Genomic DNA, 72,089 nt, shown 5'->3' with positions numbered 1-72,089 from the left:
GTGCATTCTGTCACTGAGCTGCCAGTGGAAGCCGTGGGAACAGCAGCTAAAAAGGTGCCCACAGAAATATGGGGAGTTTTTGGAACTTTGAAACAACTCATTCGTGGAACAAGAGAGACAGGACAGTGAGGGTGAATGACAATGGGAGCACTGACCACTTCATTGCTTTCTTTTTTGCATGTGTTGATTCATTCATCAGGGACGGTCCCCCTCACATTTAACAGGTAAGGTTGCTCTGCCTACTTGCAATTCTATAGCCACTTTCCTAGGATTAAGTCACCCTAGCAGTGTCGGGGGTGGGGGGGCAGCAGGTATCAAAAAATAAAAAATAAGGAGGTTGTAGCACCTCGGTTAAAGCCCTACCCTTTGTACAGTACATGTGTACCAAGTTGGTACATGTAGAAAAAGGAAGGGGCTTTAATCACACTTCTGCAACCATCATTTTAACTTTTTTTTTATTCTTCCCACCTCCAGGGATCATACTGTTACTTTCATTTAAAAAAATATCCCCAAAGAGAAGCATAACTACAGCTTTCTGGGGGGGGGAATAAAACAGTGACTGAGGCCCAATTTACCAGTATGAGGAGTCCAAATCTCCTTGGAACAGCAGCAGCAAAGAAGTAGGGGATGGAAAGATGTCAAGTCTCTGTCAAGATGTCAGGTTCCTTGAAAGCAAAAGAGGCCACCTTCACCCTGTCTTTGGGCACTGGAGGGTGAGCTCAGGAGAAGGGCAGAGGGCCACTGAGCCAATTAACTGAGGTTAATTGAAGTCACCTTGCCCTCTTTTGCTTGTTTGGTTTAAGATTTCGATATCTGCCCCTCTTTTGGTACTGTCCATACTGGAAGAAATATCAACAACCTAAGATATGCAGATGATACCACTCTAATGGCAGAAAGTGAAGAGGAACTGAAGAGTCTCTTGTTGCGAGTGAAGAAGGAGAGTGCAAAAGTTGGGTTGAAACTAAACATTAAGAAAACCAAGATCATGGCATCCGGCCCTCTCAATTCCTGGCAAATAGATGGGGAAGAAATGGAGGTAGTGACAGATTTTATTTTCCTGGGCTCCAAGATCACTGCAGATGGGGACTGTAGTCAAGAAATTAAAAGTCGCTTGCTCCTCGGGAGGAAAGCCATGGCAAATCTAGACAGCACACTAAAAAGCAGAGACATCACCCTGTCAACAAAAGTGCGTATAGTCAAGGCTATGGTCTTCCCAGTTGCAATGTATGGCAGTGAAAGTTGGACCATAAGAAAGGCTGAGCGCAAAAGAATTGAGGCCTTTGAACTCTGGTGCTGGAGAAGACTCCTGCGAGTCCCTTGGACTGCAAGGCGATCAAACCGGTCAGTCCTAGAGGAGATCAATCCTGACTGCTCTTTAGAAGGCCAGATCCTGAAGCTAAAACTCAAATACCTTGGCCACCTAATGAGGAGGAAGGACTCACTGGAGAAGAGCCTAATGCTGGGAAAGATTGAGGGCAATAGAAGAAGGGGACGACAGAGAATGAGGTGGCTGGATGGAGTCACTGAAGCAGTAGGCGTGAGCTTAAATGGACTCCAGAAGATGGTAGAGGACAGGAAAGCCTGGAGGAACATTGTCCATAGGGTCGCGATGGGTCGGACACGACTTCGCAACTAACAACAACAACATCTGCCCCTCGCTTGATTGTTTATGTGAATGCATGCAATTTTATGAAATATTTCCACTACAAGATAGTTGATTAGCATCAAGTGTGAAGCATTAGTGAAGAGACATCAACAGAAATGGAGGCCCCTAGCAAGTTGGTGATGTCCCTTCAGTCCAGGTCCATGTGAGCTGACAATTTGCTTCTTCCATTCAGTGAAGGCTGATAAGCATATGTTTGTTTTTTTTCCCACAAGGAGGCCTGTTTATTCCCTGAGATCCTAGGTGGTTCCCAAGTCATAAACTAGGATTGCACATTCAAGACCATAGGGTGGAGCAATGATGGAGTTTGGATCCTGGCACAACACTCTACCGAATCTTATGCTCTCTATTAGCCAACATATGTCCCCTTCCTCCAAAGCTTGTCATCTTATATCCTAGTGATACAGCTTCCCCTCCCCTGGTCACTTCATTTAGTGCTGCCAGGCAAACCACCATGTTCACAGATTGCAAATCTTGTGTGGGGGATAATATTTTTAGAACTTATGTTGCAAGGGAAGTGGTGCTGCTTGTGACAGAATTATATTATTAGGCAATTACATGTGCACTATATATTATCACTGCAGCAACATCTACTTTTAAATGTGTACCATCTGTATATAATGCTGGTCTTATGCATTTGCCATTAATTCTGACCTTATGTTCTACCTGTGCTGCGTTCCCAAGGAAAGCAGAGGTAAACTGATTAACAGCAGGTGCATTCAGCTGTGCAGATGGCTCGCTCCCGTTCCTAGGAAATCGTGTTGCTGGCTGTTCAAGTATGGATGTAATTTCAGTGGAACAATGTTATTGGAAGCCATAAAGTCCAAGTTCTGCTAAAAAAAATATAATGCTAAAGTAAGTTTGAGCTGTCTCAAGCACCTGTCCTTGGCACTGAGTTCCATTTGTTTTGGAACCAGCTCTGCAGTGACACAGTGAAGGGAGAACAGTTTCCAGTTGAAGAGAACCATCGGTGAATCAAGCTAAAAGCCAAAGATCTTGTCCCACTGGCTTCAAGAGACAGTGGGAAAATCTGCTGTCAATCACCAGAATTAGGCTTACAGTCTCCGCCTATGGTTTGCTCAAAATTCCACTTCCTCAGCACTATAATTGCTGTTCCTGATGGATCCTGCCCATCCGACTAGATCTGGCAGATTAGGTATGCTCCGAATCCCTATGGCGAAAGAGGGAGAGGTATTGGGAAGTATGCTTTCTCTGCCATCGTTCCTGCCTTAGGGGACAGCCACCACCCACCAGAGATGGCTCCAATCTCTCCAGAAAGCAGTGAAGACTTGCCTTCCTGCCCCCAGGCACTGGGGCAGGATGTTCACGGAGCTGGGATGGGGTGGTTGGTGAATGGGTGCAAATACACTGTTCATTGTTCTAAATAATCATGTGATGGTATTGTGTTTTTATTGTATTCTGTTTGTTGCCCAGAATTCTGGTAGGTGGATGGCTAAGATAGACAGACAGACAGGAAGGCAGGCAGGCAGGCAGGCAGAATGAAAGAGAAGAGAACTCCAGACAAAGGAGGATTGCTGTCTCAGCAGCTGTTTCTTGAAGGTTTATTTTTACTATAGGCACATAAGAGTTCTTTGGGATTTCATTTATCTTGCTCCACTTTTTAGGGTAGAGGATAAAGAGCTTTCTTCCATTTTAATCTATTCTCTTCCTACGAGAGGAAAAGAAAGCACATGGAAGTCAAATGCTGAAAAAGAAAGAAAGAAAGAAAGGAAGGAAGGAAGGAAGGAAGGAAGGAAGGAAGGAAGGAAGGAAGGAAGGAAGGAAGGAAGGAAGGAGGGAGGGAGGGAGAGGAGGGGAAGGACACAGGAGGGGCAGGAGGAGAGAAGAGGGAGGGAAGTGAAAAGAAGGGAAAGGAAGGGAAGAGAAAGAGAAATGCAGGAAAAAAGAGAAAAGGAAAGGAAAAGGAAAAAAGAAAATATAATGAAGTAGTTTCTACTCTTCTTCACAATGGTTATGATATAAATTTACATCTTACTGTATAGTTACAGTATAACTTTCATTTTTTCTACAATCTATTTTTACCACCATCAAACCATATACCACAAATTCATTTTTTCTGTTTCACACAAAGAGTCTTAGTAATAACCTAAAATAATGTCTTTTCTCTGATCAAAGCTATCGGATTGGCCATCTCAGCTTGTTCCATGCTTTATAACCTTTTTCAGGGAAACAAAGAAACAGGCTAATACATTTTTTTAGAAATCTATGAATTCATATTTATTACATGGAGTGCAATCAAAGCATGCCAGACTCAACATTGGTGGGATCTCATTTTGGCTGGGGAAGATCAGTTTAGATGTGCTCATAATGTGGAAATAAAATTTGGTTTTTCTATTGAATGGTTACAGCTGGATTGCATGATTGTTCTTCCACACTGGGCAATCTCTACTGTGCTCATGTATTTACACAATGCTGCCCTTTACTTCTTTTCCAGCATCTGTTCTCTTACTCTCCTTCTACAGGTGGAAGGAGCAGCATATATTTGGCATCCTTTACTTAATTTAGACATCACGTGATCTCTCCAAAAAAACCTGAAGAGATGGACAATCCTTATATGAGGGAATTGAGATGGACCTAATATTTTAATGAGAGGCAGTTTGGTGTAATGGCTTAAGCACCAGGCTAGAAACCGGGACACCATGAGTTTCAGTCCTGCCTTGAGCCCAAAGCCAGTTGGGTGACCTTGGATCAGTCGCTCTCTCCCAACCCTGAGGAGATAGTGGCAAACCACTTCTGAAAAACCTCACCAAAAATACTACAGGCATTTACCCAGGAAATCTCTAAGAATCAGATACAATTGAAGGGAAAGAGGGTTTAAATCCTTGCACCTTTTCCTCCATCCATGCAATGCAGCCGTTCTTTTTTCTGAACAGGACCCATCTTTTTTGGTCTAGTTCCACTTCCTTTACACCAGAGTTTGTCAGGATGGGCTCTCAAACCAGGTTTAGATTTGTATAATGGACTAAGATATCTATAAAAAAGCATATATATAAATGTGGGGCATCCTAAACATACGATGAATGCCTAAAGGAGATACAATCAGGAATAATAGGATGCCTCCACACACAACTAAGGAAAAGTAAGTATTTATGGAAGCAGTGATGTATTTGATTTTGGCTTCTTCCTGTGCCTCATTTTAATTCCCAAGGAGAAACCACAAGGTCGTCTAAAAATGCACGACAATGACTTTCACCTTTCTCCAGCTGTTATATTTACAAGATGAATGGAAAACAAAAATCAAGAAGTGTAACATTATGCAAAAGAACTCCAACATGATTATCCTTGTCCCCGTTCTGTTTTCTTCTCACATTGACATTTTATAGCTCATCTCAAATTATCCTGCACATTTCTGGAGCATATTTATTTATTTATTGTAGGGAGGGCTGTCAACCGAGGTAATATTTTCAGAAGATTGCTAGCCTCTCTTTCAAGTGATTGACTAATTAACTCATTAAAATTGATAGCATCATCTCAATATAAGGTAGCATTTTAGTTATAAAACAATGGGAAGAACTATTCTCCTGACATATTGTATAAACAGCTCATTTGTTTGGATTTTCACTTGGATCGAAGCCCCACAGTTTGCAACAGAGTTTCCTCCCAAATCTTTTTTTTTAATTGAAAAGTTTTACAATACATTTTTTTTAAATAGAAAAAACTCCCTCCCCGCCCTCCCCTCCCCCCAACCCTCCCGTACCCTCCCCTTCCCCCTCCCCGACTTCCCAGAGCTGAACACAGGGTATAAACTTACAAACCTACGCTAAAATATGCTAACAAAAATAAAACATTAAATTCTATCGCACTTTAACTCTCCGTAATCATAACTATATTACTAACAAATAAAAAATAACTAATAATACATCATATAAAACCACTACTTATTCAAATGCTAAGTGAAACTTTTTGGTCCCGTATTTATTCTGAATATATTTAATCCATCTTCTCCATTCCACAATATATCTCTGTTGCGATTGTTCTTTCAAATATTCTGAAATCTTTGCCATTTCCGCCAAGTTAGAAACTTTCAAAGTCCACTCTTCTATAGTCAGCAGTTCCTCCTTCTTCCAATATTGCGCTACTAAAAGTCTTGCTGCCGTAATTAAGTTCAACATCAATTTTGTATCTATAACAGTAAAATCTGTAATAATACCCAACAAAAACAACTGTGGAGAAAACCTTATCTTTTTCTTAAATATCTTTTGCATATTCCACCATATTTTAATCCAAAAAGCTTTGACTTTTTTACAAGTCCACCATATGTAAAAATACGTTGCATCCTCACAACCACACCTCCAAAATTTGGGCTGGCAGTTCGGATACATACTTGCTAATTTTTTAGGGTCTAAATGCCACCTATAAAACATTTTGTAAAAATTCTCTCTTAAATTTTAGGCCTGTGTAAATTTTACGTTTCTAACCCAAATCTTTTCCCAAGTATCCATTGTTATAACCTCCTGAAAATTCTGGGCCCACTTTATCATACAATCTTTAACGAGTTCCGTTTCTGAATCAATTTCTATCAATGCATTATATATCCTTCTTATATGTGCTTGACCTTGACCTCTAATTTGTTTTACCAAATTTCCATCAGTTATCGAAAAACCAACTTTCTGATCTTCTTTCCATCTTGCTTGTAACTGCCCATACTGAAACCAAGTTTGCACAATCTTTTCTTCTTTTAAAATATTATATGGCTTTAATTGCCATACATTCTTTTCTATCCTTAAAATTTCTTTATATGTAGTCTCATCATGTTTAAATCCAACATTTATATTTTCTATTGCATGTTTGGGTATTGCCCAAATTGGTATTTTGTAATTTAACTTATGTCTATATTTTTTCCAAACTCGCAACAGAGCATACCTTAATACAGTATATGTATCTTAAACACATTATCCACCTTCTTATCATACAGTAAATATGCGTGCCAACCAAATAACAAATCATAACCCTCAAGATTTAATAATCTCCCTTGTGTTAAATTAAACCAATCACTTATTGAAGATAAAGCAGCAGCCTCATAATATAGTTTAAGATTAGGCATTTTAAGACCACCTCTTTCACGTGTATCTTTCATTATCTTAAATTTAACTCGTGGTTTTTTCCCTGCCCAAACAAATTTATTAATACCTTTCTGCCATTCCTCCAAATTTAAATCCTTTTTAAGTATAGGTATCATTTGAAACAAAAATAAGAATTTTGGCAAGACATTCATTTTTACTGCTGCAATTCTTCCCAATAAAGATAATTGTAATTTTTTCAAGCCATCTAACTCTTTTTGTGTTTTTAACCATAACGATTCATAATTATTCTTATATAACTTCACATTTGAAGCTGAAAGGTAAACCCCCAAATATTTAGTCTTTTTGACTATTTCAAATCCCGTTAACTCTTCTAAAACAACCTTTTGTTGTATAGTCATATTCTTAGACAATATTTTAGTTTTTTGTACATTTATCTTAAATCCAGAGACTTTCCCATATGACGTTATTATCTCCATCAACTCTAAAACTGAGTAAGTTGCTTGACTTACTGTAATAACCAGGTCAGCCGCAAATGCTTTCAGTCTATAATCCTGATCTCTTCTTTTAATTCCCTTAATTTTATTTGAGTCTCGTATTTTAGTCAATAATATCTCCAATGTTAAAACAAACAGCAAGGGTGACAGCGGACACCCCTGTCTTGTACCCTTTTCGATATTACATATTTCTGTCAAACTACTATTAACTATTATTTGAGCTGTTTGCTTCTGATATATTGCTCTGATAGATTGTAAAAATTTTTCCCCAAACTCCATTTTCTCCAATGCTTTAACTAAAAATGGCCAATCCAATTGATCAAAGGCTTTTTCAGCATCCAAAAAGATCAGCGCTGCAGAGACCTGGTTATTTCTATCCAAAAATTCCAATAAATCTACAATGTGTCTCACATTATTCTTCATTTGTCTACCACTTATAAATCCAGTTTGATCACTATGAATCACTTGCTGCATTACCTTCATTAATCTATTTGCTAAAATTTTTGCAAATATCTTATAATCAGTATTTAAAAGCGATATTGGTCTATAGTTTTTGGCTTGGGTAGCGTCTTGATCTTCCTTCGGAATCAACAAAATAAAAGCTGTTCTCCACGATGGAGGCACTTCTCCTCCCAATTGAATTGTTCTAAACAATTCTCTTAAAGGTTCCACCATTTCTGACTGTAAATTTTTATAGTAGATGGCAGTCAAACCGTCTGTTCCTGGTGCTTTACCCACCTTTAATTGCTTAATTGCTAAAATAATTTCTTCATCATTTATCAATTGATTCATCCCTTCCCTTTGTTCTTGTGTAAGAACAGGAATGTTAACTTCCTGCAGATATCTATCTATATCTACATCTTGAATCTTGTCTCTAACATACAACTTAAAATAAAAATCAACAAAAGCCTTTTTAATAAGATTCTGCTGATGCACCACTTTACCCTTGTACTCTATTCTATCTATATTACGTCCCCTTTGTTTCTTCCTTAACAAGTAAGCTAACCACCTACCCAGCTTATTGGCATTACAAAAGGTATTATGTTTAGCATACCGTAAATTAGTTGCCACTTGATCTGCCATCAACATATCAAACTGGCCTCTAAGTAAAGTAATTACCTCTTTAATCTTCCCATCAGATGGATTTAAAATTAGAGCCTTTTCTTTTCTCTTAATTTCCTCCTCTAATTCTTTTCGCCTAAATTCCAATTTACGTCTGTATTTATTATTCAAATATATTAACACTCCTCTCATATAAGCTTTACTTGCATCCCAAACCATCTCAATAGAAGTACCCTTATGCATATTCATTTTAAAAAATTATTTCATCTGTTTTTTACACTCTTCCACATTTTCTTGATATCTAAACAAATTTTCATTTAGTCGCCAAGACCGTCTGTCTCCATTATCTTTTTCTATTTCCAACCATACTGGACTATGATCTGATATAGTTCTTGGACATATCTTAATCTTCTTAATCCTTAGTCTTTTTCTTGCAAGTTTCTTTCTCTCCAAACATCTCTCAATTCCAAGTCGTCCTTCATCTCAAAAAATGATTTAGTCAATCTAGCATGACTTGGTGTACTTCTAAAAAGCCTTTTTTGTCCATTTGTACATCCAAAACTCCATTCCAATCTCCCATAAAAATACAAGATTTGTAATCCAACTGGATGATCTTGCTATGTAATAATTTATAAAATTCTCTTTGCTGTTGATTAGGAGCATATAATCCAACCAGAAGTATTTTCTTGCCTTCTAGTAATAGTTCAATTCTAACATATCTTCCTTGTTTATCTATTTCAATTAAACTAGCTGATAAAGTGTTCTTAACATAGATAACAACTCCATTTTTCTTATCAGGAGCAGAGGAAATAAACTGTGTACCCAGCCTAAAGTTTAACAAATACTTTTGATCAACTGCTCAAATATGCGTTTCCTGTAAGCAAATAACATCATTTTTTAAATTGTTTTAGATATTGAAATACTTTCTTTCTCTTATGCGGGGAATTTAATCCATTAACATTCCAAGTTAGAAGCTTTGTCGCCATCTTTTGCGACCTGAAGCTTTTGGAGCGCCTCTTCCAGAATCACCTGCACTCTCTTCAGTTTTGCTCCTCCCACTGCTTCACTATAAGTAGGCTTTTGAGATGTAATTATGGCTTTCTGTTGTTCTTGTTCTTGTCTCATTCGTCTGGTCGCAGCCCGTGTCACTCTTTGATCTCTAACCTCTTCCATTGGAACCGGAATCTGATCCACTCCTGTAATTTGCTGGGATTCTCTATCTTTCAGCTGAATAACTCCTTCAGCTCCTTGTATACTCTCCCTTCATGGCTGATGCTCTCCTTCACCATTCCTCCTTTTAAATTCCGAAGATGGTGGGGGACCTGCCTTCAAAATATTAGCATAAAAATCCCGTGCCTGCAAAACTGTATTAAGACGATATCTCGTGCTTGCGTGCATCACCACCATGCCTACTGGAATCTCCCATCTAAACTGAATATCCCATTTCCTTAATTCCTCTGCCAAAAAAGCAAATTCTTTTCTTTTGCTTAAAATTCTTGGAGGAATCTCTTTCAGAATTAGAACTTCTTGCTCTGCAACTGTAAATCTATTATTATAGAAGGCTTGAATAACCTCATTTCTAATTGCTCTCTTTGTAAAATAACCCACCACATCTCTAGGTAACTTTCTTTGTCTTGCAATCCAAGAATTAACACGAAATATTTTATCTATATCCGCCATAATATCTTCTGCTGAACGCTCCAAAACCTGTTCAAGAGCCTGCACCAATATTTCTTTCAAATTTTTCTTAGGATCTTCTTTCAAACCTCTGATTCTCACAGCAAACTCCATTTCGCGGTACTGTAGCATTATCACATCATCATCAATCTTTTCCATCACAGTTTCAGCATCTTGCATTTTAGCATCTAATCTCATGTTATTTTGACTAAGTTCTTCCACACGGTCATCCAGACATTCAATACACACTGCCAATCCTTGAAATGCAGCCAAAATGTCTGCTCTTATCTCAGTATTCTTCTCCTCAATAAGTTCAGCTATTTCTTGGGATTGTATTTTTAAAGCATCCTGCAAATCTTTTATTGTTAAAGCTGGTGCGGGTGCGGGTGCCGCAGGAGGAGGCATCAAAGCCTGTAATGAAGACTGCTGAACTGGTGAGGCACCAGCACTTCTAGGAAGTTTGGTTGGTTTGGAAGCCATTTTAGCACCGCTTAATTCTATTGCGCACTTTCACTTTCCGCACCGCTTGCAACTTTTTCCACAAAATACTCTGAGTTAAAGTTCAAATACTTGCTATTACAGCATTCTCCTGCACAGCTCTGCCTGCATCCAGGTAATCCACATTTAGCTATCGATGGCAGGGATGGTTGCAGCGTCCTGCTCTGCTCCAAAGCCTTGGAGCAGAGGCATCCCGGAGTCCGGAGCAAACTCAGGCTTCGGGGGGGGCTCACACCCTTCAACCACCAGAGTTTAAACTCTGGCGACCTAGGGGAGCTCTACCCCTGCCTAAGCGCTCACCCCCTCCTCTTCTCCCAAGGAGCGTGTTTCCGAGCCACCAAACAGCTGATCGTCGCTGTTTTTGGCAGCTCTACAGAAAACAGCGGGGCTGACGGCCGAAACGGCCGCCATCAACGGAGCCTTGCCACCCGGAAGTCCCCCTCCCAAATCTTGAAGTTTGTAATCCAAGAGAATGAATTGTTAAGCGCCATCTGAAGACACATCTCTAATACTTTGCATTGCACAAAACAGCTTTCACACACACACAAAAAAAGCCTTAGAGGTCATAGTGTTTAGCCCCTAAATCCACATTTTGAATCTGATTACTCACTTAATGTAGACTTCAGCTAGATTATAATGCTGTAATATTTATCTGCCTTGCCAGGAAGTCACTATATAATTTGTTATGTATTGGGCTTAATTGTAACACCACCATGTGATAAGCTGGAGCTAGGTAACAGCTCCCAGCAACTCAGACACCCTGTCTCCAGTGCTGCTATTGGCTGCCCCTAGATGGCAATGGATTGCTTTAAACCTATTGGCTGCCGCCTAGGGGCCAAGCTATAAATTGCTGCAGGCTGCAGCTCTGTTCCTCAGTTCAGATCCTGCAAGCAAATAAACATGTTCATTGCTGAATTCACTCGCCTTGTCTTCATTCCTGTGCAATGAACTCACTACACAACACTGGCGATGAGGATGGGTTCCTGCTTCTCCGAAGGAGCTGAAAGTCACTAGGGGAGAGGCAGCACACGCCTGGAGGGAAAAGTCATTTCCCCCCCCTATGGTTGGCTACCCAGACACGCTAGCGACCACGCGCTCAGTGGATCAGTCCCTGGGCATCAGAGAAGCAGGATCAGAAGATACAGGAACCAGCCGAGAAGACCAGAAGAATGCCCAAGGTTGGAAGGCTGCGAGAGTTCGACATCAAGCAACCAGAAGGATGGCCATTGTACCTTTCCCAGGTTGAAAACTACCTTCGGGCAAACCAGGTTGCAGTAGATGGACTGAAGGCCACCACGCTGCTCTGTGTGTGAGGCCCAGCAACATTCGCTCTGGCTGAAAACCTGTTTGCACCAACACCGCTGGAATCAGTCTCCTACGCTGATCTAAAGAAGAAGCTTGCAGAACATTTCCAACCGAAGATGTCGGTGATTGCCTGGCGCTATGCCTTCGAACAACAAATACAGCAGCCCAGTGAGACTGAATTGGAGTACATCGCAGCCTTGAGGCAGGCCGCATGCCTGTGTAAATTTTCTGACATCGAAGAGCGACTTCGAGACCGGCTCGTCTGCGGCCTACGAAATTGAGACCTGCAGCAGAAACCTTTTGCTAGAGCTAACCTGTCATTCACTGAAGCCCAGGACGAAGTCATGGCAGATGAAGCTGCCGGGGGAGCCATCCAAACAATCTGGCCTGCCAAAACAACTCAGCGCGAAGAAACTGTCCACCACAAGGACACCAAATGCACCGAAGAATCAGAAGAATAAGATACCGAAGTTGACAAGCTGCACAAACAACCCAACATTCAGCACCACAGCAGCAAACAACAAGAGACTCTTTACAAGGCAGATCTCTTACCTAGATGTCCAGGTTGTGGCGGCTGCCACCAACGTGCAGACTGCAGATTCCGGTCAGCCACGTGCTGGGCCTGCGGCAAAACCGGCCACATCGCAGCAGTATGAAGAGCTCACCAGAGGGACCGGCCATCGAAGCACCAGTCAGAAGATCCGACCAGGAAAGGTACTGGGGCCCAGGGGCCGTACAGTGTGGGGTTTTGTGCAAGCCAAAGAAGTGTATGCCACACTGGGGCCTGACGCCTCCTCAGACCCAAATTTAAACTTCAGGTGGAACTACAAGGCATCCCCTGTAAAATGGAGTTGGACACAGCTCAGCCGTTCCCATTATTTCTCTGGACACATTTAATTTCATGTGCAGTCACAGTAGAAAATGGGCCAAGCTAAGGCCCTCCGACATAATTTTAATAGATTTTCAAAACGCTAAAGTCACAGTCAAGGGGGAAGCTACCTTGGCCATTAAATTTAAGGGATTTTTTTGGGCACCTGGATGTCGTAGTAGTAGGGGGGCAGAGAACGAGTCTAATTGGACTCGATTGGTTTGATGCATTAGGCATCCAAATAACCGGTATCAACCAGACACAAGCCGTGAATCTAACGTCAGTTTGCGAGGACTTTGCAGACATATTTGATTCAGCTATAGGAACATACACAGGCCCGCCTATATCATTCAAGCTAGATCCCAATGTGGTCCCCATTAGGATTAAGCCTCGAAGGGATCCCTTTGCCCTCAAACATAAAATTGACACAGAAATAGACAAACTTGTAGAACAGGGAGTTTTGCAACCAGTTGATGGTGGGGAGTGGGAAACTCCTACAGTAACACCACTTAAGGCCAACGGAGAAATTAGAATATGTGCAGACTACAAATGCACAATAAACAAAGCCCTTAAGCAACACACATCCCCTGTCCCAGTGGTGAACCACATATTGGCATCTTTGATTTGATTTGATTTGATTTTATTAAATTTATATGCTGCCCTTCTCCCTGAGGACTCAGGGTGGCTCACAACAATAAAAATTAAAAAAACATAGAGTAAAAAATTTAAAAGAGAATTAAACAATAAATGCAAAATACGAGACAATTTAACCCAGTAAAAAGCCTAATTTAAAAACGTAGTCAGTCCAGGCCTGCTTGTTGGAACAACCAGGTCTTCAGGTCATGGCGGAAGGACCGAAGGTCAGGGGCCATCCACAGCTCCGGGGGCAGTTCAATCCAGAGGGTTGGCGTGCCCACAGAGAAGGCTCTCCCCCTGGGGGTCGCCGGCCGGCATTGCCTGGCCAATGGCACCTGGAGGAGGCTGACTCTGTGGGAGCGAACCGGGCAATGGGAGGTTGACAATGGCAGCAGGTGGTCTCGTAAGTACCCCAGGCCTAAGCCATGTAAGGCTTTAAAGGTTATTACCAGCACCTTGAATCATACTCGGAGGGTAACCGGAAGCCAATGCAGCTCACACAGGAGTGGTGTAACATGGGAGTACCGAGATACTCCCATAAGCACCCGCTCGGCTGCATTTTGCACCAGTTGAAGCCTCCGGGTGCTCTTCAAGGGCAGCCCCATGTAGAGAGCATTGCAGTAATCCAGGCGAGAAGTGACGAGGGCGTGTGTAACCATGCATAGGGCATCTCGGTCCAAAAAGGGGCGCAACTGGCATACTAGGCGAACCTGTGCAAAGGCCCCCCTGGTCACGGTTGTTAGATGATCTTCCAAATTAAGCCATAAATCCAGGAGGACACCCAAGTTGCGAGCCCTTTCTGAGGGGGACAATACCTCCCCCCATCAAAAGAGATGGAACTTGTTGGACAATACGAGATGCCAGTATCCACAGCCACTCGGTCTTGGAGGGGTTAAGCCTGAGCCTGTTCTTTCCCATCCAGACCTGCACCGCCTCCAGGCACCAGGACATCACGTCAAGGGCATCACTGGGTTGGCTCAGGGTGGAGATGAACAACTGGGTATCATCCGCATATTGGTGATACCTCAGCCCAAAGCCATGGATGATCTCACCCAGTGGCTTCATATAGATGTTAAACAGGAGGGGGGAGATAACTGACCTCTGAGGCACCCCACAAGTGAGGGGCCTCGGGGTAGATCTCTGTCCCCCTGCCAATACAAACTGTGAGCAGCCCAAGAGGTAGGAGGAGAACCACCGTAAAACAGTGCCTCCCACTCCCAACCCCTCGAGCCGTCACAGCAGGATACCATGGTCAATGGTATCAAAAGCCGCTGAGAGGTCAAGTACGACCAGGACAGAGGAACAGCCCCTGTCCTGGGCCCACCAGAGATCATCCACCAGTGCGACCAATGCCGTTCCCGTGCTGTAGCTGGGTCTGAAACCGGACTGGTATGGGTCCAGATAGTCCACTTCATCCAGGAATTGCAGGAGCTGATGCACCACAACACTCTCAACAACCTTCGCTACAAAGCGAAGGTTGGAGACAAGACCGTAGTTATTCAACGAGGCCGGGTCCAGAGCAGGCTTTGCAAGGGGGCACCATTTTCACAAAGTTAGATTTAGCACAGGCCTATCAGCAATTGCTGGTTGATGAGGCCACAGCCGCTGCTCAGACGATCATGACTCACAGTGGGGCTTTTAAAGTGAAGCGTTTATAATTCAGGGTTAGTGTTGCACCAGGCATTTTTCAGGGAATCATGGAACGCATTCAGGGTGTTTGCCCTTATTTTGATGAAGTGCTTATTGCAGGGGAATTCACAGAGGTGTTAGCCAGCAGGCTCAGAGCCATCCTACAGAGGCTGCATGAAGCAGGCCTCAAATTAAAAAAGAGTAAATGCAGTATTGAGGTTTCTTCAACCGAATTTTTGGGATTTCGCATTGATGCTAACAGCATTCACCCAGCTGAGTCCAAAGTGAAGGCCATTCAAATGGCACCTAGCCCTAAATCAAAAGGAGAACTACAAGCATTCTTGGGCCTCCTCAACTTCTACCATGCATTTCTGCCTAACAAGGCCGCATTGGCAGAGCCACTTCACAGGCTCTTAGATAAAAAAGCTTCATGGAAATTGACCAGCATTCACGAGAAAAGTTTCCAAGACCTAAAGGCACTTTTGTCGGTTAAATCTACTGTCACTCATTTTAGGGAGTCTAAACCAGTCTGTTTAGCATGTGATGCATCCCCTTATGGGGTGGGGGCAGTCTTCAGTCATTTAGAGAAGAATGGAACACAAGTTCCTATTGCATTTTATTCAAGGGCACTAGCCTCTGCTGAGCGTAACTATGCTCAAATTGACAAAGAGGCCTTAGCCATTGCAGGAGAAATTAAAAAAATTCCATGACTATTTATATGGCAGGGACTTCACGGTCTTCACAGACCACAAACCACTATTGGGACTCTTTACAACAGACAAACAAACACCCCACTTACTTTCCCCAAGAATGTTGAGATGGTCTATTTTTCTATCAGCCTACACATTTAAAGTGGTTCACAAACCTGGCAAAGAAATGGGCCATGCTGACATGGGTTGCCAGATGTCTTAGTATCAGACAATGGGGCCCAATTCACTGCTGCTGAATGTCAGGCTTTCCTGAGAGCAAATCTCATCAGACACGCAATGTCTGCCCCATTTCACCTGTCCAGTAACGGTCAAGCTGAACGTATGGTAAGAAGCACAAAGGAGTCACTAAATGCATAGTAACTGGGGACTGGCATCACAGATTGGAAGATTTTTTACTTTGCCAGCATTCCATACCCTGCACTGCTACTGGGAAAGCCCAGCAGAACTACGTTGGGGGAGACGCCTGATCATGAAACTTGGACAGGTTGCATCCAGATAGAGTAGCAGCAGAAGCCTCTCAACCAAAACCCCCAAGGGGGCTGCAAGTGGGTGATGGGGTGTGGGCTAGAAACTATGGGCATGGGAATCTGTGGGTTCCTGGAAAAATCACTAAATCATCTGGTCCCCTCTCTTATGAAGTGGGGCTGGAGGGAAGGCAACTTGTCAGACGCCACATTGACCAACTCAGAAAGCAGTCACTAAGCGAGGACTGCATCATAAGTCCCTCCCAAGGTCCCCAAACTGGCAACCAAGCCAGCCCATGCATAGACTCTGAAGACTCTCACAGCACAAGCAATGAGGAGTTGGCTGTAGAGGAGGGGAGTCTGGAAGTGCAACATGGATCCCCTGATGGAGCAAGCCAACCTGACTTTCACAACCGCTGTGCCAACTCTGCTGAACAGTCTGACTCTGGGGTGGGCCAACCTGGAGAGGCCAGCCAGAAAGCACCAAATCCTTCTGGCTCAAGTGCATCAAAGGACACTGGTCTGCCCGGCCCGCTGGGTAAGCTGATAGACCAGAAAGTGACTGAACCCCTGAGGCATTCCACAAGGCCATGCAATCCTCCTGCTTATTTAGCAGATTATATAGTAAAATAAAAGAACTATAATGCTGTATGTACTTGTGTTAATTGTTCGACTATGATACTGTACTGAAACAATGATGGAGCTATAATGTTTTTAACTGTCTTATTGTACTGAAAATGGGAGCATATTCATACTGGAGTTAAATCTTTTTTTTTATTGAAAAGTTTTTCAATACATTTTATCTTTAACAACCCCTCCCCCCCACCCCCTACCCAACCCTTCCCAACCCTCCCCCCTTCCCCTTCCCCCCTCCCCATCCCCGACTTCCCAGAGCTAAATACAAGGTATAAAAGTAAAAACAATCATAAACAGCCATATGCTAACAACAATAAGCTATTAAGTCTATCGCACTCTAGCTCATATAAAATGACTACAAGCAATACTAATATCACATCAATACTTATGCAAATGCTAAATGAAACTTTTTAGTCCCATATTTATTCTGGATGTAATCAATCCATTTTTTCCACTCCGTAATATAACGTTGTTGCGAATGGTCTTTCAAGTACGCCGATATCTTTGCCATTTCCGCCAGGAGTTAAATCTTGTAAGTTGTATTGTTATGCTTATTTTTGCTATGATGTTGTTCATTCTAAGAGGGGAGGGGTGTTATGTATTGAGCTTAATTGTAATACCACGTGGTAAGCTGGAGCTAGCTAACAGCTCCCAGCCACTCAGACACCCTGTCTCCAGTGCTGCTATAGGCTGCCCCTAGGCGGCAATGGGTTGCTTTAAAGTTAAACCTATTGGCTGCCACCTAGGGGCCAGGCGATAAATTGCTGCAGGCTGCAGCTCAGTTCCTCAGTTCAGATCCTGCAAGCAAATAAACATGTTCATTGCTGAACTCACTCGTCTCATCTTCATTCCTGCGCAACGAACTCACTACACAACATAATTAGAGAACAAAAACAAGGAAAGGGTAAAATATATTGAGAAAAGCACTGTAATGTATTGGTTGTGATCACTGCTATTTTTGAAATCTCTATTGTCTTTAACATGATACAGATATTCTTCTTTCACATTAGCAGGCATCAGATTTAGTGTTTGCTTTTGGTCTCCGAAGAGCCCTATTTCCATTTTCTTATCTGCAAAAGTCAGAGAGGTACCTAGCAGGAATTTGGATACATATCCTCCCTCCCTTTCAGCTGCTAAAGAAAAAAAGATCTACAAAACAGAGGTCTCGGGTCACAGCTGTAAATAGCTATGGCTTGATGAAGTGGAATTTACTATTTATTATTTAATACATTTTTCTATGCATTCCTATGTTTAAAGAAAAAAAACTAATTTATTTTTTTGCAATAGTGGAACTGTAATATATTGGGATTTGTACTTGAGCTGATTCACATGTCTGTTTGAATGCTGCTTAAGGTTGCTCAGTGGTGTGCCTGTATAGTGGTCACTGACTAAGCCAGACTTCTTGTCTCCAAGAAGATTGTTGAATGATTTGGGGCGGGAATGGGAATGGGTTCTTTTAAACCTATTGACCGCCGCGTAGTGGCCAACCGTATAAGTAGCTGCGCAGCTGTTTCAGTACTGTTCTTGTTTGCCTCAATAAAGCATGTTCCTGTTTGCAGCCTTCCGTCTCGCTTATTGCCTGCAAAGAACCGGCTACACAACAGGAACAACCTTGCTTGTCAAGAATTCTAGGATAACTTCAGTACCAATGAAAATGGATGTTTTACAGCCACCCAACAACCCTTGGGATGACATCCCACCTTTTCTATCACTATGAAGTAAGACCTTTGAAAAGCAGTCGGTCTTCTAAGCAAGGATACCTTGGATTTCTTTGTTGCCTCTATCAGTCCCTTTATGTCAATGAGATAATGGAACAAAAGGAAAGAATAATTACAAAGCAATGAACAAGCATAATGAAATAAGAATGATCCTTATCTACCCTTGTACCTTATCTTCATCTCTGCCCTGGTTCTTACAACACATATTTAAAATAAAACAAAAAAACAGAATCTGGACTAAGGGAGAAAATATCCGTAGAATAACAACTCAGATGGCGGTGAAAGAATCAGTTTGGATCCAGCAAGAACAAGCTGTATTACTAAGAATATTTTGATGAATTTCACTGATTAAGAGCAGCCAATAGAACTTGGTATAAAAGAAAAATCGGGCAAGGATAATGCTACAGGCATGAGGCATTTACAGTAAGATGCACAGCTAGCTCTGTGCATGGAGCATTTACCCATTTAAGAGCATGGAGTCAGTTCAAGGCCAGAAGATTTTTGAAAGGAAGGGAGAGGATTGCGTCATTGGTATGATGAGCAAAATTGTATCACCTTAAGGAAATAGAGAAATCTCCTAAATCTGCAAAATTCAGGGTCAGACAACATCTTTACCGGGACAACTTTCATTAGAATTAATCAAACATGCTCTAAATTGCAGCTGACCTTTTCAAATCTTCACCTCTTTGGAGACCAAGACAATTATAAGAAAAAGATTGGAGGGAAGGGGAATAGAGGAGGGAGGATGACAGAGGTTGAGGTTAAGAAGTTTACATGATTAGTCAAAAGAGGGAATGCTAGAAGAGGTGTAGAATTGAACATGGTCTCAGGGGATCTAAAAAGATGGCCCACATTTTTAACATAAACATTTTCTTATTGTGGATCTTGCGTGTCTACTTGCATTGCAGCATTTCTTCCGTTGATTAATTGATTGCAATTTTTCCCAGTATTATGCCATTCTATTCATCAGATTCCTCCATAGAGCAGCTGAGTTTAAACCAGACACAATATAACATAAACAAAATTCTCAGCAACTTTATCAGCACATTGTCTCACTCTCATCCAGTGTCCTGGTACTACTTCCTTTGGAACAGCATTTACAATTCTGTTCCCTACCTAGAAATTCTACAAAAGGACCAGTTCTTCATTGCCCTCCAGAACACTAAAGGGAAGTGGTCATATTTTATCTCCAGGTGCCAGCTAGCCCAGAGGAGAGGAAAAATCGCTGAAAAAAGTTGCCTTCAAGACATCCAATTTTCTTCAGAGCTGGGACCCATAGCAAGCCTACCTCTCACCTGATGAGCACATTGCACAGAGTAGGTAGAAAAAATACTTAATCTGAGAATTATTCACACTGATAAAATGACTAGCAGTTATCAGAAACAGTGAAATGAAATGCAGTGCCCTGTCTTCGTAAAACAAGCATGGATCTTTAAAACAGAAAAGCAGGAGGAAGTATATAGGCATTACGCCATCTTAAATTGACAATGCAGACAATCCTAGGTTAATTAGATAACTGAAACCAGCAACTCCATTGATATGGCCATAAAGTATAATATCAGATGACTGCAGCAATTTAGGACAATCATTCTGTTGTGATATGGCCATTAGGCACATCTTGCACATTCATTTAGCACGTCATCATATATTTAAGGCCTCCTGCCTTCCCTATTGACTTGCTTGTTGAAAGCCACCAGTGAAGATTGCAAATACCAATCATGTGACCAGTGGTGGGACTCAAATACCTTAACATCCGGTTCTCTGCATGGATGCAGGCCTGGGCCTCCGAGGCTTAGAATGGACTTCCAGAAGTGACATCAATGCACTTCCTGTGGGCTGTTCTAGGCCTGTGAGGCCTCCTCAATTAGTGCTGTCATAACTTCAAATGGTTCTTGAACGAATGGTAAATAACCAAGGACTATCTGAATAAAAATATTTAAATATAAGGTACTTGCTGGGACTCTTGTGTGCAGCAAACCATTACTGTATTTCTGGTAAATTCTATTCATCAGAGTATGTACAATCTTGTTCCTTGGATTAAATGTTCTCAGTCAAATCAACCAAGAGGGAAAGATGTCTACCAGGCCCTGTGTCCTACAAGGGTTTAAGGGAAACGGCCACCATTTTGAGTTGCATCCAGAAGCAAACTAGTAACGCTTCTTATTCTCTTAATGGTGATCTCAAGTCAAATAAAATATTGATTACAGTCATAGACCAGCATAAATGGGGGTCTCACAAACCAAGACCAATTTCTGCCTGATCTTCAAGAACAGCTCTGTGTGGAGCAAGCTGCAAATATCCAATGCCTCATTGCCTTTCTAGCATATGGTTTAAATTTCAGAGTAATGGTGACAAAACCTGTTATTCCTCCCATCTTGGAAGATAACAAGATAAAAATAAAAAACTGGGGGTAAGGGGAGAGAGAATGGCAATCCTGTCTTCGCTGGGTGGATTTTGGTTTGTTGGTTTTCTATGCGTACGTTTAATGTGTCTTAGTTTTATCACCTGATTGGATCATTTTGCTTGGCAGCTCTGTGCTTTGGGAGTCATGCTGAATATTAACTGTTCAGCTACATCTGCTCCTGATGGGGGTTAATCTCCGTATCATAGGCTGCCACCAGTTTCCTAAGCAGCTTAAAAGGACATGTTATAACTTTGACAATGACCCGCTAATGGTTTGACATTTCTCAAAAGTATTATGAGCTGTCTTTGTCACTGTTATCTTCTAATGAGATCAGTAAATTTAGGGAGCAGGCATGGCTGATGCAAACGGCAGTGCTGCAGCCAAGGACAAGACATATAATTGCTATACTATAAATAATAATCTGCAAACTGTTTAGACTCTCCTCCTCCTTTAGGGAGTGATTCCATTTTGGGGGCCCTGGAGCAACCAAATCTGTTTTAGGATCGTCTCTGATCTTTCTTTTCACATTGAGCAAAACTCCTAATAACAAGAAATAGTTTTTGTCCTCTGGAATTTTTTTTTTGGTGGACTTACTAAAGGGGAATTTTGCCCTTTGATCGCTGTCAGTTCTTTTCTGGGTCAAATGTGATATATAATATTTTAAAGGCAGTTCATATAGATCCATCTACATGGGACAATGACAAACTGGCATTTTTGAAGCAGGTCTAATCCAGTCCCCTGTGGAAGAAGGATGAGATTTAAAGGGCAGTGATTTCTCCCCAGCCAGGTTCACTTTGGGAGATTAAAGAATGGGATCTTTATCATTTCTGTTATTTACTAACTTGGACTACTTCTCCCAAACTAATGTGGGTTTAGAACTTTTGATGCCCAAGCATTCCAATGCATTTCTCAAAAAAAAAGTCAAAATTTATCTCAAATAATGAATTCAAACCCATTGCATTTAAAAACCAATTGCATTTGAAAACAGATAGCTAACTCTTAAAATGGATAAAGTATATTTATAGAGGCACCTATGTAAAGCTGAAACAAAGAAATCCACTTAGCCATATCTGCAAATCTATTTCTGCATGTAAGGAAGGGAACATAGAACACAGAGTAATAGAGTTGGAAGTACAATGATGTAGTTCAGTTGAGGACTACACCTTGAGTATGAGCATCTCCCAGCAAAGATGCCACAATAAGAGTGACCAGCAGAGCGACTATCTCCTCCTTTCTGCACCATCCCCTCTTCTTTTGATCCTTGCACTTTATATCAGAACATAGAAGACATGCATGTATTCAGTGTGCTGCCATCATTCCAATGCATGTGTAGCTTTGCCTTCTGTGGCTTGCTCTATTGTTTCTGAAACCTCACTTCCCAGGCTGTTTATAAGAAAGAAAGATAGAAGAATAATGTGAGACATATTGTAGATTTATTGGAATTTTTGGAAAGAAACAACCAGATCCCTGCAGCGTTGATCTTTTTGGATGCTGAAAAAGCCTTTGATCAATTGGATTGGCAATTTTTGATGAAAGTATTAGAGAAAATGGAATTTGGGGACAAATTTTTACAACCAATTAGGGCAATATATCAAAAACAAACAGCCCGTATAATAGTTAACAATAGCTTGACTGAACCATGTAATATTGAAAAGGGCACAAGGCAGGGGTGCCCGTTGTCACCTCTACTATTTGTTTTAACATTGGAAATATTACTGATTAAAATATGTGATTTGGAAAAAAATTAGGGGAGTTCAAATAAGAGATCAGGACTATAGATTGAGGGCGTTCGCAGATGATCTGGTTGTTACAGTAACCCAGCCGGATTATTCAGTTGTAGAATTGATGGAGATAATAATGCAATATGGGAAAGTTTCTGGATTTAAGATCAATGTACAAAATACTAAAATATTGTCTAAAAATATGACAGTATCACAAAAGGCTGTTTTAGAAGAACTAACAGGATTTGAAATAGTTAAAAGGATTAAATATTTGGGGATATATCTGTCAGCCTCAAATGTGAAGTTATATAAAAATAATTATGAAATGTTATGGGGAAAAATACAAAAAGAATTAGATAGTTGGAAAAAACTACAACTATCTTTATTGGGAAGAATTGCGGCAGTGAAAATGAATGTTTTGCCAAAATTTTTATTTTTATTTCAAATGATACCTATACTTAAAAAGGATTTAAATTTGGAGGAATGGCAAAAAGGAATTAATAAATTTGTCTGGGCAGGGAAAAAACCACAAGTTAAATTTAAGATAATGCAAGATACGCGTGAAAGAAGTGGTCTTAAAATGCCGAATTTTAAATTATATTATGAGGCTGCTGCTTTGTCAGCGATAAGTGACTGATTCAATTTAACACAAGGGAGATTATTAAATCTTGAGGGTCATGATTTGTTATTTGGTTGGCATGCATATTTACTGTATGATAAGAAGGTGGATAATGTGTTTAAGATACATATTCTAAGGTATGCTCTGTTGCGAGTTTGGAAAAAGTATAGACATAAGTTAAACTACAAGATACCCATTTGGGCAATACCTAAACACGCAATAGAAAATATAAATGTGGGATTTAAACATGATGAGACTACATATAAGGAAATCTTAAGTTTAGAAAGGAATGTATGGCAATTAAAGCCATATAATATTTTAAAAGAAGAAAAGATTGTACAAACTTGGTTTCAGTATGGGCAATTACAGGCTAGATGGAAAGAGGATCAGAAAACTGGTTTTTCGATGACTGATGAAAACTTGGTAAAGCAAATCAGAGATCAAGGTCAAGCACATATAAAAAGGATATATAATGCATTGATAGAAATTGATTCAGAAACGAAACTTGTCAAAGACTGTATGATAAAGTGGGCTCAGAATTTTCAAGAAGTTATAACAATGGATACTTGGGAAAAGATCTGGGTTAGAAATGTGAAATTCACACAGGCCCAAAATTTAAGAGAGAATTTTTATAAAATGTTTTATAGATGGCATTTAGATCCTATCCGAACTGCCAGCCCAAATGTTGGAGGTGTGGTTGTGAGGATGCAACATATTTTCATATATGGTGGACTTGTAAAAAGGTTAAAGCTTTTTGGATTAAAATTTGGTGGAATATGCAAAAGATATTTAAGAAAAGGATAAAGTTTTCTCCGCAATTGTTTTTATTGGGTATTATTACAGATACTACTGTTATAGATATTAAGTTGATGTTGAATTTAATTACGGCAGCGAGACTTTTAGTAGCGCAATACTGGAAGAAGGAGGAACTGCCGACTATAGAAGAGTGGACTTTAAAAGTTTCTAACTTGGCGGAAATGGCGAAGATCTCAGTGTATTTGAAAGACCAATCGCAACAGAGATATATTGTGGAATGGAGGAGATGCATTGATTATATCCAGAATAAATATGGGACTAAAAAGTTTCATTTAGCATTTGAATAAGTAGTGGAGCTATATGATGTATAACTAGTTAGTAGTTATTTTATTATTATTCTGACGATGGAGAGTTAAAGTGCGATAGACTTTAATGTTTTATTGTTGTTAGCATATTTTAGATTATGTTTGTTTGTATTCTTATACCCTGTATTCAGCTCTGGGAAGTCGGGGAGGGGGAGGGGAGGGGAGGGTGGGGTTGGGGAGAGGGGGGAGGGTTTTTTTTCCTATTTTGTATTTAAAAATGTATTTTTAAAACTTTTCAATAAAAAAAAGAAAGATAGAAAGATAGAAATATTCCCAAGACTTCAGATTACTGAAGTGGTTTCAGTAAAACACTATGCACACCACACTTTCCTACTATTTTGGTTACTCATAAGAGGCAGAGTTAAAGCATTTGAGATTGCTTTTCTGCCTGTAGCAAACTGGTACCACCAGCTTAAAAGTGCATTGCTGAAGGACAACTTTAAGGGGGCTGAGATATGGAATGAAGATGAGAGAAAAACAATACCAGGAGGACATGATCCTGCTGCCATACGACAAGGAGCTAATTAGCAGATAGAGCCTAAACTTTCCCCAAAGCTCCAACAAAACAGGAAGGTATTTGCAGTTAAAAAAAAACAAGACCCAGTTCATACTCTAATTTAGCTGTATAGAGAAAGCCTGCTGGTCTAAGTGGTGAAGGCACCAGGAGACTATGAATTCTAGCCCCACCTTACGCATGAAAGCCAGCAGGATGACTTTGAGCCAATCACCAGGAGACTGAGAGTTCTGGTCCTGCCTTAAGCATGAAAGCAATCTAGTGGCTTTGAGCCAGTCACTCTCTCTCAGCCCAAACCACCTCACAGGAATGTTGTGGGGAAAAATGGGAGGAGAGAGGAGTTTTAGATATGTTCGCCTTCTTGAGATATTTATAAAAATAATGAAAGCAGGATATAAATAGCATATTGTATTGGAAACTGCACACATAACGGGTTCATCTGAAGTAACCTAGAGCAGTTACCAAACAAGCCCCAAAGTCCACAATGGGCTATTTCTCAATAAGGCACAGCAGCAAGATGGACAGCAGCTCCTTCAAGGTAGAAAATATAAGGGGTGGGTTGTGAATACAGTCTCATCTCATCTTCTTATTCCAGGATCAAGCTGCAGGAAGGCTGTCAGGACTCCTGTCAGACAAGGTAAAGGTAACGGTAAAGGTTCCCCCGCACATGCGTGCTAGTTGTTTCCAACTCTAGGGGCCGGTGCTCATCTCCGTTTCAAAGCCGAAGAGCCAGTGCTTGTCCGAGGACGTCTCTGTGGTCATGTGGCCGGCATGACTAGACACCAAAGGTGCACGGAACGCTGTTACCTTCCCACCATAGCGGTCCCTATTTTTCTACTTGCATTTTTACATGCTTTCGAACTGCTAGGTTGGCAGAAGCTGGGATGAGTAACAGGTGCTCACTCTGTTATGCGGACTCGGGATTTGACCCGCCAAACTGCCGACCTTTTGATCGACAAGCTCAGCGTCCTAACCCACTGAGCCACCGCGTCCCTTCGTCATACAAGAGGGGAGATTAAATTCTGAGTGTTCCAGTACCAAAAAAGCCAACATACATGACAAAAGGGAACATTCAAAAGGCTATCTTCAAAGCAGCAGCATACGTAGCTAATGTTTTAAAATGAAATAATGGCATTTATGTTCTTGTCATAAGTGGGGAAAAGAGAATGCCATGTCTAGGAAAGAAAAATATAAGTCAGGCCTTTGATGGGTTGTGCAGTTAATTTATGAATGGAATAGTCCAATTGATACAATCAACAGATACAAAGAGGACCCATAGTTTTGCCCCCTCCCACACCCAAAAGTGTTCAGAATATATATTAATGGCTTCAATGCCCTCCCAGATGTTCCTTTAGCAGTCCAAAGTGGGAAGAGAAATGGGCAGCAGACCAAATCAATTTTTTATATTCCTCTAAGATTGTGCCAGACTCTAAGATCTCATCAGTATAACATCTGAGGCCCAGAGACAGTGCAGTGAGGTTGGCGTAACCCACACAATCAATCCATTTTGCTGAAAATGGGACAAATAAACTCAGAATCAGAACACTGAAGAGCTCATGTCCAAAAGTATAAACTGAAAGTCAACACTTATAGCGCCTGTTGGATGTGAGGGCGATGTGGCTGCAACATCTGTCACCCCATTGACTGCCAGGGTTGATTCTGTTGTGTACAGGGATGAATGAAACACAAGCAGCGGCTCACTGACACCATCAGGTGGCGCTGTACTGTGATTGGATTGACTGACTAGTGCTCGGTGGGAAAACCAGATAAAGGGATTGGCTACAAGCATACCTGGCCAGGTATATAAGGGGTACAGGTAACCCCTATTGTTCAGTTCAGTACTTCCACCAATAAAGAGCTGCCATGCTGAACTCTTTGTCTGTTGTCTGGCCATGAGGTCGAGAACTCACTACACAATAGTGGTGACGAGGATGGGATCCTGTTTCTCCTGAGGAGCTGAAGTCACTAAAGATTGGAGGAAAGAAGCATCTTTCCCCGAGCCATCTACGGCAGGCCGAGCAAGTGCTTGCGGTCAAAGCGGAGAAACAGGATGTGCCATGACACAGTTCGGACAGATTCCACCATTAGACACCCGTCACCCTGAGAGATGGGCTTCACACCTAAGTCAGGTAGAAGCGTTCCTGTGGGCTAACCGGATCACCGACGACATTCAAAAGGCAGCAGCCCTGACCTGTTTGAGTGGCCCAGCGATCCATGATCTGGCCGTTAACCTGTGCTCACCAATGGCGATCGAGGCCGTGTCGTACAAGGACATCGTAGAGAAGCTGAACAATCACTTTAAGCCACGAATGTCTGAACTGGCTTGGCGAGGTCAGTTCGAGCAGCGGTGCCAACGGCCAGGTGAGTCAGCTTCCAAATTTATTGCAGCCCTGCAGGAAGCCACCCACCTGTGCAAATTTAGCAACCTAGAAGACAGGCTGTGAGGTCGCATAATGTGTGGGCTCCGGGACAAGCGCTTGCAGTAGCGACTATTTGCCTGGCCAACTATCACACTCCAAGATGCTCAGGATGAGATCTTGGCCAGTGAAGCCGCCAGGGGAGCAGTCAATGCGACCCATCAAGCCCGACCCAGCAGCCCAGGTGGTTCCATTCATTTCAGAGAGGCTGCAAACGGCGGAAGCAAGGACGTGTTGGAGGAGGCTGAGAATGATGTAGTACATCAAAAGCAAGGGAGACATCAAACGCGGCGCGACAACAATGGAAGCCAGCGGAAGTTCACAAGGGCCAACAAATGTACCAAATGTACCGGCTGCAGCTGCAGAGAAACCATCCAAAAGTGTGCCAGTTGCGGAAGAAATCATCCGAGAGCGACCTGCAAATTCCAATCCGCAAAGTGTCAGTCCTGCGGCAAGAAGGGACACATTGCAGCTGTCTGCCGGAGTCACACACGAGACAGCCTGTATGAACTTCAATCGATGGATGCATTGCCAAAAGGTACTGAGTCCCCTCAGATCACCTCTACCATTTTTTTTGAGAGCAGGAGGACCATGTCTCACATGGAGATCCACCAGCTACTCACACCAAAAATCAAACTGGAGGTCCATTTGCAAGGTGTACCTTGCAAGATGGAACTCAACTCTAGGTCCGCAGTCTCCATAATTTCTTATGAAACATTTAAAGCAGTTTGCGGCCGGAGCAAACAGTGGGCTCCATTGAAGCCCACCAGCATTGTTATCTGACTTCCGGCATGCTCCTATTAAAGTTAAGGGGGAGGCCACCATGTTAATGGGGTTCAAGGACTTCCAGGGTCCTTTGGACGTCCTGGTAGCCAACAGCCGGAGGACCAGTTTAGTGGGGTTGAATTGGTTTGGGGCTCTGGGAATAAGGATCTCAGGGATCCATAACACCCAGTCCAAAAGCCTCGAATCCGTCTGCAAAACGTTTGCAGACGTATTTGATGGCAAACTCGGCAAATACACAGGCCCCCCATTAAATTTAAGTTGAACCCAAATGTCCTTCCCATGAGAATTAAGGCCCGAAGAGTCCCCTTCACTCTCAAGCACAAGATTGAGAGTGAATTGGATAAATTAGTGGACCAAGGGGTGTTAGAACCAGTAGAAGGGGGAGATTGGGAGACCCCAATAGTCACCCCACTTAAAGCTAACGGGGAGGTTAGAATTTGTGCGGATTATAAGGCCATGGTGAACCGGGCCCTGAATCCGCACGCTTACCCAGTCCCGACGGTAAGACACGTCCTCTCCTCACTCCAGGGCAGTGCCATTTTTGCCAAGCTCGATCTTGCACAGGTGTATCAGCAACTCCTGGTTACCAGGGAGACGGCAGATGCTCAGAAAATTGTAACACACAGAGGAGCTTTCAGAGTTAACCATTTGCAGTTCGGTGTCTCTGTAGCTCCTGGAATATTTTAGGAGGTGATGGAGAGGACTCTGAAGGGCATACCTGGAGTATTCCCTTACTTTGATGATGTCCTTATCGCTGGAGAGTCTGAAGAGGTCCTGGCTGATAGGCTGCAAGCTGTTTTAAGCAGATTCCGCTCTGCAGGGCTAAAACTAAAAAAGGACAAATGCAGCATTGGAGTGGCATCCACTGAATTCCTTGGGTTCAGAATTGATGCCAAAGGAATTCACCCTACTGATTCCAAGGTAAGAGCAATTAAGATGGCTCCAACCCCTAAAAACAAAGCTGAATTGCAAGCTTTTCTGGGGTTACTTAATTTCTATCATGCTTTCTTGCCCCACAAAGCAGCAATTGCTGAGCCTTTACACAGGCTCTTAGACAAGAAAACTCCTTGGAATTGGACCAAGGTCCACGAGCATAGTTTCCAAAATCTAAAAGACCTATTGTCCTGTAATTCAACTGTCACACATTTTATAGAAACCAAACCCATCTGCATCGCCTGTGATGCATCCCCCTGTCCAAAGTCACATGGAAGACAATGGGGAGTAGAGACCCATTGCTTATTACTCCCGAACACTGTCAAGGGCAGAGAGGAATTACGCCCAAATAGATAAGGAGGCCCTGGCAATAGTGACGGGAATCAAAAAAATTCATGACTACTTATATGGCAGAGAATTCACTATTTTTACAGATCATAAGCCTCTGCTGGGGTTGTTCACGACTGACAGACAAACCCCGCAAATCCTATCCCCCAGGATGCTGAGGTGGTCCATATTCCTATCTGCATACACGTGTAAACTGGTCCACAAACCAGGAAAGGACATGGGCCATGCGGATGGATTAAGCAGGTTACCAGTAGCCACTGCAGAACCGGATCCGGCGCCTGCTGAACAGATAATGGCCATCCAGGATTTACCTGAATGCCCGCTCCATGCTAAGGACATTGCTGCTGGTACCACAGCTGGCAAGGTCATGAGCAGGGTATAGGCATGGGTAGCCTCAGGGTGGCAAGAAAAGAGTCCAGGCCCAGAATTTCAGGCATTCTTTATGAGGAGGCATGAGCTGTCTTCTCATAAGGGATGCCTATTGTGGGGTAGCAGGGTCATCATTCCTGAGAAACTTAGTCAGGATAAAGGCGTTAGCCAGGAGTTACTTGTGGTGGCCTGGCCTTGATAAGGCTATAGAGGAACAGGTAGTGGGATGTTACACATGCCAAAGGTCAAGGCCAGAACAGCTGCACGCACCAGTACACAAGTGGGAGGTGACACATAAACCGTGGTCTAGAGTCCACATTGATTATGCCGGTCCTTTTCAAGGTCAAATTTTCCTAGTGGTAGTTGACAGCTACTCCAAATGGCTAGAGGTAGTACCAGTTACTAGTATGACCACAGCCAAAATGGTCCAGGTGCTCAGGGGACTCTTTGCTATGCATGGCCTGCCTGATGTGATAGTTTCGGATAATGGCCCACAATTCACATCTGCTGATTTCCAGGGTTTCACGAGGGCCAACTTGATTAGACACGTCACCTCCGCGCCCTTCCACCCGTCGTCCAATGGGCAAGCAGAACGTATGGTGAGGACGACCAAGGATGCATTGAGACGCATCATCAGTGGAGACTGGCACCAAAGGTTGGCCCAATTCCTTCTTGCACAACACAACACACCATGTACAACCACTGGCAAGAGCCCTGCAGAACTGCATTGGGGCAGACGGCTCATCACTAAGTTGGACAGACTCCACCCTGACAGAGTGGCTGCAGAGATGGAACAACCCATCCCCACCAGGGAACTACACACTGGCAATCTGGTTTGGATCAGAAACTATGGGCCGGGACATGTGTGGATTCAGGGGGTGGTGATTGACAGAACAGGGCCGTTGTCTTACATTGTAGAGGTGGAGGGGGGCCATCAGGTCAGATGACACATAGACCAAATCAGGAAGTGGGTTCCTGACAAGTCACAGGTTGACAGGCCCACACAACCGAAAACAATGGGCTCTGGGAAGGTGGAGGATCTCACGGACACTGAACTGATACCAGAGAGTTTTGGCAGAGCCGAACAACAACAGGAACAACAGGCCCAGGCCCACCAGGACAATGCGGTCGTTAAAGCCCAGAGCCAGGTATCAACTTATAACACGGCTGTCCAGGATGGGGAGCAACCCCTGAGGCGGTCTTCCAGGGCTCATAGGCCACCTGCCTATTTGGAGGACTATGTAAGGATGTAAGGGAGGACTCGACGTGTCTAATCATCACCAGTGAAACATGTGTTAAGAAAAAAATGTTTATTGTTTGTTATTATGGGGGAAGGGGTGTTATGTATGGGGATGAATGAAACACAAGCAGCGGCTCACTGACACCATCAGGTGGCGCTGTACTGTGATTGGATTGGCTGACTAGTGCTCGGCGGGAAAACCAGATAAAGGGATTGGCCACGAGCATACCTGACCAGGTATATAAGGGGTACAGGTAACCCCTATTGTTCAGTTCAGTACTTCCACCAATAAAAAGCTGCCATGCTGAACTCTTTGTCTGTCGTCTGGCCATGCAGTCGAGAACTCACTACACAATAGATTCGACTGATCTGGCTGGCTAGGCGGGTGTCCCCTTCCTCCCTCACCACTCCATGTGCGACCCTCCCAAAGCTGCGTGCCCGGTAGAAGAGGACGACCATCTCAGATAGAAGGAGTATACCTTCTGTCGGTCAAGGGTGTACTTACAGTGCCTGTAATCAAGCCAAAGAAGAATTTATGGCGTAACATTTCTGAGGCAGAAAAGTTGTGTTTGTTACTGATAGACTACAAATGCTTGTTTTAAAAATCTCTAGCTGTTCAACTCAGGAACCTGTGCACACTTCTAGAAATGGAGAAATAAATTGCAAGAGATTCTGTGCATTTTGATTTTATCCACAGATCTGAGTTGTGCAGAACAGGGGATTTTGTCATTGGTATCATCATTGTCACTATCAACATTATCGACCCCTTTTGGCTAAAAGGGATTTCTTATCTTCAATCTGCCTTGGTATGGCTTTGCTAAATACTGTGCCATGTAAATGTTATTCATGTAATATTGGTATAGTATATTAGAAGGTTCTATAAATCCATTTTAGGTCTTTCAAAAGGCTTTGACACAGTCAGTGGATTATTTCTGGTTGTTGTTGGCTTATTTGCTCTTTCCCCACACTGTATCATTCAAGTTACTGACATTTTATCAGTTGACCTTTGAAAATTGAGAGAGAATATTTGTTCACTAAGTCATAGATTTGACTGCAACTATATAGTCTCTTATGTTTTGTCAAAACACTCATCTGGGTGATGAGACAGTCTCACTTGTTACAAAGAGTTTCTCTGATTCCAGATTATACAAATTCAGAAATACAGTATGTGGTTGTCGCACGATAATACAAGAACCGCACCATCTGAACCAATGTCCACCTATTCCATATCCTGGTGCTACTCTGACCAATCAGATGCCATTGGGAATCACAAAGGCAGAATATAAAGGTGATAGCACTTATCCACCTACATTCCTCGCACTGGCATTTAGATGTTACAACCTTGGTTCCTGGAGGTGAGCTATAACAGTCATTATGAGCACCAGTAAGATAAGCAAATGAGTGTAAAGGTGTATCTTGATGCCATCATACAAATGATGCACATTACATACTAAACATAATTTACATCTTTGTGCCATAGATACAAATTGCATACTTCATGTCATTTGCATGATGGTTACAGCTTCTTTGTGGTTTCTATCAGATACTCAGATACTCAGGGCTTTTTTTCTCATAGAACGCTCAGAACGGAGTTCCGGCACCTTTTTTGGATGGAACCTTGTAGGGTAGGCAAGGTGGGTTGTATGGCATGTGTGAGTTCTGGCACCTTTTAATTTTACAAAAAAGCACTGCATTTACTAATAACTAGATTTATTGCCCATGAATTGGTCAAATCTTCTTTTAAAGCCATCCATGTTAATGGGTACATTTTCAATTGGTTAACTGTTCTGCATAGTTAAGTTTATTTGTTCTTCCTGGGCTAAAATCTCCCATTGGATGACCTTGATTTGTAGAACTTTGGGGCAAAGAGGAAAAAAAAACTTCTTCTGTTCCACTTTCCATATTCCATGCATATTATATTTTTTGTCATTTCCTTAACTACATTTTTCTAAGCTGTAGAGTTTCAAATATTCTCATTTTTCATGTGAGAGTTGCTCTACAGCATCAAACCTTTCAGTTGCTTCTTGTTTCTTTCACACTATTATGATTCTTGAGGGGGGTAAGAGAAATATTATTTTTTTTTAAAAAAATACTGCTTTCAACCCAGAGCTTCAGTACCAACAGGTGAGAGGAGAAGACTAATTTGATTTCCTTGCATTCTAAATTCCATTTCCAATTTACTAAAATAGACAAGCCAACTGGCGGTAGTCCCGCAGATATTTTTTTTTTCTTTTGACTGCTGGAATAAAGCAGGTTCTAAATTCCAGCAGATATATTAAACCTCTTTGTTGTTCACAGATCCATGTCTCTGTAGGCATATGCAATGTCATGGGCACATCATTATTTAGAAGAATCAGTATCTATAAACTCTGCTTTACCACCAGCAGTGTTCCAGACTAGGTCTGATAAAGCCTTATGGGTTGGCTGCATTGATCAAAAGCCTTTTATACTGAAACATAATGCTGCTTGCTGTACAGGCCTTGGCAAGTACAGGCCTTAGATTTTACCATTCTACTTTGAGATCCTGTTTTATATGTTTGTGATATTATTCTCTAAACTATTGGGGGGTCGATGTATCCTATGAAAATTATTAGGCTAAAAATATAGGTGTATATCATGTTATTAGTTTATATCTGACCACATATTTCTGTATGTGTATGTATGTATGTACATATACACATACACTCAATTGTTAGTGAAATGAGAATGAAAGTATCTTCTGTCTATCACCAGTTGCTCGTCCTTTGGGTGTGTCATGGCTGAGCACTCTTGACCACCTGAAAAATATGTTCTACTTATCCTTTGCACCCCACTATTTTCCCAGAATTTTATGACAGCTATGGTAGGACTTTTTTCCATGAGATTTTCTTCGATCATCCTGGCCTGAAATGGAAGATGGAGACCATCAAAGAAGTATAGCTTCTGTTCCTTCTGAGTTAGGGGCCCTTAGGTTTTGGCATCATTTGTATATGCCAATGTTAAAAGAATGAGGTCAAGATACCAAGCTCTGTGCAAACCATTTCCTATTTAATCTTGAGGTTCTGGAAATTACATTTGTAATTGTATCTGCATCAAAATGTCCCAAAGGTATGCCTATTCCAGCAGGTAACCTATCATTGTCTTGATTTTCATTTCAGAGTTGTTGTGGCAGATTACTTTATTTCCTTTAATTCCTGCCTTTCTTAAGAAGCTTTATGCCAGTTTTCTAGTTTTTCTTTACATTTTATTTATTTATTTATTTTATTGAATTTGTATACCGCCCTATTCCCTATTTTTCAGTTTCTTATCTCTCAATTGGTGGGCAAAACTTTCGAATGTTATATTACCATTTGTTCTAGGTTATTTGGTGATCTTAGCTCTTACATTCTTCAGCTTTGCATCTAATTTCCCTGTCTTATTGGTCCAGTTAAGCATTTCAGCACTGGTGTTAAGCTTAAAATCCTTCAGGAATCCTACTTTTAGGGTCTGGTGGATTGCTCCTGAAGAATAATCACTATTAGGGCTGGTTCTGAAAGAATAGTCAACAGGTCTCCTTATTCAGCCAGATATTTTGCTCTTCCAGCTGCTGATAAGATTGTTAGTGTTGGTTTCTTGTCTTTTCAATGTGTTACAAATTAGACATAAGTCGGATTTTAGTAGTTGCAGCCTGGTGAGAAGTGACAGGGAATCAGTCTCAAGAGAGTTGGCTGTGGTGTCATGGGCTTTCAGGATGTTATCAACATGACAAATTTGTAATGGGTTTACTAAAGTTTCAAGATCAGGTAGTTCAACCAATTCAGAGGCTAAATTATACCCAGGAGTCTCTGGCTCTTGGAAATGCAGACCTTGGGGGTCCAGTGTCCATTCTTCAGGTAGTTAGTCTCAAGTATCTTTTTGTTGGAGACTAAAATAGGGCTAGTTATTTTGGAGGGGAAAAGAAGTCTGCTGCATATGGCAATGTCTGGTACTTGTCACAGGAAGACAAGGGCCCCAACCCTCTTTGTATCCAAATCTGTACCCATAAGGCTGCCCCTTGCTTCTCCCACTTAGAATATCTAAGGAATGAGAATCGTGCACTTACTACTTTCACTTGCAAAGATTTCTTTCTTTCCTGCATTACTTATCGCCAGTGTTAAGCCTTGTTTATGAGTTCTTGCTTGTATGGAGAAATTCAATAAGTCTCACTATGTCAGGCCGTAAATCACCTTTCTGCCAGGAAGTAAATTAGGTCTTACAAGCAGTGTAGTAGCAAGAGGGAATATACACTCCAGGGAGGGTACTCCACAGAGGGATAAGCTGAGGTTCCTCACCTTCACTTCAAGTCAGCAGTTAATCTTCTCTGATTCAATCTCAGGAAGACAGGCTGAAGTTAAAAAAAAAAAGGTGTTTTATAGCCATGTTTGCAGGAGCTCAAAGCACACCTCCTCTCATTATTCTAATCATTCTAATAATTATTCTGAGGCAAGGTCTGGTCCCTTGCAGATTCACTGGACATATCTGCCTTTATTTTTGTTAGGAATATTATGGAGACTGGCTGCAATCAAGTACATCCAGAGATCATAAGTTAGGTAAAACTAGAACTATCAGATCTGAGGTGCAAGAAACTGGGTATTCTTTATGTAGAAACCTAGAGATATAACAAAGCCTATTTTTCTGCCCTTTGGCAGTTTACATGAGTTTTGCAGCCCTAGTAGCCCTGGGTAAATCAGCTCCAATTAGATCTCCAATTTGTTGCAATTATACATTAGTTACTCTGGTGAAAGTAGTAGCTATCACATGTGCTTCTGAATCACTTTTCTAGTAAGCAGTGTGCAAACAAAATAAATACAGCCATTAAGAACAAAAGGCCATTCCTCTGATCTGACTAAAGATAATAAGTTTTTTTTTTAAAAAAATCACATCTACCAGTAGGAGAGATCTCTGTCAGGATTGGAAGGCATCTGCCCTAGAAGTCCCATTTGCACTTATGAATGCCAATCTATGTTTTGCTAATGACAGGCTCTAATTTGAGGTATAGTGGAGACACGATGAAGATGGTTTTGAATATTCAGTCTGCAAAGTTCCTCCATTCTTTGGTAAGGCTGCAGGTTGATGTTCTATATCTATCTCAGCCAGTGCTTTTTTTGTAAAAGAAAAAGGTTCCGGAATTCACACACATCATACAACCCACCTTACCTACCCTACAAGGTTCCATCCAAAAAAGGTGCCGGAACTCCGTTCTGAGCGTTCTATGACAAAAAAAGCCCTGATCTCAGCATTCTGCATTCTATCCATAGCTCCAGTTCAGATACTTGCAATAAAGCTTCCCCTTGGAGCAAGAGATGTTTAAGGGGGAGGAGGGGGAAAGACCTTAAGGCCCATGAAATGTTTTCAACAAAAGTGGGGGGGAAAAAACAAAGTTTTCCAGTAAAAGCAATGAAAATGCAGGAGGTGCAGGAATAATTTAACAAAGTCACTTTGCTAAAAAGAGAACAAGTAGATTTTTTTTCTTTTAGAAAATTAATCTAAATGTTCACAGAATAATCATTCACAGATCCCTGATTCCTCTTAAGAGCAGTTTGGGAAGGGTGTCAGTTCAAGGTCTAAATGTGTCTTCTAAGTCAAGAGAAGAAGGAGGGGTTTTTTTTAGTACCCAGCTGACTTTGATGGCATTCTAAAAGATAAGGCCTTCAGAATCAGAACTAGTTAGTACTTGGAAGGGAGATCACCAAGAAATTCCAGGGTTGTCGGATAGTCTGGGAAGAGAACACAATGTAAATGGTGTTCATATTTTGCCAAGAAAGCTTCAGGGTCATTGTCAGTGAAGTCACCAATCACTCAGAAACTTTCATGTTTATTATTCTATGCCCATACACACTTTGCATACATATAAGGAACTGATCACTTCATAGATTAAATCCAGAGGGCCATAGACCTTATTTTAGAGGGAACAGCATTTAACAATACTTGGAGCAGGCAGACGAAGAATTGTATTATCAATAATTATTTCATTTATTAGGATCCAGTGAGTCAGGCCTGCCTTTGGTATCAAATAACTGCCATTTTAATATGCACCCCCCCAGGGATAATTTGTAAATAATCTGTAGGTTTTCCAAAGACTGGTGATCCAGTGAACTCTTTGGTCCTGTCCAACTGTCTTTGCTGTTGCCGTTTGTTCTTCTACATTACTCACTCTTGCTAGCTCTAGTAAAAAAAAAACTAGTTTTTTTTTTTTTGTCCCAAAGGTGCTTTTTCAAAAGGCAACAGGAAAAAGCACCTTTGGGACAACCATGACCTGGATAACTGAGAATCTCTATAAACATTCTAATTCTTTATTCACTCGTATTGCATGTCCAGAGTAACTGAATTTCTGATTCTGATCATCATCTCAGAGAATCAGCCACTAATTTATTTGGTGTAGAACCTTAGATTAGTTCCTTTCTGTTTCCAAATCCATAATTGTAAGTATATATCTTCTTTCCCTCATGCTTTCTTCATGTCTAGAACTTTACTAAAGTTTTCAGTGTCTCTGGCATCAAATATATCTCAGTCTGCTGCTTAAAACTTTTCTATTACTCCTATGCAGTTATCCGAGCTCACAACAGATTGAGCAAGTGAGGACAGAAGATTAAGAGGAATTTACAGAGGAGAAAAAGGGACAGTAAAGTCAATTCTTTTAAGGATAGAAGGCTTTGCTTAAAGTGTTGGTTCTAATTAAGAATAGAATAGAATAGAATAGAATAGAATAGAATAGAATAGAATAGAATAGAATAGAATAGAATAGAATAGAATAGAATAGAATAGAATAGAATAGAATAGAATAGAATAGAATATTTTTATTGGCCAGGTGTGATTGGACACACAAAGAATTTGTCTCCAGTGCATAAGCTCTCAGTGTACATACAAGCAACAAAGTAATATAATCATAAGATACCAATAGGAGACAGTAGTAGAAAAAATTAAGAGGATACTAAAATTAATAAGTTCTCAGCATATAGTGAACGAAGTGAAGCATATATGGACAGTGTTCCGCTAGCAAGTGCCCATGCCATTAATTAATTCCAATTCAGAATGGAGAAGGAAAGAAAAAAGAAAAAAAGAAAGAAAGTAGGAAATTATTTTGAAAAATAGCAATCTGGCTGGACAAAGTGTACAGACTTTAGAGGCGGAAACAATTTTTGGCAGGAGGGTAAAAAAATCAAGCTAATTATCATAGCCTGAATTTCTGCTTTAATCTTCATATCAGTTTCAACATGTCAATCTGCAGAGTTTTAAAAGGGAAAGGTTGCAAAGCACACGATGTCAGCATCTTAACATTAGAATTACAATATAATTTTAAGCAGCTGTAGAGGTCATCTTTGAAAAAAATAATTATTGAAAAGAGTGATACTTCTGCATTTCCCAAATGGCAGCAACGTGTTTTATATCAAAAGACCAAAAAATCAGTTTCAACAGATTGTCATTTAAGATAGAAGCATACAAGAGAAATCAATATTACTATCTCCAGGATGAATTTCTTAATCATATGTTAAGAAATATATGATGTCCCAATCTTCCATGCATTTTTTTAACTAAATCTAGTAGTAAAGTGGCAGAGAGCAAAGAACAAGAGATAACATAGTTTATCTGACTTATCTTCACCTGCCTTAGATAATTTTGTAGTTTTAAAATTATGGACTTTGCTCAAAGAGAAATCCATGAAGATCACTCCCTAACTTGATCCTTTGGGTCTTTCAGTGGTCTAATAGTCATCAAGATCTTTGCAATTGGATCATAATTACACCATCAGAACAACAGAAATAACCAGATAGAAGAAGAAGCCCCACTGTCAAGAAAGGCAGAGCATAGTCTTCCAACATGTGCACTGTAAGATAACTTCCTACATGCAAAACAAAGCTGAACTGCTGTTATTCCTGACTGCCTTATTTCACTGGACCCAGGGCCGGCTCAAAAATATATGGTGCCCCTAGACCAGGCGTAGGCAACCTTAGCTTTTTTATGATTCGTGGACTTCAACTCCCAGAATCCATGAGCCAGCCATGTTGGCTCAGGAATTTTGGGAGTTGAAGTCCACGAGTCATAAAAAAGCTAAGGTTGCCTACCTCCGCCCTGTGCGTTTCCACAGAGAGGGCCTCCTCAGAGTGCCACCGGTCAGAGAATGTTGTCTGGTGGCCCCCAGGGGGAGGTCCTTCTCTGTGGGCACCCCGGATTTATGGAATCGGTTGCCGGTTGAGCTCCGGATAGCGCCTGACCTTCGTTCCTTCCGACGCGATCTGAAGACCTATTTATTTGAACAAGCCGGCCTGGCCTGATGGGGGATGTGTTGGGGTTTTTATTGCGTTTTTTTACACTATTATTTATTGTTTTAGCTCGGGCTTTGTATTTAATTCTCTTTTAACTTTTGTACTTTGTATTTTATATGTGCCCTGTTCACCGCCCTGAGTCCTTCGGGAGAAGGGCGGTATACAAATATAATAATAATAATAATAATAATAATAATAATAATAATAATAATAATAATAATAATAATAATAATAATAATAATAATAATAATAATAATAATAATGACTGATATCACCACCTCCTGCGATGTGAAAATTAAATAATAAATAAATTAAAAGAAAACGAAAACAAACAAACAGAAACCCCTCAAAGGCCAGACTCGCAAAGACCCCTTTTTCTGCAGTCATTTTTCTATGCTTCTGTGTTTTCTACTCTACCCACCATGGGTGTCACACCTGGTTTGTGAGCTGTCCTTCTCTTAGAGGAGCAAAATAAAGCAATGGGAGAGAAATCAAAATATTTCCAGATTATTTAAAGACACACAATATAATGTTAGCATAAACAAAAGCATCCTGTTTGTTGCTGCACTGCGTCAGAACAAACAAAAACAGTCTTACCTGAGAATCTGGAGCATGAAAACAAACACTTGGATGTCTGACAAGATTTTGAAACAGACTCAAGAAATAAAGCTCAGCGAAAAGGCTTCACTTTTTCTTGCTGTGACTGAAAGTTTCCAAGTGTCATCTTCCCATGGTGTGTGATGTGCAATCTGTTTTCCTAGCTACTATGTTTCCCTGAAAATAAGACCCAACCAAAAAATAAGCCCTAGCATAATTTTTTCAGGATCCTCCTAATATAAGCCCTATCCCCAAAAATAAGCCCAAGTGGCAGGGGGGTGGCTGCCCTGGTGGTGGTGGCAGGTGAGTATGGGCAGTTCACCTCACTCATGTCAGGGGCACCTGTGGGGGCCCAGGCATGGCTGGAGGGTGGGTGGTCCAGAAATCTCCGGATGAAGGGACGGGACTAGGGCGAGTGCCAGGACCTGATTCACCAGAGGAGCCTTGCCAAACCTGTCAGGTTGCATGGAGCCCCCGCATAGCAGCACGGGGTGCCCAGGGCCCTAGGTGGTGGGTGCCCATCCTAGCCCTTTAGCTCCCAGGGTGCCAGGACTCCATGGCCCAGCCCTGCTTCCCTGAAAGACCATCTGTCTTTCCCATGGCTGCCATGGCTGGGATGGATGCATCCAGAAGGCCAGATCATGTGTCTCCCCTCTGTGTCTTTACCTCAACAGCTGCTTGGAGGGCTGGCCTGGCAGTTGTGGCACTCAGACACACCTGTGCTGCAAGGACTGCAGAGTCCCAGTTGCCTCTTGGGGATTGGGGCTCCCTGCCCTTCCCGTTCACCGGGGCCATCGCAGGTGGGATGGCTGCACCAGCAGCAGGTAGAAGAAGAGGCATGGGGGGAGGGGAGGAGTTGCCGCCATCCACCTCTCCTGCAATTCGAAGGTGAAACGTTGCTCCCTGCTTTAAGCTCCACTTTCTCTGATGTTTTGGGACCATCTTATTGCACTGGCAATGAATGTTGCTACCGGCTGGTTTCAGTGACCATGGATTCTTCCTTCCTGCAGGTTTGTTGGAAACTCTGCTTCTTCCTTCCTTCCTTCCAGCATGCAGCAATCGCTGGTCCCCACTTTCTCACTGCCCTGCATCTTCCTTCTCCATTCTGGAAGTGGCAGCCTCATTTTCTGCTGCTTCTCCTCCCAGCATGTTTTCCTCCTTCGTATGGAAGGACACTAAGCTCTGGGAAAACTACACCAGCTGGAGATCCCCTTCCCCAATGGTTCTGCAAAGCCCTTCAGGTTTTGCATGGAGAATTGGATCCACTTCCCGCAAGGTTGGCCCTGGCACTCACTTCATTTTGCTCTTTTTCTCCAGGGCCATTGAAATTGTTCCCCCACCGCTTTATTTTTCTGCCTTAAAATCCAGAGCAGACACATTTTCCTCCTGATCGGCTGAGGATAGTTATGATTTTTGTAAGAAGCTGAGTGTATGTGTGAGTCCAGCCCCCTCGGCACAAGCCGGCCCGGCCCTGCGGGAAGCCCAGCTCCAGCTAGCATAGTTTTCCAAGAGCTTAGCATCCTTCCATATGAAGGAGGAAAACAATGCTGGGAGGAGAAGGGCAGAAAACAGAGAAGGGAGACACGGGGCGATGCAGGGTGGTGAGAAAGTGGGGACCAGCAATCGCTGCATGGTGGAAGGAAGGAAGAAGCAGAGTTTCTAACAAACCTGCAGGAATGAAGAATCCATGGCCACTAAAACCAAGCAACATTTATTGCCAATGCAACAGGATAGCTCCAAAACATCAGTGAAAGGTGGACTTTAAAGCAGGGAGTGATGCTTCGCCTTTGAATCTTAGGAGATGTGGGTGGCAGCAACTCCTCCCCTCCCATGTGCCTCTGCCTCTGCCTGCTGCTTGGAGGGCTGGCCCAGCAGCCCCCATGCACTTGCTGCCTCCTGTACATGAAAAAAAATAAGACATCACCTGAAAATAAGCCCTCATGGATCTTTTGGTGCAAAAATCAATATAAGATCCGGTCTTATTTTCAGGAAAACATGGACAATTGATAGATACTATATATTTAATGGAAAAAATGTGCATGCTAATTAATAAATGTAAACATATAAAAATGAATATATATTATTTATTATGAATATGTATATAAATATTGATACCTTACAGCAGGGGTCCCCGACCCCCTGTCTGAGGACCGGCACCAGTCCACAGCATACCAGAAACCAGTCCATGCAAACGAGCGAAGCCCGATCTGCGAGATGCAGGCAGCAAGCAAAACGACGTCACCTCTGGTCTGCGGAAAAACCTCTCTCTGTGGAACCGGTCCCTGGTGCTCAAAAGGTTGGAGGCCGTTGCCTTATAGGTTTATTATTTAAAGTATGGATAAAATGGATGTGACAGAGGAAGTTGGAGCTAATGGAATTCATTTATTTATTAGATTTGTTTGACACCCATCTCACTTTGTAGAACTTTGTAGACCTTTGTCCAAAGTGAGTCAGGGTTTAGGAAGGGCAGGAGATTCCTTGCCTTTTTCTCCAGATTATGAGAAACAGCCTGCCCTCTGCTCAGATATACCAGAAGAAAAAGTGGGTCTCTCGAGGCAACATGAGCCCTGAATCTTTGCAGAGTCTGGCTTGCAATTTTGCTAATTTCCCCCAGTCACAGCTGTATCCACTGATCTAGTGGGTGTGGGCCAGGCAGAAGGGTGGGGCCAGTCCTATAAAGACCTCTTGGCTGAGACCTTCAGCCTTTTGGGGGGAAAGCAGTGGATAAAGGAGCTTCTACTCCCTGGGTTTCCTGCCTAGAGCACTGATGGATGGGAGAATTGTCCTGCAGGCTGTTACAAAGGAACATGGGAAACCAAACTTGTTGTCCTTGAGGAATTTGTTGTTGTTGTTGTTGTTTTCCTGGTTTCACTGAGTTTCAGGCATTTCCTTTTAAAGTGATGGGGTTGGAAACTGAATAAGGTTAGGGGCAAACTAAAAGCTGCAACAGGCAGTGGGAAATATGGTGGGAGGGTTGCGATTTGCCACCACTCCAAATATTGCAGTTTTGGTGGGAAATAGCAGGATGGATCTTTTGAAGTGTCTTCCCACACCCCAGGTCCAGAGTTTTGCAGTCTATTGGAAAGGGCCCTTTCTCTGGCGTGCCTGCCAGGTGATGCTCATCGGCCCCCATTTCCCAGGTATTTAGGGACAAGGGAGGAATGCATCTCTTTTGCCAAGCTTTTGATTTCTGAACGATTCTCTTGTGTAATTTTAAGAGCAATTTTAATTGCATTAATGTTATGTATAGATTACATGTTAGTGTTTTTCTGAGTCACTTAGATGGTAGAAGAAATAAAAGCTGGGTAGATATAAAGCAACTTAGAAATAAATGTACAAATGTAAAATTAGAAATAACCATAAACATAGATTATACTTTAAACCTTAGTGTACTAAACACTAGGAGTAAATATAACGTAAACTTTGAACATCGGTGTAAGGTTAATTGCTGCCCACAGTTATACCATAAAAAACACCAAAATGTAGCCATAACAGTGTGTCTGCAACAACACCAGTACTTTTTAAAATCAAGGTGCTTTGATAAAAATACCAATTGAAAATTGGAGCAACGTTAAAAGGTAAAAGGTAAAGGTTCCCCCGCACATGCGTGCTAGTCGTTTCCAACTCTAGGGGCTGGTGCTCATCTCCGTTTCAAAGCCGAAGAGCCAGCGCTTGTCCGAGGACGTCTCTGTGGTCATGTGGCCGGCATGACTAGACGCCAAAGGCGCACGGAACGCTGTTACCTTCCCACCGTAGTGGTCCCTATTTTTCTACTTGCATTTTTACATGCTTTCGAACTGCTAGGTTGGCAGAAGCTGGGACGAGTAACAGGCGCTCACTCTGTTACGCGGCACTCGGGATTCAACCCACCAAACTGCCGACCTTCTGATCGACAAGCTCAGCGTCCTAACCCACTGAGCCAACGTTATGCTGCTGAAAATAGTTCAAATTAAGCATTGGGATAAGTTTCAGGTTATAGCTCTGTCAAAGAGATGCAGAGATTGCCCTATTGTTAAATCCTCCAAGAGGGTTGGGCAAAGAGCAGCTCTCCAGGGTCCTGTTGCACAGTCCAGTAGCTGTACAAAAAAGGCCCTTTCCTATGGGCCTGACACCTTAGTTTCTGGGCCAGAGGGGAGATTCAGAAAGGACCTCCAGGGCCATCTTAGCAGCAGAATCCAAAACAGAAAAGCCAGAGATGGGACAGGTAGGTGGGTAGCTTTGTGGCAAGCCAGTGGCCGATGAAACACAGAATTGTTCCAATATTTTGGGTCCTAGTTAGTTGGCACTGTTTTTCTGAGCATAGGGTCAACTTCGGTAGCTGTTTTGACTATGTCTTTAGCCCTCTTTGGGGGCAAGAAGCAGTCTGTGTAACACCTGTTTCTCCACTTTCTAGAACTAGGCTGCTTGATGGATGCAGGTCAGAGCCCTTCTGCAAACACCTTTCATCAGCCTGCCTTTTGGGAAAGAGAAATGCCAAGATAGCTTTTCCTTTGTGGTGGGGGACAGTGAGAGCTTGGAGTTTAGAGGGAAGGAGCAGGTGCTTTGTGTTACATTTCTTAATGGGCATCACTGGACTGGTGGTGTAGATACCGACCCCTCAAGCTATCGCAAGCTTGTCTTTTCCCAGCATGCTTTGACTAAGAAGCAGGCGAGACAGCTAGTTAACAGTTTAACTTTTTATTCTGAACCAGGCAAAGAACAAGGGAACATGACATCTATTTATACTGACAGCTGCCGGCGGATCGACCAATCCGGGGTGAGTCTGCTCCCGCGCCGTGGTCGCCGCCAATCGGGTTCGTTTGGTTTTGACAGCTCGGAGCTGTCATCTGTAGCGCGTGTTGAGCTGTCAATGGTTGGCGCTTGCGCGGTTTCGCCCGGCAGCTTTTGACAGCTGTCAAAAGCTGCCGCGGTTTTACCTCAGCTCTGTAACTTCTGTTTAACTTAATGTAATAACAATTAGTAAATACACAACACCCCTTCCCCCTCCCTCTGATTGAGTTGATTTTACCCCAACTGTTTCTTTTTTGGTTTTCCCCATTCATAGTCTTTCAGGTATGTGGGAGGTTTCCTTAATCTCTCGGAGCGCCGGGGGGTAGCCTCGGTAGTATGTTCTGGTTCTCTTGGCGCTTCTTGGGTTGGCTCCGGGGGTGGGGGGTTTGGCTCTGCTGGATCTGCGTTGATTGGAGTGGGGTGTTGAAATGGTATGTTCCGATCAGGGGAGTCTTGTCGTGCCAGTCTTTGCGCCGGTGCTTCTGTTGGTATTTCGTCGTCACCCCTTCCCCCTATATTTTGAGGACTGCGTTGGCGTAATTGGTCTATGTGTCTGCGGATATGTATATTTTGTCCAATGTCAATGATGTATGACAAGGGGCCTGTTTGTTCGATGACCACCCCTTGTGTCCATTTGTTCCCTCCCCCATAGTTTCTAGCCCAGACAGCTTGCCCAGTGTTGAGAGTTCTATGATGGAGGGGCAGTTCTGGGTCTGGAGGGGATCTGTCTGGGTGGAGACGGTCCAGTCTGGTGGTCAATCTTTTGCCCCAGCGAAGCTCTGCTGGGGACTTTCCGGTAGTTGTGCAAGGCGTGGTGTGTTGGGAGAGAAGAAATTGTGCCAGTCTTTGGTGCCAGTTGCCGGAGATGATCTTGCGTAGTGCCTCCTTGGTTGATTTTACCATCACCTCTGCCAAGCCGTTCGACGATGGGTGAAAGGGAGCCGAGGTGGTGTGCCTAATAGAGTTCGCCGTTGTGAAACTCTGGAATTCGTAGGAGGTAAATTGGGGCCCGTTATCGGAAACTATAACATCAGGGAGGCCATGTGTGGCGAATAATCCCCTTAAAACTTGTATAGTGGCCGAGGAAGTTGTATTGGCTACTGGCGCCACTTCTAGCCATTTTGAAAAGCTGTCTACGACAATTAGGAATGATTGTCCCTGGAACGGACCTGCATAATCTATATGAATGCGAGACCAAGGTGACTTTGTCGTTTCCCATCTATGTATGGACGCCTGTGGCTGGGCTGCTCTAACTAGCTGGCAGGAATAGCAGCCAGCTACGTGTGCCTCAATGTGTTTGTCTATACCCGGCCACCAAACATAGCTCCTGGCCAGAGCCTTCATTTTGACGGTGCCCGGGTGCCCTTCGTGGAGGCTCTCTAGTACTTTAAGTCTGTGTTTGTCAGGGATGATTACTCTGCTGCCCCATAAGAGACATCCCTGATGGGTGGATAATTCTTTTTGTTTTAAGAAGTAAGGTTGGAATTGTGGTTCCCGGGGTGAATATTGCCAGCCCGTTGTGACATAGCCTAGGACTCTGCCTAGGATTTTGTCTGCCGTGGTAGCTGCGGAGATATCTTTGACAGATAAGGGGCATTCTGGCAGCTCTGAGATAGCCAGTATTCTTCCAGCTGGTGCTGGGTCTGGGTCCACAATTGGTTGCGGCAGTCTGCTCAGGCCGTCTGCATGGCCCATGGTTTTCCCTGGTCTGTATTCTAGTTTGTATGAATAGGCTGATAGAAATGTAGACCATCTTAGGATGCGGGGAGACAATATTTGTGGTGTTAGCCTGTTTACTGTAAAGAGTCCTAACAGGGGCTTATGATCAGTATAAATAGTAAATGGTCGGCCATACAGGTAATCATGAAATTTTTTTACGCTGGCTACTATAGCTAGAGCCTCTTTATCGATTTGAGCGTAATTCCGCTCAGGTTTTGACAGCGTTCTCGAATAGAACGCTACAGGGGTCTGTATTCCTTCTTTAGTTAAATGGCTTAGGACCGCTCCGATGCCGTACGGGGAGGCATCGCAGGCGAGACATACGGGCAGCTGATCGTTAAACAGGGCTATCGTTGCGTTGCTGGAGAGTAAGTTTTTTAGGAGGTTAAAACTTTTATCATGCTCAGGGGTCCACGTCCAGGGTTTGCCCTTGTCTAATAATCTATGTAAGGGTTCTGCAATGGAGGCTTTATGCGGTAGGAAGGTGTGGTAAAAGTTGACTAACCCTAAGAAAGCCTGAAGTTCTTGTTTGTTTTTGGGGGTCGGTGCTGCTTTGATAGCTTTAATTTTTGTGTCCGTGGGGTGAATTCCCTTAGCGTCTATTTTAAACCCTAAGAACTCTGTTGAGGGCACCCCGATGGAGCATTTGTCTCTTTTTAATTTGAGACCGGCCTTCCTGAACCTTAGGAGTACCTTGGTTAGTTTGCCAGCCAGGTCATTTTCTGATTCCCCTGCAATTAGGACGTCGTCAAAATATGGGCAGACCCCGGGAATTCCCTTAAGTGTTTTCTCCATGATTTCCTGGAAGATTCCCGGGGCTGCAGAGATGCCAAATTGAAGGCGGTTAATTTTGAATGCTCCCTTGTGGGTGACTATTGTTTGAGCCAAAGCGGTGTCAGGGGTGACAGGCAACTGTAAATACGCCTGCGCCAAGTCTAACTTGGCAAATATGGCGCCTGACTTAATGGCCGCGAGGATGTCTTTGACAGCCGGGACCGGGTAGGCATGTGCGTTTAAAGCGAGGTTGAGGGTCGCTTTATAATCGGCACATAATCTAATTTGGCCGTTTGGTTTAACTGGGGTCACTATGGGAGTCTCCCACTCGGCCCCTTCTACCGGTTCGAGGACCCCTAAGTTTGTTAATCTGTCAAGCTCCGCTTCTATTTTTCCCCTCAAGGCGAAGGGAACCCTTCTGGCCTTGATTCTGACAGGCACCACATTTGGGTTCAGTTTAAGTGATACGGGCGGTCCCGTGTATTTCCCTAGTGAGCTGTCAAAAACGTCCGCGAATTGTCGGCAGACGGATTCCAATTTTGACAGCTGAATGGCGTTGACACCTGTCAACGCTATTCCTAGTGCCTCGAACCAGTCTAATCCTAGCAGGCTTATTCTGTTTTCTTGGGTCACCAAAATAGGAAGGGATCCTTTAAATTTTTTGAACTCTACGGGGACGGAAGCTTTTCCCCGGAGTTTAATGGGCGTTTTCTGGAAGTCGGCTAGGCGGAGTTTGGTGGGTCTAAGGGCGGGCCCTTTCCTACTTCGGTTACAAATGTCCCTGTACGTTTGCCATGAAATTAGTGAGACGGAGGACCCAGAGTCCACCTCCATCTCACAGGGAATTCCCTGAATCCGTACGTCCACCTTGATTTTGGGCTTAAGAATGCTGTGGACTGTATGTTTCTCCGCCCTCCCCCTTACATTGGACACAGGGGTTCTGGGGCTGTGCCTAGCTCTGAGTGTATATGGGGCCATACCTTCGGCTGTCACCTCCAGGTCGTGCAGGTTTTCCCGGCTCCGGCTGCGGCACACTGCTTTGAGGTGGCCTGTCTTCCCGCACCCGTGGCATTTGGCACTGCGGAACCGGCACGTTGCCCTAGGGTGGCTTCCCCCGCAGCTGGCACACTTCGCCCTGTTAGTCGGGAAGTTGGCCCCCCTCTGATTGTTGGCAGGGCCCCCCTTGTAGTTGCGTTGCATCCTCAGTTTCTCGAACCGCCGTTGCACCGCGTCTATATCTGTGGGGCCGTCGTCGTCCTCAGAACCGCTGAACCTGCCGTCTTCCTGGTGCACGGACCCCCGTGGTCCGCTGTCCGGTACCCGTCGGTCGTCTCCGTGGCAGTCTTCGTATGCGATGACTTCTCTAGCCACATCGGTCATTGTCATTTCAGGCTTGGCGATCAGCTTCTTCCTCAGCCGTTCGTCCTTGAGCCCTATGACAATCTGGTCCCGGATTCGGTCTTCCAAATCCGGGAACCGGCACCGACGTGCGGCATGCCTGACCCTGGTTATGAAGTCATTTGCTGGCTCGTCAGGAAGCTGGAGTTTCCGAGCGAAGTTCACTCTCCAGTAGAGTTCTGACTTGAGGGGCATGAAGTATTTACTCAGCCCCTCAGTGAGGTCTGCATAGGAGATGGTGGCGACCGGCTCCGGGGTGAAGATCCCCACAGCGGCATCATAAACAGCAGGGCCGCTGAGCCAGAGGAGGGCGGCCGCCTTGGCCCGGTCATCTGTGATCTTCTTAACTACCAGGTACCCTTCTACCTGGCCCAGATGCGATTCCCAGCCTTCTGGGTGGCGGGTATCGAATTCTCGAATGTGGCCGTGGTTCGTCATGCTGTCTGTAATTGAGGTGCCGCTGCTTGCGTTGAATGGAAGTTTGACTTCCAGTGACTTCAGCAAGTGACCAGCTCAGCTAAGGGAAAAAATCTCTTCTCCCCTTAGGTAGTGACTTCAGCTAAGCAAGCAGCATCCCATCCTCGTCGCCAGTGCTTTGACTAAGAAGCAGGCGAGACAGCTAGTTAACAGTTTAACTTTTTATTCTGAACCAGGCAAAGAACAAGGGAACATGACATCTATTTATACTGACAGCTGCCGGCGGATCGACCAATCCGGGGTGAGTCTGCTCCCGCGCCGTGGTCGCCACCAATAATACACAACACAGCAGGACACCACATCAGTTGATGTCCTCTGGGAGAGGCAGAGTTGAGGAGTCTAGTGCAGTTCTCCAAGCTGTACCTTCTTGAGAAATGTGGAGAATAACTTTTGGGTTTGTTTGGGGTGTTTTGTACAAATGTATCCATCTGGAGTCATCCTGCTTGGAAGACATTACACCTTCATGTTTCTGGGATGAAGGAAAGGGGTGTGCCCTAGGTCGTTGCGGAGGGAGTGACTATGCGCTGCTGCTGTTGCTATAAAGTAACCCTGAGAGTTTTGACACGCCTGATGAATTTGCTTCTTTCCATGATTGTCTGGGTGCCCTGAAATGATTGAGATTGGGGAAGAGAGCGGAGAACAAGAGCAGAGCTTGGAGTCATGGTGCGAAGCTGCAATCTGGCCGTTGCAGGGAAGGAGGTTGGGCGGGAGATTGGTTTCATCTCTATGGATTGGAGTCTGACAGGGGTTCTTTGAATGGAAAGCTGGCACCGCTTCCCTCAAGTTATGGGTCCCAGTACTGGGCCGTGGGCTCTTAGGAACTAAGCTGCGCAGCTGGAGGTACAGTATACTGAAAGCACGTCTTCCGCCTCCAGGAATGTGGAAAGTCTGCAGGGGTCTGGGCAGGAGAGTGGCAGGGCAGAAGCCGTCTTGCTCAGTGCAAGGTCCTCCAATGGCTGCACTTGCAACATCCGAGCTCCGTGTCCTTCCTCCTCTCCCTCCTCCTGCTTCTTCTGCTATCGCTCCTTCTGCCTCTTCCTGGTCCTGCTCCCTCTTCTTCCTGCTGCTTTCCTCCTCTTCTTCCTTACTTTCCTCCTCTCTCTCTCTCTCTCTCTCTCTCTCAGCACCCCAGCTAGGCTTGCGCTCCCTTCGTGCAACTCTCCAAGTTTGCAAGACCAACTTGCACCAGCCCAGCTTGCAACCAGTGCCTCCCCCAAAGCCTCATTGGAGGGGGGATCCCCCAAGGTATGTGTGTATGAGCATGTCTTTCTCAGGGTGCAACTAGGGGCAGGGAGAAGCTCCCTTTCACCTTAAGCACTACATCTGCAAGGGATTTTCTCTCTCTCTCTCTCCTCTGCACCTTTTCTAAGACAGCTGGGCTCCATTGCACTTCAACTGGAGTTTTTTGCTTTTATTTTGATGCTCCAGGTGCCTTGTGTTTTGGCAACATCATGCCTGCTTTTTGAGGTTTAATTTGTGTGTGTGTGTATATGTGTATGTGTATGTGTATGTGTATGTATATACACATGCGCCGCCACCTCCTCCTCCTCCTCCTCCTCCTCCTCCTCCTCCTCCAGTTTGCAAGCCAAGCATACTCCTACCCGGCTTGTAACGGAGGAGGGGAGAAGCTACATTTCCCCTTAAGCTCTGTTTCTCCAACGGAATGCCTCTCTCATTTACACCTTTTCCAAGACTGCTGGGTGCTTGCACAGTGCTGAGTTGGTTTGGTTTCTCTCTTGGTTTTCTCAGCACTTCCTCAGCATGCTGGGTCCTTGGTTTCTTTTGCTGAGAGGCTGAGTTTAGGACTGTATTTTCCTTCCCACTTTCATAAAAGCAGAAAGTCCCTGGTCTAATCTAATACAATAATAGAAATAAAGTGCATTGTTTATTTAGAAAATTTACAATAATGTAATGCACATGAATCATCCTGAAACCCCCACCCCCACCCCCTGCCCTCCCCATCCATGGAAAAATTGTCTTCCATGAAAACCAGTCCCTGGTGTCAAAAAGGTTGGGAGGGGGGGACCTCTGCCTTAAGTGTAATCTGTCTTGTCTTTTTGTTCCTTTCCTTGACTTTGGTGCCGCCATTGCTTTTCCTTGCTACCAGCTCACCTGCCACATCTTCTCTGGCTCTGATCTTCTCAGAGCCTGTGTGGCTCGACTCTGGCACTGCCAACATCTGATGTTTTTGTTCCCTTCCTTGACTTTTGTGCCACCATTGCTTTTCCTTGCCACCAGCTTATCCGCCGGTTAAGCAGAGAACAGGAACTTTTGGAGCCACGGTGGGAGGCTGCAATCTGGCCATTACCGGGAAGGAGGTTAGGTGGGAGGTTGGTTTCCTCTCTTTATGGGTTGGAGTCTGAGAGGGTCCTTTGAATGGAAATCTGACACCACCTCCCTTAAGCGTAATGTCTCTTTTGTTCCCTTCCTTGACTTTGATGCCGCCATTGCTTTTCCTTGCCACCAGCTTAGCTGCCAGATATTCTCAGGGTGGTGCCTACGCTCTGCTCTGATCCTCCCAGCAATGGTCTCCTTGGAAGATCACTGTAATGATCTGTTTTGTTGTTGAGATATAACTGTAGAATCTGTCTTTTTAATAGAGGGTGTGAGTGTAGCGTCAGTCAAAACCCCACTCTTGTTATATGTGGGGAATGATTTTTTTATGACCTTAGTTATAACAGTTTTGGCAGCTTATTGTGTGGTGTTTATTTTAATTCTTTTAAGGTAAAAAAGACAGCATTGGTTGTTTATTTTAATGAAGTTGGATAAACTGGGCTTATTTTTCAGGTCTCCGTGCAGGTGCAAGGGAGGGGACAGAGCAGGAAAACACTTTGCAGGTCCCAGATTTTTGTTTTAATGTAAGCGCTTAGCTATCATTTGGCAATCCCACTTTTACAGCTTGAAAAGGTAAGGTGAAGTATAAAAAATTATTTGTCATTTGTGGGGAAAGGCCAACACAGCAAGGTCTTGCTCATTTCACCTTGCCACTCTGCATCCCTCCTAAATGCCATCTGTCTTAGCTTTCTCTTTGGTTTTCTTTGTCTCCCAACTTAACTGCTGGATCTTGCCAGTGCTGCCTCCAGTGCCTCTACCTTCCTTTGCCCATAGCCCTTTGGCCCTGATTTCCCTGATTTTATCTCAATTATACCCTTTCATAGCAATATGTTGTCTGTGCAATCTTCCTTGCATCTTCCCTCCACTGACACAAAAGCAGATTTGCACAGGTCTGTAAGCCTTTTTGGGAAAAGCCACATCCAATGACTTTTCCTGAAATTGTGAAAAGGGCTCAATTGTTTCCACAGAGTTTGCACTTGCAAAGCAATGTACAGTGCAGTTCTGAAGCAAGAAGAGAAGTCTTCGATTTGCCAGGGAGACTTGTGTTGAACAACTAAATTGCCACGTTGTACAAGAATTGTTTAAAATGTGGTTTTCCAGGAACAAAATAGGTGTATCAATCTAGCATTTGAAATTCCGTTCTGGTCGTATGGACTTTTCTATATTTATTTTTTACTGTAATTTGTGCTTTTGTTGGGTTATTTTAAACTTTGTGAACAAGAGGCCCAAAAGCCGCTCAGTATTATCAAGTTGGGATATAAAGTGCAAACATTATGAAAATAAAAGGTAATTCACCCACATTTCACATTTTACAGGCCTGCCTGATCCGATCCCAGAAGACCAAACTTGTCGCCTCAACCATCTCAGAGTGGGACTCAACATTGATACCCCACTGTCTGAAGGACAGGTTTATTTCTTGTGTGCAGCTGAGGGCAGAAAGCATAACGTATGGGGAAATGCTTTCAGGTTATTAAGGGTATTTATTTATTTGCATGCTCTTAACTTCTTGTTGCACGTTTGGCAACCACACCTTCATACCTCAAAGAAAAATACAAATAATTCTGTGTAATTAGTGTAGTCGGGAAGGAGACAATCGTTCATCGGTCTGTGAAGAGCTTTTAGGCACGTAAGATTAGATTGTCTTCCCCCTGATGGTTACGGGACCCTCACCCTCTCTTTTGCGGAAACAGCAGGAAAGCAGAGCTTTCTGCTTGGCTGGATGTCGGCAGCCGCTTCTAGGGAAGAAACCACAATTTTAACAAATCTTACCATAAACCCAAAGTAAGTTCAATAAAACCCTGCTGGTAAGAGGCCGAAGCATCAGCAGCCCTGGTTTCTCATTTTGGGGTCAGGGCAAGGCCAGGGCAACAGGCCTGCAAATGAAGCCAGTATGGAATTATAATTACAGCCCAATACAAAATTTCTTTTTGGGAACCAAAGGGATTCAAACAGCCTAACAACACGTCAGCACAATTTCCACCAGCAACTTCAACAGCCACAATGCAGCAGAAGAGCTTTATCACTTCAGAGTTTGCCTACTCCAGATGAGCTTAGACTTAATATACAGTTGCAATCAATTTGCGAAAGAGTCCTCGATGTTTCTTTACATGCAATCTTTTCATCCCAGCTCTTCTCCAAGGAACCCAAAACGTCCTCCTTTGCTAGTGATATAGGAAGGGAAGGCCACCTTTTTTCAGTAAGTGAGAGTCCGGGTCCTGTGATCAAAGAAGGAATAGCATCCAGAAAAGGAAATAAAACCTCTTAACAGGATTTTAAGATTATTCTGTATCTATTGAAGCTACCGTTTCAAAGCGCCCCATTTGCAAGCAGACGAAGCTTTCAGTCTCCCTCTGGGCGAACAGTGGGCGACTGTGAGGTGCTTGGGAATGGAGCAAATTGCTCTATTTCCAAGTGCCCCATCGGCACCCAAACACTTTTTGCCTGGACAGGGAAATGACAGAGACTGGGTTAGCTCTGTTTCAAAGCGCCCCATTTACAAGGTGATGAAGCTTCCAGTCTCTGTCATTTCTCCGTCCAGACAAAAAGTGTGTCTGCCCTGGGAAACCCTGTAAGCCGCTGGGGCCATGGGCAAGCAGATGGTGGGAGGAAGAGGCCGGCCAGCCGCAAAATAAGACATTCCCCCGAAAATAAGAAAATAATGGGTCTTTTGGTTCAAAAAAATAATAAGACCCAGTCTTATTTTCGGGGAAACATGGTATGGGGTGTTTGCATCTCAGATTGGTTAGAAGAAAGAATCCAGGTAGTAAGTACACAAAACAGTTAGACAGAAATAGAAAAACTCTACTGTACATTCCCAGACAGTTGCAGCCTCCCTATCTCATTTGCAGGGCCCATCATAAAAGGAACTGGGTCACTGCTTCTCTTTCGGGCTAGTTCTCTGAACAGCTGCCATGTTTATCTGGATGCCAGTTACATTTCCCAGAGTTCTTTCAGTGTAGCATCACTCTCAGGCATTCAGGGAATTTGGAGAATGAACTAAAGCATCAAGCAGGGTGCCACAAAGTTCAGTCTGGGTCCTCTACTCCTCCACATGTTTATCCATGACTGGGATGAAGTGTAAGCATCAGTATGGGTATTGATAGGCTAGGGAAGAAGCTGAAAACAAAAAAGGGAAAGTTAACACTGAGAAATGTAAATTTCTTTACTTTGGGAAAGTGAAATGGAATGCACAGGCATTGCTGGTTTAGCAACAGTCCCTGTGAAAAAGATTTTGGAACAGTAGCTAATGGCATACCAAGTTATGAGTCAGCAGTGCGATATTAGCTGCACCAAAGGCAAATCAGTTTGGAACTGCATCAACTGGAACATGCTTTCTAAATCTGTATTTGGCCAGTTCTCACTTTGCATCACCTCCAGTTTTGGGTGCCAGTAAGGATTCAGTCAAATTAGTCCACAGAATTGATAGTTAAAGGGTGATCAGAATACTAGAAAGGAAAATCTACTAAAGAGAAAATGAAGCAAATGGAAATTTAAAGGCTTAGCCTTGAAAGAGGTATGAGACCACTTTCTGAACACCTTAAATCAGTATTTCTCAACCTTGGCCACTTTGAATTCTTGGGAGTTGAAGTCCACACATCTTCAAGTGGCCAAGATTGAGGAATATTGCCTGTAATCATGTGACAAAATAAAAAGATTGTGATACAGTGCAGGAAAAGTCTAAACTGTATGGCACTTTATGTGTGTAAAAGAAATCTGAATTTGTTTGGAAGTGGATTTCTGAGATCTGTTTGAAGGACAATGCCTTCCTTTTTGTTGAAAGCAGCAGAACAGAATTCAGACAGAGTTATTTGACCCCCAGTTCAACAATCTCAACTATCCTGATAGGAATCTATGGGTTCCCTTGGTTTAATGCCATGTCATGATTTTTTAATCTTAAAATCATTTTACATTTGCATACAGAAAATAACAAAATGCATAAAAATGGGTTTTTTCCTCCTCTCCATCTCCCCCTCTCCTCTCCTCTCCTCTTTCTTCCCCCACTTCCAGCTTTAAGTAGTGAAACCATCACACAGGGAAGAAGAAATGACCATCATAGAGGAATTGTTTCATCAATCCCCTTTTAGAATGGCAGCATTATTGGCACTCCACAACCTCCTAATCAGCATTAAGATATGCACTAAACTAAAGCAGCTAGTGGGAAAATGAATGCAGGCAAGAGTGTTCACAAGTGTTTTTCAGGGGATTATCCCCCCAACCATCCAGAAATGCAGATTGTGCACTTTACCTGAGGAAATGCAATCAAAAGACAGCTTCAAGGCGTTCTTCTGAAATCAGTCAAAGAAACAGAGTCAGGGAAAGAGCAAGTACTTATGCTCACTTGGCCAGGTTGAGCAATGATTTAACTGGAATAAAAACCTGGCCTAGTGTAGCAGCCAGGGTTATAATTAGAAAATAAAAAGGTAAAACTTTCTCCTTTCCAGCTGAGTCCAACTTCATACTTTGTGAGTTACTCACATGAAGAGGCATCTGAATGAATTATCTCCATTAAATTCCTTCTTGCTTAAACTGCAGGTTGCGACAATCCAATAGGTTCCTTTTTGTCATGGGTTCTACGGCAGGATATCTCGCAATATCCACATTGTGCCTTGCCACAGACTGGCTGAAGGTGCTTAAATATAATGGAACTCCCTTCAAACGGCAGCAAAGGACAGCTAGCCCAACAGTATTGTCCTGCCTCTGAGAAGAGATCTCCTACTGTTGCTGTTCTGCCTGGGATAGGAGCCTCAGCGGAACGGAACAAATTGCCACAGCCAGCTCCCCGCTGCCAATTTGCCAAGGTCAACTCACCGTGGCCAACTCACCAGGACCAACTTGTTGCAGGACAATTCAATAATTTTAATTATTTAAAATATTTTTAAAATATATTTTAATTTTTGTCATTCACATGTCATTTTGTTCCTTCTTTTGCATCCTTTCTTTAATGATTCTGTCAAAAGAAAAATCTTCATCAGGCTCCAGTCTAAGCTGGGAATAATCAAAATGGAGACTGCTTTAGAAAGAAGGTTGCATTTTATTGCAAAGGAGAGCCAGACAGAAAAGGCTCTGGAAAAACTGACCACATGTAGCTTTGTGTGGTGGGTTTTTATACCTTCTGGGGCTCTTGAAGTTGTTTCCTGTTCCTGTTTGAGGCTTTGTATTTCCTGTGTCATGTACTTTGACCTGAGTCTGAGTATGCTCTTAAGGTGGGTTTTTATACCTTCTGGGGCTCTTGAAGTTGTTTCCTGTTCCTGCCTTTTTAATCCCCAAAATATTTCTTTCTCTGGATTCTTCCCACAATTCTATTCCACCATTTCTTTGATATTATGTAAGTTTTGTCCCACAGCGAGTTTGGTGCTTGTTATTTATTTATTGGTGTTCTGTTTCAAATGCTCCTCTGGCATTTCCACCATCGCCCTTCTAAGTAGCTCACCCCAATAAGAACATAAATACAGGGTCAGCAAACAATAAGTTCTAACAACCTGGGTTTTGCAAATACCTCTCCATTCTTAACAATGGCACAAACAAATCAAAGACTAATAATTACAAACAAAACAGGAAAAAAGAGTATCCAAGACCATCGCAGGTAGGTCTAAATTTAATTATATAACATGCCTACAACTAAGAGATATCTGCTACATTTTCAAGGCTAGACATATTAGACCAGCAGCAGAAACCCGATGAATGCTTTCCAAACCTAGCTAGTTATTAAAAAAGGGAGGGGCGAGCTACAGCCAACACACTATGGGACAACCTGCCATGGGACAAAACTTACAGAGATATTGCTGTTTTAGAACTTTTTTTCCTGAACATTGTATTATGTTACCCATGGTTACTTTGAGTACTAGAAATTGGGCAGGGGAGGAAGAAATAAAGTTATTCCTACCAGATTTTTCCCCCATAAATCATGGAAACAGAAGCAACGTGGCAAAACTAAGGAAGAATCTGTCAGGACCATTAATTTTCTCTATTCGTCCTCCCCATTCAGTGTTTTAGCTAGAAAGATTTATATAGTCTACTTTTTTTCCCCCACTAACTGTTCAAGAACATTTAGCCTCTGGGGTGAATCATAAAATTCAGATTTGGAAGACATCATAGAAATTATCTAGTACAATTCCCTGCTCACTGCAGGATACAGAAGAACATCTCTGAGATGTCACCTTCCGGCCTCTGTTAAAAGACTACTACTGGAGGAGACCTCACCATTTTCACATGTCTGCCAATGCTGGGATTCCTCCTGATGGTCAAGCTTGAACTTCCTTCATCAAAGTTGTAACTTACTGGTTCTGAATCTGCCCTCTGGGGCATAGGGAGCAAATCTAGGCCCCTCTTCCATGGGAAGCCCTTTCGATGTTTGGAGACCACTATCATATTTCACCTGTCAAATTTTCTGAAGATCAAAATAATCCTTTCCTTTAACTCTTCCTCCTAAGTCCTGGTTTCTAGACCCTTCAGCTGATCTTGGTGGCTTCCGCCCTGGATCTTACTCTGCTTGTTTACCTGTCCTTTTTGAACTCTGGCACCCAGAACTAGATTGGGTACTCCAAATGGGGTCTGAACGTTTGCTTTAGTTTTTGCTTGTTTCATTTCTATTTCCTTTGATTCCTGTTGCCAAGAGCTGCCATTACCAACTGCTTTCACAGAAAAGGTCAATGCTATGCCGGGGTGATACCAAACAAAAGGCTCAGCACCTAGGTCCATGTCCTTGGAGACAAGTTCTATTTATCTCAGTGGGATTCGTGCCTTGGGAAATGTACACACAACTGGGGGCTGATAATATAGAAGCAAATACCACATTTTCCTAAACAAGTGAGATCAGTTGTGCTAATGCAATTTCAGATAAATGCAGCATGCTTTTTTACTTTGGCTGGTAAGAGTGAGTTTGTTAGAACGAAAACAAGACAGTCTTCACAGTTGCTTGCTGATACCACACTTCATAGGGAAAATGACTCCGCAACCCTCATTTATTTGCACATTGGCTTTGTAGAATCCTTTGAATTGGCTATGTTTTCAGCTAGTTCAGGAGAGAAGGTATTTTTTAGCCTTGATTCACAGTTTCAGCAGGATGAGAAGCGGCAAAAAAAGGCAAATGCAGAAATCAGTATTTGCATTGTTCTGCCAAATAGTCTTGAGGCAGGCAGGGAATCCAAATCCTTAAGTGTACATTCAGACATACACCAGATTCCCAAGCCCTTGCTGTAAAGAAGAGGGAGTCAACCTAGTCTCCAAAGCACCTGAAGAAAGCAGGATAAGAAGCGATAGATGGAAACTAATCAAGAAGAGAACCAACCTAGAACTAAGGAGAAGTTTCCTGACAGAACAGTTAATCAGTGGAATGGCTTGCCTCTAGAAACTGTGATTGCTCCAACACTGGAAGTTTTTAAGAAGAGACTGGACAACCGTTTGACTGAAATGATGCAGGATTTCCTGCCTGAGCCAGGGGGTTGGACTAGAAGACCTCCAAGTTCCCTTCCAACTCTCTTATTCTTTTCTGCACTGAAAGAAAAATGTTTTTTATATTGAGGAGTAGAATTCTATCAACATAGTCAAGTTCCCTCAACTTGTTCCCAATCAGAAAGACCTTAGGTTTGTTTTGGAATGTCCCTACATTTCACTCAGCAATTTAACCTCAGGAGAAAAGCATCCATCAAATACTCTTTTTTAAAAAATCAGACAGTGGCTTGGTGGAGGTGAAAATATTAGAAAAACCAAGAACGTAACTCAGCTGTGAATCAAACAGCTGTGAGCAAGCCTAGGTGTGCTAGCACATCAAAGTCTGTCTGCACCTTCCTAGGGTGGGGCTGGCCAGGTTTATGCCCCCCCCACCAGCTGACCTTGTAACAAATGAGAGATGCAGAAGTTAGCCTGTGAAACCTCCACCTTGAGTACACATTCACATGTGTACTCAATCATAAACCTTTGTCCCAACCTTGGTTCTTGTATCTTTCTTTTTTTTACATGGATTACAAAAAATATGCTATATGTCCACCAGCTGAAATACTCTCTCTGCCTCTTTACTGACTGTTGTTTCTTGTGCCCTCGGCAATATCACCACTCTTCAATAAATTCCAATAAAGAGTTACCTGGTACTTGCATGTACAGGTAGTCCTTGACTTACAACCATTGTTTAGTGACCATTTGAAGTTTACAATGGTGCAGAAAAAAGTGACTTATGACCGTGTTTCACACTTACGACTGTTGCGGCATCCCCATGGTCAAGTGATCAAAATTTAGGCCCTTGGCAACTGGCATGTATTTATGGCAATTGCACTGTCCTGGGATCATGTGATTACCATTTGTAACCTTCACTTTGCTTCTAACAAGCGAGGTTAATGGGGGAAATCCAGATTCGCTTAATGACTGCATGATTCACTTAATAACTGCAGTGATTCACTTAAAACTTGTGGCAAAAAGGACGTAAAATGAGACAAAACTCACTTAACAATTGCCTTGCTGAGCAACAGAAATTTTGGACTAAATTGGGGTCATAAGTCAACAACTACCTGTGTAATGTATGTCCTTATGAAAAATATTTTTGTTCCTTTGCTACTTTGGCCATACAGATTACTTAGAATTTAAAGACTTTTCATATATGGCTCCATTTTTTTCCCTTTTCCTCCCTGTTTTAAGAGAGATTTCAGGAAGGAAAGTGATCTGAACAAAATATTAGCAAAAAGATGGGGAAAGAATTGAGATCCAATTCTGCTTTTTCTGCAGATGATACATGGGTTCACTTCAAAATGTGTGATAAGAATATATATGCACAGTGGCAACATATGATTCATTCTCCTCTGGCTTGTTAAGTTTATATATTTGTGTTGTGTGTTTATGTCACTCCATAAAGAGAACTGCCAAAATGACAAAATCTAACTTGTCAAAATGGCAAAAGTTAACTAATTTACTTATAAGGTTAAAAAGAGACCCTTTAGAAGTGAAATGGGGAGCTGAGTGAGCCTATATTTACCAGATTTAACATGTGAACTACACAACTGCAATAAATGCTGGAAGGGATTATAGGTTCATTTTCTATTCCATAAGTAGACATGGAATAATTTCTGACTTGTTTTTCATTCTTTGGGAGTGGGGAATTTGGAGGGTGTTTTTCTTTCCAGTCAGAACAGAGCTGGAAGGGGCGTTGGAGATCTTCTAGTCCAACCCGCCCTGCTCAAGCAGGAGACGGTATACCATTTCAGATAGGTGGTTATTCAGTCTTTTCTTCAAAACCTCCAGTGACGAAGCACCCACAGCTTCTGAAGGCAAAAGCTGTTCCGCTCATTAATTGTCCTCACTGTTAAGAAGTTTCTCCTTAATTCCAGGTTGCTTCTCTCCTTGATTAGTTTCCATCCATTGTTTCTTGTCCTGCCTTCTGGTGCTTTAGGAAATAAGTTGACCCCGCTCTTCTTTGTGGCAGCCCCTCAAATACTGGAATACTACTATTGTGCCACTCCTAGTCCTTCTTTTCTCTCAACTGGCCATACCCAATTCCTGCAACCATTCTTCATATGTTTCATATCTTTTATTAAGTGACTATCTGGACTGTTTTCACTGAAGCTGGGGGGGAAAACCTATCGGAAATGTTAATGTTTTCCCCGTCATTTGGCAATGTGTAACATTACACTTGAGCAATATGATCTTCAGAACTTCCCCAGCAACTTCTCCCCCTCCCCCTCCCCCATCCACAGATGGTGTTGCAAAATAAACAACCTTAACATCAGAGCTGGAAGTAGCACCAGAAAAACCACCCAGTAATAATGTCCTTTGATCACCGTTGAAGAAGGTCAACTCTGTCTATGATTGAATAGACACCCCCATCTGGAAGTCACCTACAACTATTCCATCTACAGAGGAGCTGCTAGAGCGGATTCGCTTATAAATATTAGAGACTTTTTTCATATGGTGATCATCATCTGGAGAAAAAAAGATATGTATGTTTGATAGATGATGGAGGATAGAGACAGAGAGAGATCCCAGATCTCTATTACTGGTTGAAAATAATGCATAGAATAATGCATGGAACTCCTTGCAATTCATATAAAATGGCACAGGTATATTTGGGGAAGTAACTTAATTGGATATTATTGCCTTCAAAAAGCACACATTCTTGAAAATTGGATTACAATCAAATATATATTAGGTGGATCATTGTGAAATTTATTAAATATTGCTTATATGAGGGATCAATAATATGTACCCCATGAAAGCGTTTTGGGAAAACATTCCATATCCAATTTTTGCAAACTGATGAATGACTGCTCACATTTTTCAGTATTTGGCTAAAGGACAGGTCTGTCTACCTGCCTTGTTTATTACATGTTGCCTAGTCTCTTGCATGTTTACAACTGAATGCAAAAAATTTCTACAACAAAGGAAATCTTCGATTGAAATCATGTGTACATTTCCTTAGGATTGAGCCTTGCAAAACAAAAGGATAGACATCTAAATTGAAATAATACTATTCATTTATTCAGATTATCTGGTATTTTACAAGAAGTCAGGATTAATCACGTTAGACCTCGCAAATCAGTCTATCTCATCAGAGACATGTGAATTAATATTGGATTTTATACCATCACTTTTTTTCCTAAATTATTGAAAAATAAGGATATCGCAGTTTGGTGCACTAAGACCAACAACTAGGACTCTCTAAACATCAGACAAATGAGGCAACTCATTCTAAGAATCAGCTATCTCTCCGATGTCAGCAGTGCTTTTTTTGTAAAAGAAAAAGGTGCCGGAACTCACACATGTCATACAACCCGCCTTGCCTACCCTACAATGTTCCATCCAAAAAAGGTGCCAGAACTCCGTTCTGAGCATTCTATGAGAAAAAAAGCCCTGGATGTCAGTATGTGGAATAGAGGGAGCTGAAAAGTCTATGTAAGCCATGCCTGACTAGGTGGTCCTTAGGAATGCTGCCATTGTTGGTTTATTTTGTACCACCCTGTTCACTGCTTTTGAAACAAAGTTTATGGACCAACGGGGAGAAGAAAGTCAGATGCATCCTTAAATCTTAATTCTACAGCATAAATTCTCTCCCCCGGCAAAGTTTTACAAACATAGATGCATTTCTTGAACAGAAAAACAAGGCTTGCATTAGGGCATTTGTATCATATTTTCAAACATCAGCCAGGATAAACTGCATCCAATTAAGTTGAGAAAATATGGCACAACTGGATGCCTGGCGATCTGAGCCACGTTCAGGAGAAAAAGTGGGATATAAGTCAAGTAATAGCTTATAACAGTATGTACTTTCTTTATATTACTATAAGAATTAATTAAAGTGCATTTCTCCTCTACGGAAGATTTCAGAAGTACCATTAAAACAATGCTCTCTCTGTAATGTACTTAGAAGAACTATTCAACATCTGGCACTGAAAGGGAAATGGTTTTTTGATTATGCAGATTGGTTCCCGAGAGCCCTAATAATTTTGTTAGTCTTTATGGCAGCCATGGACAATCTGAAGCCCAAGGCCAGAAGAGACTGCTCATGAGATCAGCCACGGATGCTGCCACACACAGAGACACATACACCAACACACACAGCCCCGCGTGGTCTCAGGAAGTAGACTAGTAAGAGCTGTGGCAATCTCTGGCAGGACTCCAGAACAGCCTCCATTAGCTGGAACGATGGAGGATGCAATTCTGCTGCTTAGTTTGGCAACCAAGAGTTATAGCTGAGAGAAAAGGGCGGGCAGGGAAAGGAATGGTACACCCATATGCCTCTTACATCCAAAGGTTGGTGAAGAATACATGAAGCTCCCTCCCTAAATATAGAAATGATGATGGGAAAGCTTTCTTGGGGAGCGGGAAACAGTTTAATGTGTTTGCCATTAAAGTGGCAAACAAGAATATCCATCTTTCCTCCCAGCCCATAGCCACAAGGGAATATTTACAGAGCTTTTTACAGTTGATTTAATGTCGAGAACCATGTGATGTCAGCCTGGCTTATTTGCAGGTCCCGCCACATTTCTGTAGATCTTGGACATTTATTTTTATTTTTTTGAGCATTCTGAAGAGCCAAGCTTCTTGGCACTCAATCTTAGCACAATTCTACTTGTAAGACAGAGCTTCACAAACTTTTCCAAGGGCTAATTGCTAGATACTCTTTTGCAACACAAAAAATTATCACGAGGATCCAAAGTTATGCAAGGTGAGAAAACTGTTCAGAATGAATTGTTGAGGGGGGGTGCTGTCAGGCTTTGAGCACCAGCAAACCATATTTTTCTCCACTCTCAGTGCAAGCAACCACTTTCCAGGAGTGAAGTTCAATAGAATTAGAAAAAAAGTTAAACTATCTCACATCTTATAATTACCAGCCACTGCAATGGAGAGAGGGAGAGAGATTATTGTATTTGATTCATATATGCTTTTTAAATGCAAACATGCTTTAGAACAGGGGTCTTCAAACTTGGCCCTTTTATGACTTGTGGACTTCAACTCCCAGAATTCCTCAGCCAGCGTGCCTGGCTGAGGAATTCTGGGAGTTGAAGTCCACAAGTCATAAAGGGGCCAGTTTGAAGACCCCTGCTTTAGAAGCTGAGCCTAATTTTATTTATCCAGAACTCACCTGGAGGTTTGCTGCAAATAAGTGTGTATGGAATCTTTGCTGCCATGACATTTACCAACCTCCTATTGGGGTCAAATTATCATAAAAGTAAAGCCAAAGCTCATTCAGTCCTCACCTGGTCCTTAACTGCTTTTACTTACATAATGCCTACTTTGAAATATGCTTCTCTGTAACAAATGGTCATCAGGTTCCCTGCAACTAGTAAAAGTTAAAATGGAGACATCTGGAGGAAAGGGGCTGGAGAGCTCCCTTCTGCTTTTCCATCAAAGGCACTAGAAAGATAACTATTTTGTAGAAGAATGAATGGATGACTATTTGATTGATTCATAAGCAAAGTCAAGATAGGATGGAGAAATTCCATAATAAACAGTATGTCTGACTGTGCTTCAGAAATGATCAGGGAGAAAATATTCAGCAAACTCTTGAAAGCAACTCTATGAACAGTTGCTTCCCCCCTCACCCCCTCACCCCCCCCCCTTCTCTCTGTGTAGGGAAAAAGACATGGCTGCTTTGATTGATTCCATCAAAAGTTAGCCCATTTCATACATGTGTGAGTTGGGTGGCTATTTTTGTTGTTGTTAGCTGCGAAGTCGTGTCCAACCCATCGCGACCCTATGGATAACGTTCCTCCAGGCCTTCCTGTCCTCTACCATCTTCTGGAGTCCATTTAAGCTCACGCCTACTGCTTCAGTGACTCCATCCAGCCACCTCATTCTCTGTCGTCCCCTTCTTCTCTTGCCCTCAATCTTTCCCAGCATTAGGCTCTTCTCCAGTGAGTCCTTCCTTCTCATTAAGTGGCCAAAGTATTTGAGTTTTAGCTTCAGGATCTGGCCTTCTAAAGAGCAGTCAGGGTTGATCTCCTCTAGCACATTTGTTAAATAAATAATTTTAAAAATTCGTAAGATTGGGTTGAGAGACACAGTGGCTTGACTTATGACTACAATAATTTACAGTGGAAATTATGGTCCCAATTGTGGCTGTAAGTCTGTATAAGAAGCCAGAAGAGAACCTAAAATAAATATCACTGCAGGGTATAAATAGCTACTATTGCAACTTTAATTATGCCTTCTTATTATTAGCATTATTACCTAACCTAAAACTGTTCCATAATGCGTATCTTTATTGTATTTGATAGACTTTATCCTATGTTTCTGACTCTTAGCAACTTTAAGATGTGTGGACTTCAATTCCCACAATTCCCCAGCTGGCTTGTTCACTGCTGTCAATAACTCTGAATGTGTGCTGAACAAGTGAGTGTTAAATGAGAACTACCTGTACCTTCAACAGACCTTATTGCTTGGGCTACTCTGTGTTTGAGCCACAAAAAGGGAGACAAATGCTACCTAGAGTTAGAATATTTTTTTTGTATCTCTTTGCTGACAGGCCAAAGCATCCAGATTTTTGCAGCCCAGATTTGGCAACTCAAACGTGGAGACCTCATGGGAACTATAATGGAAAAGCCTTGTAGAGCAACGAAAGGAACAACAGAGGGGAAAATCACAACCGCCACTGCTTTGCCGTGTCCCCCTCTACTGCCCCTGCCAAGTCAGCTATTATCTCAGCAGAAGGAGCATGCACCAGAAACAGCACACTTAGGGGCTCCTCACAGTTTCCCTGGCAATCACTGCTGCCACTGCTGTCCTTTTCTTGCCCTCCTCTGTCCATCCACAATGCTTTTGCTGGTATGCCCTGGGTAGTGTTTGCGTCCACTGAGTCTAACAGGGAAGCAGAGGAGAGCAGAGAAAGGATCGTTTGGATGACTGAAGAGGGAAAGAGGAGAACCGCGTGGGACTCAAGCCTCTTCTCCTTCCCTTTTTGTTTCCACTTTCAATTGTCACTGCCAAGGTGGGCAGAGAACTCAAGGCTCAACTCTCTCACCATTGTGGGACCACTGCTCCGAGGTCCAGAAAGCATTGTGTACACCCCTGCATAGGAGTTAGCCAGATTGATAGCTTAATGTTATTTCAACATTGTTAGTAGTATGCTTATGCTTATTTATTTATGTCCTGCTTTTATTTGGTGTTTTTTTTAAAAAAAATAAACAGCTCAAGGCAAAAAACATATCTAATGCTCCTTCTTCCTCCTATTTTCCCCACAACAACTCTGTGAGGTGAGTTGGACTGAGAGAGAGTGTGACTGCTCCAAGGTCACACAGCTGGCTTTCATGGTTTAAAGTGGGACTAGACATCACAGCCTCCCAGTTTCTAGCCTGGTGCCTTAACCACTAGACCAAACTGGTTATGCTAGTGTTTACCCTTCTTACTGAAGGAAGCAGATTCCTGGAGTGAGTACAAGTTCTTATTGCTCTTGAAGATCATGTTGCTGACTCGTTCACTCTACAGGCAGTGGGGGAGAGGGGTTCTCATTCAAGCCAAATTCGGTTCTCTTTAAATGGGAAATCATCTATCATGTCAGCTCCACTATGCAGACCCAAACAAGAAGTCAACCCACATGAAGGCAAATGCTACACATTAATATAGGGACTTACACCCATGTGAATTAAGGTGGTATTTGCCTTACTCTTTTGCTCAAGCCTTCCTCTTGGTTTAGATATAAGCCTTGTTTTCCCTTTCTCATTTTGGTAATGGATTTGGCCTATTTCCGTCCCAATCATCCTCCCTTTTCTATACAAATGCAGATAATCTTTGTCTTACAACCACAATCAAGCCCAAAATTTCTATTGCTGAGCAAGATAGAGGTTAAGTGATTTTTGCCCCATTTTAGGACCTTTCTTGTCACAGGTGTTATGTCAATCCCTGCAGTTGTTAAGTTAATAACATGGATGTTAAGTGAATCTAGCTTCCCCACTGGTTTTGCTTATCAGAAGGTCGCCAGACATGATCACATGACTCTCCACCCATCCTAAATATGAACCCAGTTGCCAAGCATGCAAATTTTGATCATGTGAATAAAGGGATGCTGCAATAGTCATAGGTGTGAAAAATGGTCATAAATCATTTTTTCAATGCCGTTGTAAATTTGAACATCACTAAATGTATGTTGCGGATTACGTATACTAATATCTTTGAATCCAAGGTCAAAAATAGAAACACAGAAGGCATTTTCCAATTTGGGGAGGGGGGGAGGGAGGGAGGAAACCACTTGCCATTTCAGCCACCCTCTTCCAATCCCATTTTTAAATATCCCAGTGATAACTCTCAATCCACATCTCCAAAGTGGGCCACAACAAAGGAAAACTCTTGTGTTTGCAGAAATCAGTTCAAAGAAGCACACAAATAGGCCTCATGTTCGCTTTTCATCGTGCCACAGAGCTGAGCCAGCCCAATGGCAACAAATAACTCATGCTTTTGCAAAATAAGTGGAGCCCAATTAACCCTGAACACATGCTAATGTTCTAATGAAGTCAATGGACTTCAGATGAGAAACAAGGCACATGTACCAATTAGCTGACACTGAAGGCATGTGAAGAAATAGCACCAATTGTAATGAAACAAAGAGCGGTAAAAGTCACCATTTAAAGTAATTACCCGCAGGGCCTTTGCCAAGCTCTCAAAATGCCCTTTTTGCACAGTGAGAGGTCAGGGGACTTTTGTTTTTAAGATGTGGCCAATTCACAGTCTCCATTGTTTTCCTGAGCTGCCCCCATGCCTCATTTTTCTGAACAACAACAAAAAAAAGCACCTCCACCTCATCTTATTTACCTACTAAAGTGAAAACCCGCTTTAATAGCAAATGAGCACTGAGGTGTCGACTTGAAAACCGCCCCTCCCCAAACGAAAACCACCCACCCTCCTCCAACTTCGTTTGAACAGCTGTGGAGAGTCTGTTATTTATCAGAAACATTTTTAACAAAGGCCAAAAGGAAAGAAAAAAGAAGAAGCAGAGAACAAGGCAGCCCCTACTATCCTCACCCAGCTGTTACCCGATATGGAAGCATCAGAAAGGGGGAGTGAAGCAGAAAACGGCCCCATGTTCAAGCAAAATTGGTGCCTTTGTCTTCTTTCAAGAAAGTGAAAGAAAAAAATTAAAATGTCTGTTAAAATATTCCCCCAAACAACCATTTCCCTCAAACAATAGCTGTAAATCCAAGTGTTCTATCCACGAAAGAGATACAGTGGATTTCCCCAATTCAGAATCTTCCAGATGATGGAACATAAACCCCAGCATCCCCATCTAAGGATTATCTATACTGGCCAGGACAGGGGCAGCTGTAATCTAGAAAATGCCAGATTGGGAAATAACGAGGTCTATTATTATACAATGGGAAAGCTCAATAATCGACATGATTTTATACAAGAACACCAGTCCTTAACACCAGCTAAAGTAAGTTCACAGTAAAGAAAATGTCAGACTTTTCATGCATGTTTTGAAAGTACAGAAGTCTGTAGCCAATCCATTTCTTGGAAAGATCTGCTGGAAGCATATATGTTCCTCTGTTTTCACCCAGTTTGGTTGATGGCATGTATCTCCCTGCCTGACTGATTTGCCATCAGTTGTATCTCCATGCCTGCTATTTCTTACTAAATCTTTATTTTTATTTATTTATTTTATTTCCCATCTGTATTATTTTGATAAATAACTTAAGGTGGTGAACATCCCTAATACTCCTTGTTGTGTAGCTGGTTCTTTGCAGGCATTGAGCAAGACAGAAGGTTCAAACAGCAACAGGCTTTATTGAAGGTCAGAACATAACAGAAGCAACATAGGAGCTGCTGCGCAGCTATTTATACGGTTGGCCGGTAGGCAGCGACCAATAGGTTTAAAGCAATGGTTTCCCACCCAAAGACCTACTTAGCCGGCTGGAGACAACCAATCTAGGCCGGCCCAGCAACCGTTGCAAACATACACTTGGATTAAGCAATTAGCAAGCAGTACAACACAAGCAAACACTTACAGCAATAAACCCCTTCCCCCTGGATAGCACACACATTCATTTGGTTACAAAATCTTGTAGGTACTTAGAGAGTCTTCGTGCTCATTTGGAGCATCGGGGGGAGAGGGGGTTTGCCGGAATCTCCCGGTCTACTGGTTCACCTGCTGTGCTGGGTAGACCCGGGCTCTGTGGTTTGGCAGAGTCAAAACGACTCAAGTCCCTTTGGCTGGCCTGTCCCGGTCGGCCCAACCCAAAGTCTAAAGGTGCCGTGAAATCGGCAGGGCTGCTACTGGGTGTCGGATGACTGTCCAGCTCCTGGGGTCCAGTCAGGGGCAAGCGTTTTTACAGCCCCATCCCCGTTCTCTTATGCATGAAATGTCTCAGAGTGTACAAACTGCTCTGCTGGAGTGTGGGGTTGTGGACTCCAGGTCTGTCCCTCTTGGGAGTCCTAAGCCAGCAGCTGCTCTGTTAGTTGCTGGCACAACTGATCAACATGTCAATAAATGACTCACCCATCTTCCAGAACCACCTCATAGGAGAGTGGTCCTGACACCTTAACAACTTTCACTGCCACCCACAGCTGCCCTTGCCCGTAGTCCCGGGTCCACACCCAGTCCCCCACCTGTAAATTCCTAGGTGCCTTCAGATGTGCTGTGTCGGAGGCTACTCTATCGGGGTGCAGTCTGTCCAGTTTGGTTATTAGCCTCTTACCCCAGTGAAGCTCTGCAGGGCTCTTACCTGTAGCTGTGCAAGGTGTTGTATGCTGGCATAACAAGAAATCGGCCAGCCTATGGTGCTAGTCCCCTATAGTAATGCGTTTGAGGGACTCTGGTTGTACAAACCACCCGTTCTGCCTGCCCCTTCGATGATGGGTGAAAGGGAGCCGACGTGGCATGCCTTATAAGGTTAGCCCTGAGAAAGGCCTGGAATTCTGACGCAGTGAACTGGGCTCCATTGTTGGAGACTACGACATCCAGAAGCCCATGCATTGCAAATAGTGACCGCAACACCTGGATGGTCCTTGCAGTAGTCATATTGGGAATTGGAACCACCTCCAACCATTTAGAGTGGCTATCGACCACTATTAAAAACAACTGTCCCTGAAAGGGCCCAGCAAATTCTACATGGATTCTTGACCATGGTGTGTGCGTTTCCTCCCATCAGTGGACAGGGGCCTGCGGCATCTCCGGTCTGGACTGTTGACATGTGTAACACCTGTGTACTTGAGCCTCAATAGCTTTATCTAGCCCTGGCCACCAGAGGTAGCTCCTTGCCAGTGCCTTCATCTGGACGATGCACGGATGGCCTTCATGCAGAGACTGGAGAACCCTGGGCCTGAGTGAACTAGGGACTAAGACCCTGCTGCCTCAAAGGATGCACCCCTTATGCACTGAAAACTCATTTTTCTGAATGAAAAAACTGTGGAACTCGGGGGGGGGGGCTGCTACTTTCAAGCCATCCTGTATGAATCCAAGCCAACACAATGGATTTTGTCAGCTACCATTTCTTCAGCAACATCTCCTGCATGTAGGAGAAACTCTGGCAAGTCTTGTATTGCTAAAATGCGTGCAGCTGGAGCCGGATCAGGCTCCACGTGCGGCAAGGGCAATCTGCTAAGGTCGTCTGCATGGCCCATTTCTTTGCCAGGTTTGTGAACCAGCCTGTAGTCGTAGGCCAAAAGGATGATAGAGCACCTCAACATTCGTGGCGACAGAATTTGAGGTGTCTGCTTGTTCGTTGTGAACAAGCCTAGCAAGGGCTTGTGGTCAGTAAAGACTGTGAACTGCCTCCCATATAAATAGCCATGGAACTTCTTAACCTCGGCCACAATGGCCAAGGCCTCTTTGTCAATTTCCACATAATTGCGTTCCACTGAGGACAAGGTCCTTGAGTAATAGGCGATGGGTGACTGTCTCCCATCTGCTGACAAGTGACTCAGCACAGCTCCAACCCCGTATGGGGACGCATCACACATGATGCAAACTGGCAGCTTTTCGTTAAAGTGCGTGAGCACCGAGTTCGAGGACAACAGCACCTTGACTGCCTGGAAACTCCTTTCATGGAGCTTGGTCCACTGCCATTGAGTATTTTTGTCTAAGAGCTGGTGTGGCGGCTCTGCCACTGCGGCCTTGTTAGAGAGGAATGAATGATAAAAGTTTAGGAGGCCCCAAAATGCTTGAAGCTCTCCCTTGGACCTAGGGCTTGGTGCCAGCTGAATCGCTTTCAGCTTTGACTCTGTAGGATGGATGCCCTTGGCATCAATTCAAAAACCCAGGAATTCTGTAGACTGAACCCCAATCTTGCATTTGTCTCTCTTTAAACTAAGTCCTGTGGCACAGAATCACTGAAGGATGGCTCTAAGCCGCTCAGCCAGAACTTCTGTGGACTCCCCGGCGATAAGTACATCATCAAAGTAGGGGCAGACCCCTAGAATACCCTTGAGTGTGCACTCCATGATACCCTGAAAAATCCCTGGGGCTACACTCACCCCGAACTGAAGGCACTTGATCTTGAAGGACCCCCTGTGTGCAACAATCATTTGGGCAGCTGCTGTGGCCTTGTCCAATGGCAGCTGTTGATAGGCCTATGCTAAATCTAATTTAACAAACACGGGGCCTCCTTGCAATGACGCCAGAATATGGCTGACAACTGGGACGGGGTACGCATTCTAGTGTAGTGCCCGGTTAATGGTACACTTGTAGTCAGCACATATTTGTACCTCTCTGTTGGCCTTGAGTGGCATTACAATGGGGATCTCCCACTCCCCACTGTCTACGGGCTGCAAAACCCCCTGACTGACAAGCTTGTCCAGCTCTGCATCAATTTTATGCTTTAACGCAAATGGCACATGGCGGGGCTTAAATCCACATTGGCACGATCTGGGGATCAAGTTTAAAAGCTATCAGAGGGCCCTTGTACTCTCCCAAACTTGGGCCAAAAACATCTGCAAATTTCTTGCAGACAGAAGACAAGTCTGTCGTTTGTGTCCGGTGAATGCCGGTTACTTGGATGCCCAATGCATCGAACCAATCGAGCCCTATGAGGCTCGTACGTTGGCCATCTACCACAATAACATCTAGTGGGCCTGAAAACCCCTTGAATTTCACCGCAAGTGTGGCCTCACCCTTGACCGCCACTCTGGAATTCTGGAAATCAGCAAATAGAATATTAGATGGTCGTAGCTTGACCCATCTGTTGCTATGGCTGCAAATGTGCCAAAAAGTTCCAATGGAGATGATGGACAGAGCAGAGCCTGTGTCCAGTTCCATTTTACATGGAACTCCTTGAAGTTCGACCTGCAGTCGCAACTTCTGTTTAAGAGGTCGGTGGGCACCCGTGCGGAAAATGCTCCAGCAGCTGGAGCAGAACCCTACTTGGTGTTGCCCCGGGGTACCTCTCCTGAATGGCTTGTCCGGCTGGCGGTCCCTCTGGTGACCTCGACAGATGGCAGCAATGTGGCCTGGTTTCACACATGCCCGGCAC

This window comes from Vipera berus (assembly GCF_964194415.1).
Source record: "Vipera berus genome assembly, chromosome: 1".
NCBI classification, from domain to species: Eukaryota; Metazoa; Chordata; class Lepidosauria; order Squamata; family Viperidae; genus Vipera; species Vipera berus.
Note: the sequence above shows the minus strand (reverse complement) of the source record.